Below are 72,089 nucleotides of genomic sequence, written 5' to 3'. Positions count from 1 at the left end.
ACTGAGGATCAGAAAGTCAGAGAGGTTGCAAGTGACTCTATAACCTAATCTCTATTCACTCTGCCATATTGCCTCTAAGAGTTGTGATGCCATAAAATTAATCTGTAAATAAAATTAATTTATTTTAAACAATGTAACCAATTGCTGACGTCCATATCATTCTTGTCAGATGTGCTTAATGGACTCTGGCCTTGAATCTACTACTGGTCTTCAATCTACTGGATTGAAACGAAAAGCAAAATGGAAGATTCTACTACCCTCCATCCATCTCTAGTGCCACTATCCTACTGGATCGTGGCACTTACTGCCATTCCTAGGAGAGGCATGCCACGAGACACATCTTCTACAACACAGAGAGGCTTCTCAAAGTCAGAGAAAGGAATGATTACCTTTGAGAAGGGTCAGAAAAGTTGCTAAGAAGTTATTTGCTAAAATGCTAACATGCTGGCTTGAAGAAGTTAAGTTCTTCACATTTGGTTAGCAATATGACCACCAAAGTATCATGTTCACTTTAATTCAATGAAGGATGAGCAGTAATCACTATGTTTTTTTAGTTATTCTGTTGTATATCTTTCTTTAAACAACTTAGTACTATACATGGAAATCCAAATACACACACTAAATAAATTAGGAAAGTTGTCCTCTCTCTCTCTCTCTCTCTCTCTCTCTTTTTTTTTTTTAATGAAGAGTGACTTTTGTTTTCCTAAAAACCTAATACCCTTTAGGTTTAGGCTGGGAAGAAGAACTTCAGAATTCCTTTAAAGGTAAACTCCCTCAAATACTTATTTGGTGTTTTTTAAACATGTACCTAATAAGTCAAAAAAATTAAAAATATAGAAAAGATGCTATACAAATGGCAAGTAAGCACATGAAAAAATGCTCAGCATCATTAGTCATTAGGGAAATGCATTTTAAAACCACAATGAGATAGCCCTACACACTCACTAGAGTGGCTGTAATTAAAGAGACTGACAACACTAAGTGTTTCCAAGGATATAGAACAACTGAAACTTTCATACATTTCTTGTGAAAATAGTACAGCCACTTTAGAAAGCAGTTTGGCGGTGTCTTATAAAATTACACATACACCTACCATATGACCCTTCAATTCCACTCCTAGATATTTACCCAAGAGGAATGAAAGCAGATGTCCACATAAAAATGGGTACGTCAGTGTTCACAGCAGCTTTCTCCGTAATAGCCAAAACCAAAAAAGCAACCAGATGTCCAGCAATGGGTGAACAGATGAGGAGACCATGGTCTATTCATGCAATGGAATACTATTCAGTAATAACAGGGAATGAACTAAATAGAGCCACAAAAATTTGCCCAGCTGATTTTTGGCAAAGGTGCAAAAGCAATTCAATGGAGGAAGGATACCTTTCTTAAAAAAAAAAAAAAATGATGCTAGAGCAATTGGACATCTATAGGCAAAAAAGAAAATTGAATCTCAAACTAGAGTCATAGAATCCATAACAAGTATACGGAATAGGTAACAATTTTAGGACTATTTATGCCACTGTTAGCTAGGATTACTTTTTTAAAAAATATAAATTTATTTATTTATTTAGGCTGTGTTAGTTTTGTGAGAATTCATATATAAAGCACTGAGCACACAAGTTGGCACCTATTAGGTATCCAATTAATTTGTTGCTGCGCGCGGGCTTTCTCTAGTTGTGGCGAGCAGGGGCTACTCTTTGTTGTGGTGCACGGGCTTCTCATTGCGGTGGCTTCTCTTGTTGTGGAGCATGGGCTCTAGGCGTGCGGGCTTCAGTAGTTGTGGCACGCGGGCTCAGTAGTTGTGGCTCGTGGGCTCTAGAGCACAAGCTCAGTAGTTGTGACTCACAGGCTTAGTTGCTCCACGGCCTGTGGGATCTTCCCAGACCAGAGCTCAAACCCGTGACCCCTGCATTGGCAGGCGGATTCTTAACCACTGCACCACCAGGGAAGTCCCTAGGATTACTTTTTTTTTTTTTTGAATTTTATTTTATTTATTTTTTTGTACAGCAGGTTCTTATTAGTTACCCATTTTATACATATTAGTGTATATATGTCAATCCCAATATTTTGACTACAAATGATAGACACTCTGAACTAGCAGGGGCTTAATCTCATTAACAAAAACAACAAAAATGCAGGTTAGGGGTAGTACAGCAGTTCCGAGAGTTCTGAGAGCCCCACGCTCCTTCTGCTTGTCTGCTCCACTTTTCTTGGTATTCTGCCTCAGTCCAGGTTGGCTTACCTAGCGCTCACTATGTCCACACTCTGGCCAGCAGGAAGGGGAAGGGACAAAGCAGTGAGCATCCTTTCCCTTTCTGGATACTTCCCAGAAGTCTCACATCAAACATCTCCTTACATGTCTTGGCCATTACAAGGCCCACCTGGGTGGGTGGTAAGAAATGTGGTCTTTTTTCCAGGGAACATTGTGCCCAGCAGAATATGAGAAATTCTATTACTGTTTCTAGAAGAAAGCAAGAAGACGTATTGGAGAAAACTTGCAGACTCTTCCACAGGCCACATTTACATTTGTTTCTTCAATGGTTCTCAAGTCTCTCTCTTCTTGAAAAGTATGAACAAAAAATATGACTTTTCTATAAAAATATAAAATACCCAACACTCTAGGAAGGGTGAGAGGGAGGGAGACGCAAGAGGGAAGAGATATGGGAACATATATATATGTATGGCTGATTTACTTTGTTATAAAGCAGAAACTAACACACCATTGTAAAGCAATTATACTCCAATAACGATGTTAAAAAATAACCAAACACTGGAAATGGCCCAGATGTCCTTCAACAGATGAACGGGTCAAACAAACTCTGGTACACCCATACCATGGAATACTACTCAGCAATGAAAAGGAATGAACTATTGATACTTGTAACAGCTTGGATGCATCTCAAGGGGATTATCTCAAGATTATGCTAAGTGAAAAAAAAGCTAATTCCCAACAACTTCATACTATATGATTCCATTTACGTAACACTTTGAAATGACAAAATTTTAGTAATGGAGAACAGATTAGTGGTTGTCAGGGGTGAAAAAGGAGGTGGGGATACAGGAGAGAAATGGATATAGTTATAAAAGGGCAACAGGATCCCTCCTGTGATGGAACTGTTCTGTAACTTAACTTTAGGGGTAGACAGAGGAAACCATGTATGTGATAAATGGTATAGAATTAACACACACACACACAAATGAGTACAAGTAAAGCTGGAAAACCTGAATAAGATCTGCAGATTGTATCAGTGTCAATATGGTAGTCAATATATTATACTATAGTTTTATAAGATGTTATCATTGGGGGAACTGGATAAAGGGTGCAAGGTATCTCTCTGTATTATTTCTTAAAACTGTATGTGAATCTAATATTATCTCAATAAAAATTTCAATTAAAAAAACACCCAACACTCATTAATTGGCTCATCATCCATTCAATAAACATACTTTCTTTTTTCAAGAAACTGTGCTAGATGCTAAATCATTAAGATAAAAACACACTCAAGGGGAAAAATATCCCTCATGATTAGTAGCAAAAAACAAAACAAAACAAAACAAAAAAACCAAAACCCTTACTATTGATCTGTAGTTTCTTTAAGAATACCTGGTTGTTGTTGTTGTTGTTGTTGTTTTAATGTTTATTTATTTATTTTCTTATTAGTCATCCATTTTATACACATCAGTGTATACATGTCAAACCCAGTCTCCCAATTCATCTCACCACCACCCCCACCCACCACCGCTTTCCCCCCCGTAGTGTCCATACGTTTGTTCTCTACATCTGTGTCTCAATTTCTGTCCTGCAAACTGGTTCATCTGTACCATTTTTCTAGGTTCCACATATATGCGTTAATATACGATATTTGTTTTTCTCTTTCTGACTTACTTCACTCAGTCTCTAGATGCATCCACATCTCTACAAATGATCCAATTTCATTCCTTTTTATGGCTGAGTAATATTCCATTGTATATATGTACCACATCTTCTTTATCCATTCATCTGTCGATGGGCATTTAGGTTGCTTCCATGACCTGGCTATTGTAAATAGTGCTGCAATGAACATTGAGGTGCATGACTCTTTTTGAATTATGGCTTTCTCTGGATATATGCCCAGTAGTGGGATTGCTGGGTCATATGGTAGTTCTATTTTTAGTTTTATAAGGAACCTCCATACTGTTCTCCAGAGTGGCTGTATCAATTACATTCCCACCAACAGTGCGTTCCCTTTTCTCCACACCCTCTCCAGCATTTGTTGTTTGTAGATTTTCTGATGATGCCCATTCCAACTGGTGTGAGGTGATATCTCACTGTAGTTTTGATTTGTATTTCTCTAATAATTAGTGATGTTGAGCAGGTTTTCATGTGCTTCTTGGCCATCTGTATGTCTTCTATGGAGAAATGTCTATTTAGGTCTTCTGCCCATTTTTGGATTGGGTTGTTTGTTTTTTTAATATTGAGCTGCATGAGCTATTTATATATGTTGGAGATTAATCCTTTGTCTGATGATTCATTTGCAAATATTTTCTCCCATTCTGAGGGCTGTCTTTTCGTCTTGTTTATGGTTTCCTTTGCTGTACAAAAGCTTTTAAGTTTCATTAGGTCCCATTTGTTTATTTTTGTTTTTATTTCCATTACTCTAGGAGGTGGATCAAAAAATATCTTGCTGTAATTTATGTCAAAGAGTGTTCTTCCTATGTTTTCCTCTAAGAGTTTTATAGTGCCCAGTCTTACATTTAGGTCTCTAATCCATTTGGAGTTTATTTTTGTGTATGGTGTTAGGGAGTGTTCTAATTTCCTTCTCTTACATGTAGCTGTCCAGTTTTCCCAGCACCACTTATTGAAGAGATTGTCTTTTCTCCATTGCACATCCTTGCCTCCTTTGTCATAGATTAATTGACCATAGGTGTGTGGGTTTATATCTGGGCTTTCTATCCTGTTCCATTGATCTATGTTTCTGCTTTTGTGCCAGTACCATATTGTTTTGATTACTGTAGCTTTGTAGAATAGTCTGAAGTTAAAAAAAAAAGTTCTATAAAATTGATCTAACCAACAAGGGATTAAATTTTGGCTTTTAAAGAATATTAGGTTTTTTTGTTATAATACAATCCTTTGTTTATTTGTATATTTTTCAAAAATAGACTTGAAGGTGATATTTTAATTCTAATAGCCATTTTTAAGTTTATGTTTTGAGTCTGTCCCCTGAATAAAGTAAATATTTTTAAAATGACAAGGTCCTTTTTATGTTCAATATTTATATGTAACTGGATTATCCAGGACTTGTTTCTCTTCTCCTTTGATTCCCCTACTTCATTTCATCACTAACCAAATCTCTCCTGGGGTCCTCTGCAGAGAAATGGACATAAAGTAAATTTACTCAGTTTTTCTTAATAAAGAAATACTTCCTAGTATTTCTGGGTTTAAATAAATACTGAGAGTGTGTTTATCAGTGAATTTCATTTATTCATGTTATTATTCATATGTAGCAATATCAGTAGTCTCCAAAATGCTATTCTCTTTTAAAAATCCATTTATTTATTCATTATTCCTCCATTCAACCAGTCTTTATCAATTGCCTACAAAGAGGTAGCTAATATATTTGTCTTTCCCACAAAAATATGACTCTATTGTGGTCTAGAAGTTTCCATCTTTCCACTCTCAGCACCTGTTACATGTGGTATTTAAGTAGTTATTCAATAAACATCTGTTCAGAATGAAAGAATAAATGTGGTCTTTCCAGAACCCAGATCTGTTGATGTTGTTCTGTTTTCCTAAAGACAATGAAGACAATCCATGATGATGTTGAGTGTTTCACTGACATTCCAGAATCCCCTGGTTCTGATATTATTTACTTGCCCTTCCAAAAAGGCCCTTGAGATGTTTCAGCAAAGGAGAACATTAGGGTACCATACGGAAGCCCTGTCCTAGAATGCACTCTCCATTCTCCGTCTCTCTGCAGCAGATGTCGGCGCTTTTCCTGCATTTATATTTCCCTCTATTCTCAGTCAAGTACAGCTCTCGCTTCTCCCTGACCTCTGACTCTCAACTTACTCTAATAAAACAATCAAGTCTTCTTTGTCGGCAGTTCAGGTTTGATTGTTCTTTCTAAAGCTTGACCTTTGTACTGTTTCTAATCCCTACCTTCTCATATATGTAGCCGCTGCCTAGCAGATACGCTTTGATTTATTTATGCCACTTGCATGCATAAGCTATTGCTAGCTGCAAAGCTGTGATAGGAAAGTCACAAAAGGAAGGTGACCTCATCTTATAAATTGCTTAGATAGATCTTTTGGCCAATGGTGGTTTAGAGAAACAGTTCAACACATGTGCCCTTTCCTTCTACTGGTTCCTTACCAATTTAAATGTTCCTGCAGTTGTTACTTATTCAGTTTTTAATTGACCAAGCCTGAAGCCTGCTGACTATACTAACCTGACTGAAAAATCAATGTTTAACAAATAAGTGAGGCGTTAACTGTATGAAAGTTAGTCATGTCAAAAACACACATCTTGACTGCCCAAAATAACCATCTCATGTCCTATAGAGTGGGTTTGGTTTAAATTTCCTATCTAGTCGCTGAAATATTGAAATATTTCAGGGATTCCTGAGGATTTCATGGTTAAGAAAGTGTGTGAACTCCTCCTAAAAATAATTTCAAGTTGAGAGTAATTGCCCAGAGGAAAGAGCAGGGAAACTAGAATACAGAAATTCTGCTCTTAGGTCCAGAAAAATTTTATATCAGGTCCTGGGAAAACTGCCAGAAATTCACATTGCCCTTGATGCCTTTTCCAGATGCCTAAAGGGGGGAATTTTTATTTTAAGTCTTCTGATATATATGCATTCTTATTGTATTTTCAACCCTTAATGAATTCCACATGTTCCCTTTGCTTATTCTTGGGTACTCAGGACTGAAATACAGGCCAGAAGGGGACAAATTTTTCTTCTGACCTTTCCACTCCATGATTGCTTTTGAATTGTAAATGATACACTTTTGAAACTGTGAGTTCCCAGCTGCTTCCATCTTGCTCAAACCGTTATCAAATGGTGGCAATCTCCAAAAGATGATCAGACATGGTGGTACCTGTACCTTTTTTCATTTTGCTTTGTACATATGAGTACCTCTCATATAAAATGATTCCTGAATTCAGAAGACATTTCTGGTAAATATCATAAGCCAGCACCTTCATTTCTGCACCACTAATCTCAATGGTAAGTTCCAAAAGTTATTTTAATGCTTAACACCAAATTAAGGTTTTTACCTTTGCTTACAAAATATAAAAATATAATATATTAAAAAATATAATTGTTCAAGAGGATGAGAAGACAAGCCACAGACTGGGAGAAAATATTTGCAAATGACTGATAAAGGACTGTTATCCAAAATATACAAATAACTCTTAAAACTCAACAATGAGAAGACAACTGGATTAAAAAATTGACCAAAGACCTTAACAGGCACCTCATCAGAGAAGACATACAGGTGGCAAATAAGCATATGGAAAGATGCTCCACATCATATGTCATTGGGGAAATGCAAATTCAAAGAACAATGAGATAACACTACCCACCTACTAAAATGGCCAAAATCTAGAACACTGACAGCATCAAATGCTGATAAGGATGTAGAGCAACAGGAACTATCATTCATTGCTGGCAAGAATGCAAAATGGTATAGTCGTTTGGAAGACAGTTTAGTGGTTTCTTACAAAACTAAACATACTTTGACCATACAATCCAGCAATGGCACTCCTTGGTGTTTACTCAAAGGAGGTAAAAACTAATGTCTGCACAAAAATCTGCACATGAATGTTTATAGCAGCTTTATTCATAATTATCCAAACCTGGAAGCAACAAAGATGTCCTTTGGTAGGTGAATGGGTGTATCACAGTTTTGTGGTATATCCAGACAATTAAATATTATTCAGCCCTGAAAAAGAAAAGAAAAGAAAATCCAGGGAACTTCCCTGGTGGGCCAGTGGTTAAGACTCCATGCTTCCATTGCAGTGGGTGAGGGTTCAATACCTGGTCAGGGAACTAAGATCCCACATGCCGTGGGGCATGGCCAAAAAAAAAAAAGAAAAGAAAATCCATGGAGGAAAGCCATGAAAAGACATGGAGGAATCTTAAATGTATATCACTAAGTGAAAGAAGCCAATGTGAAACGGTGCTACTGTATAATTCCAACTATATGACATTCTGGGAAAGGGAAAACTATGGAGACAGTAAAATGATCAGTGGTTACTGCGGGTTGCAGGGAGAGATGAATAGATGGAGAAGAGAATTTTTAGGTGAAACTACAGTTTTTAGTGAAACTACCCCATATGACACTTTAATGATGGATATATATCATCATACATTTGCCCAAACCCATCGAATGGACAACACCCAGAGTGAACCCAAAGGTACACCTGAAACTTTGGCTGATAATGATTTGTAAATGTATTTTAACAAAATACCACTCAATTTTAACAAATCAATTTTATCAGTTTTAACAAATATCCCACTCTGGTGGGAGATGTCAAAAATAGGGGAAGCTATGCAGAAGGGGGTGCTGGGGCTATATGAAAATGTCTGTACCTTCCTCTCAATTTTGCTGTGAACCTAAAATAAATTCTGCTGGATGGCTTCCCTGGCGGCGCAGTGGTTGAGAGTCCGCCTGCCGATGCAGGGGACACGGGTTCGTGCCCCGGTCTGGGAAGATCCCACATGCCACGGAGCGGCTGGGCCCGTGAGCCATGGCCGCTGAGCCTGTGCGTCCGGAGCCTGTGCTCCGCAACGGGAGAGGCCACAACAGTGAGAGGCCCGCGTACTGCAAAAAAAAAAAAAAAATTCTACTGGAGACTGCAACAGGAGACTTAAATGTTAAGATGTTAAAATGGTGCCAAGCTACAATCTTTGCTACAATGGTTCCCATTTTGCCATTAAAATATCATGAAAAAGTTTTTGAAAAATAAGAGTCAGCCATTTGCAAGGGGCATTTCCACTGACTACAGTGCAGAGGAAACTAAACCAAGAAACTTTGTCATGAATACTTTATCCTCTGAGAAAGAAGAGCAAAATGGGTACGAAGAAGTTAAGCCTTCACACTGTTATTCAGTCAGAATCTCCAAATCCCAGGAGAAGGCACAGTAGAATTACAGAGGACCAGGGAGGCAGGGGTGGCTGGTTACAGAATGTGATGGATAGACCCCTGGCATAAGGGGCTGCAGATAAAGCATCGTGGGGAAGCATGCTGACAGCCTTCAGCATTTAAGATTGTAGTTTTTCCATTTATCACAGCTGATTAAAGAAGAACCCCAGATAGCCTCTGATTCTTGTCAACATAAATTCTCCTCCTTGCAGACAACTGAACAATGGGTCAGGGGAAGATCCTGTCGTGGCGGTTCCTCAACAGGTGATAAATGTAAATGTCTGCAGGATTCCAGCATTTGGGTAGGTGAGTGTGTTCCTGCACTCTCCCTACCACTTTAGATCTGTTTTCAAGACGATGGTCAAGAGAAGCAGAGGAAATTTCATCTGCCAGTTGGCCAACTCTGAGACTGGAAGGAACTTCCCTTATTGACATGTAATAGGAAAACAATCACCACCCCATCATAGGATCGAAAAAAACTCTATAGCACAAGGAAACAGAGTGCTATCTGAAGACTCCAAAGAAGAGTATACAACTGAAGATGATTTACTATAGGAAAAGAAAACTTTAGAAAATGTCTCTTTGTGTACTTAATAGGATGTGGGGAGATATGGTATCTATCAGTCACCGGTAAGGTAAAAAATGTAAGGAAGCTAAAAATTTCACTGTGGAATAAAAAATGCCATTGGAGGCAAAAAAGCAAAATTGACTCTGCTGATGAGCAAATCAGTCATGTATAGGATGAATATGAGTTTTTCGGGGAACCTTCCTCACTTCTCCATGGACAGTGCTCACAGCTCTGATTTCTCAAAACACAATCTGCTTACCTTTACAAGCCCTTACTTCACTGTGCTTCACTGTAATTGCATTCGGTGTTTGGCTCTGTCCCTAGACTGTGTGCTCCTTCAGGGAGGGAGCTCGATCCATGCATTTTTACCCCTCCAGTGCAGCATCATCTCTGACCAGTGGGCCCTAGTTAAGTGCCTGATGAAGGGATGAAATGAGAGTTCACAGTTGACTTGGCTTTCTTATTGGTTTACATTTTTGTTTTTTTAATCAGCATGCAAAAAACCCAGTCTGTGACCAAAGTATCATAGAACACAGGGCTAGAGTCTGGGATGTGGGGATACAGTTAAAAGGTACGGACTGAAAGTGTTTTTTGGAAAAATAAGGCTAAAGTAGTAGACAACAGAATGAGGATGGCATCAAGTAAATAGTAAATTAAAAGGTAAAGTAGTGAGACTCAGATTAATTTACTTTTAATTTATTTATTATCTTTGGCTGTGTTGGGTCTTCGTTGCTGCGCGCGGGCTTTCTTCTAGTTGCGGCAAGTGGGAGCTACTCTTCGTTGTGGTGTGCATGTGGGATCTATATCTTATATATATTATAGATATATATTATACTTAATTATCCTTATTATAATATATACGATATTATGTATTTTATATACATAGTGTCTAGCAGCATTCCCTGCTAACTTAGCTGTTATTATTCATTTGTAGATGGATATATCTGATGTCTCTGCTCTTCAAAGGGTTGTGAATATAAAATGAAACCATATATTTAAAACGTCTTTGAAAAGTATGTGGGATCTTCCCAGACCAGGGCTCGAACCTATGTTCCTTGCATTGGCAGGTGGATTCTTAACCACTGTGCCACCAGGGAAGTCCCTTAGATTGATTTAGAATTGAGTAAATGTTACTTTCTTAAGGTCATGCTAAAAGTCAATAGATTAGTCGCAAATACATAAAATATCTTTTATCACAAGATCAGGTTCCCTTTTCTTACTCTCTCACTTCTTTTCCCTCCCAACCCCCTTTTTTCTTTCCCATTTTCTCTTTTAAAAAAATCTTTACCATGCTTTGGATTTGCCAATGACATCTACAGACATTATAGTGCTAGCTCTTATAACAGATAAATCCTAAATCTCAGTGGCTTAAAAAAGAGAAGATATCCCTCAATAAAGTCCAAAATGTTCAAGGCCGACTTTCATAGACTTTCAGGGACTCAGGCTCCTTTCATTTTACAGTCCCTCTCCTCTAAAGCCTTGAAATTCTCTCCATTTCAGGTGGCAAAGAGAGGTGTGTTAAGGGACCTAGTAAAGGTTCAAACAGGGAGGTTTTTATGGACCAAGGCCACAAGTGAAGCACATCACTTTGGTCACATCCTATTAGTTACTGATCAGGCTCGTGGCCACACCCAATTGCAAGGGAGACTGGGCAATGGAGTCCAGCTGAGGCTCTGAGAGAGAAAAATAGGCTTGGTGAATAACTAGTCTGCCTCTACCACAAACTCTAGGCTGTTATTCCAACAATAGATAATTGTGATATAGAGCACTATGTGTAGCTCTCTCCTTACTCTATCTCTTACTTATTCTTGCAATAATCTGATGGAATTGGATATTAGTATGTCCAATTTAGTAGCCTAAGGTCATGTAGCTCTGAATGACAAACGAAAATTTGTATCCCATTCTGACTCCAAAGCCCACTGCACTATGTTGCATTTCTACAATTAAAGCATAATGTTGAAGTGAGATTATAACCTGACTGAATTGTGATTAAGCTTAAAAGATCATGTAACTGCCACATCATCAATAGAGTCCATCCTGTGAGATGTTTTTCCAATTAAAACGATGGACTTACACTAATTCACCTGAACGCTTTCCCATTTTAATGTATAACATAGATCTGAGGAGATCTTTGCAGTCTCTTGTACAGGAATGGAGCAATAATCACTGTCCTACCACTTACGGCTCCTTTGTGCTAACATACTAACAAAGTTGCATTTCCAGAGTGAACATCTTTATACCTCATACTTTTCAAAGATTTTTTAAATATATGGTTTCATTTTATATTCACAACCCTTTGAAGAGCAGATACATCAGATATATCCATCTACAAATGAATAATAATAGCTAAGTTAGCAGGGAATGCTGCTAGACACTATGTATATAAAATACATAATATTGTATATATTATAATAAGGATAATTAAGTATAATATATATCTATAATATACATCACTTATACATTATTATATTATACATATGTATATCTTTCACATTTTAAGATACTCATATAATTGCTTATATGATACCTTTATTATACATTTATATATGTATATATATGTATGTGTATACATATATCTTCATTTATTTATTTTAAAAAATATTTATCTATGCATTGGGCTGCACTGGGTCTTAGTTGTGGCATGCGGTATCTTTAGTTGCAGCATGTGGGATCTAGTTCCCTGACCAGGGATCAAACCCTGGCCCCCAGCACTGGGAACACAGAGTCTTAGCCAGTAGACCACCAGGCAAGTCCCCTATATATGTCTCCATTTAATCCTCAATACCATTTAATGAGTTAAGTGTTTTTATTACCAGTATTTTATTGATGGGGATATCAAGGCACAGAAGGTTAAGCAACTTGACGGAGGCAACAGAGTTGAGCAGTGAAGAAAATAAAAACAGGTTAGGCTACTACTCAAAGTCTCTAGTAATTGTCCTAGAGTTCAAGTTCATAGGTTCTATTTCTTCGTTTTCAATGATCCTTGCCATATATTATTCCTATTCCTCACAATACTTATCAATTGGGGCTTTCATGACATTCCCTATCCTTGCTCCCCTGCAACTCATTACACTTTATTCAATGAGCATGTTGATCTGAGTATGTAAAACCTAATAGCTCCTGTCGTTTCACCAAAAAGCCTTGCTGTTTAAAGCAGGAGGCAAAAACCTAACTTAGCTGTTTCCTAAGGTAAATCCACAACTTATTTATGTAGAGAAATCCCTAAACTTCCTCTAAAACAAACGGCATATATTCTATCTAGACATGTATTTGAGATATTAAAGAAACATCAGTTTTTTTGGGGGGTGGGGAGCACGTGGTTTACAGGATCTCAACTCCCCGACCAGGGATTGAACCAGGTCACGGCAGTGAAAGCCTGGAATCCTAACCACTAGGCCACCAGGAACTCCCATCAATTTCCTTTTAAGAAAGATGTTTTAAACTTAGTATCTTCTGTCAAATTTCTGGTGCCTAGCACAAAACTGGAGACAAAAAAAATTTTTTTTTAAGAAATCTTTTGAAATATTAGTCATTTTAAGTGAGTCACTCCCTAAAAGAATTTGCTTGGGAGTCAAAGAAAGGTGACTTTAATATCCCAGAAACAAAACCCTGATCAATTTGTTCATCCATTCAGCCTACTATGACTCTGTTCCGATGGGGAAAATAAAAAGCACTGAAATTGAACCGGTCACTGGAAAACTCTCTTCCTGGTTTATCTTTTACTATATAAATGCCAGTTGGAACTTCAGGCAAAACGTCATTTGTAGAACAGTCTTGTGGCACAGACACTGTATCCATCATACAGAACAAGACAAGGTGCTCGGAAGAACCAGGTGCTGGACGAAGGAGGAAACATTTTATGCGTCTGCTACCGGTAAGTTCAATCCTCTGCGGAACTTGAGGCTCCACTCCTGTGAGGCTCCTTTGTCAGCTGTGCCTAAAGCAGGGCCCTAGTAAGTGCTCAGTAAAGAGATGTTGGAAAAGTCAATGAGGCCAAGATGGAGTTTACACATGGGTAGTAGGAAGAGCTCTGAGTTCTATAAACTCCAGACGACTTTTGCAACTGGTTTTGCAGGTCAACCAGGCACTAATCTCTTCTAAGCTCTAATACATTTAAAGGAACACGGATCAGGGACATTTCACACTGTGAATTCATCTCTTAGAACTTCCTTAAATTGACTGGGTGGAGGCCCTACCGTTTTAGGTTGGCACGTTAATGCGGCACCTGCAATTTCCGCCCTTCTCTTTCCTCTCTTCCTGGCTCCCGGTCCCTGCTCCTCGCCCTGCCTGCGGCCCACCGCCAGCTGGGTCAATCCGGGCCCCGGGAACCCCCGAGTCCCTAAAACCTTGCTTCAGGAGAAAATACGTAATCATCATTACGTTTTAAACCACTGCAGCATGAGGTCTTTAAGTGAAAGCTTTATTTGGACGCAAAAATGTAACCTACGAGAAACGAGGCAATACGGTCAAACCTCTTTCTTTGCCTCCCTTCTTGTTAAGGCCTCCCCGGCCACCTCAAAGCCTCCATCTAAGGAAGCTGTCTTTTCCCCTCGGAGGTTGTAGGCTTCCTGAGAGCCTCCTTCCAGGCCTCAGCTCCGTCCGCCCGCCCCACCTCAGCCCCACTTCGCGCCCACCCATTGTCCCCTCGCAGCTGTCACTGCGCGCTGATCCCCAAATTCCGATTGGAAAACCATCCCGTCGCTCAGCCCACCCTCTGGGACCGGACGCCTCACTCTCTGCCGAGCCTTAAAAGGCCTCCGGCCGCTTTCCCCGAGGCAGCAGGTAAAGCCGCGGCGGCGGAAGGGAGAAAGGGAGGGGCCGCGCGCCCCGGTCGCCCCGCCCGGCGTGGGGGAGCGGCGGGCTAGCAGGCTAGCGCGCCACCACGCCCCTACCCGACCCTCTGACCGCGCCCTCCCACTACCCCAAGTCCAGATCAGGATGCTAGCGCCGCGGAGCCGCTCTCGTAATCCCGCCCCTCGGATGGCCCCGGGGGCAGCTACCACCGCGAAACACGGAGGGCGGGGCGGGCCAGGCGGCTGGGAGGTGGTGGTGGGGGAGGATGTGAAAGGTCCCGGATGTTGCTGAACGGGAGCCCCTTCTAGAGGGAGTAACTGGCGCAGGCGCAGAAGGATCGCACGAAAAGCTACGGTGGGGGTGGGGAGAAATTTCCTCCTGGCTGGTTTAGAAGAGTGAGCCGGCGGAGGTAGCGGGGGGATCCGAAGGGAAGGCGAGTAAGGGGTGGGGGTATTGGTGGCCAGGAGAAAAAAAAAAAAAAAGAGCTTCCTGTTCAGGCGCACTCAGGACAGGAGTAGAAAAGCTGGAAACCGAGCGGGCTGGGGAGGAGTGTTGGGAACGGAGAGGACGCGCGCTCCTCCGCTCGCCCTCTAGTGCGGGCGGGCAGGACGGCCCCGCGCTGGGGAGCGGCGGTTGCTCTGGGCCCCCTGAGCTGTGGGCACCAATCAACGGTTGCCATAGCAGCGTTTGACGTCATCGTGCGTGTGGCGCCCCTGCTGCCGGGGCTGGTGATTGGAGGAAACCCCGTGTCTGCGGAGCGGCTGTAGCCTGTGAGCAGCGAGATCCAGGGACAGAGTCTCAGCCTCGCCGCTGCCGCCCAGAGACCGCTGAGCCCCGTCCGTCCGTCGCCACCCACTCCGGACACAGGTAAGGGATCCGGCCGCCGCCGCCTCGCCCGGCTCCTTCCTGTCCCAGGCCAGCCTTCCGAAAGCGCGGGGGCCGTCCCCGCTCCGCATCCCTTCAGCCCCACTCGCCCGGCGGGAGCGGCGCTGGGCTGAGGCGGAGTCTCCTCAGGCGGAGACGGGCGGCGGCTTCTCTTCCGCTGGATTCGGGCGGGCGGCTAGCGGCTGCTTCGGGCTACTTGCTTCCGCATCGGCCGCGATGAGCGCCCGGCCCCGGTCCCGGCCCCCTCGGTGGGAAGGGCGCCCACACGCCAGATCCCCGGGACCCGCCCGGTCGCCGGTTCCCGGCCGGCCGAGGTACCGCCGGCTGCGATCCTTTCCCACCCGCGCCCCCGAAGCTCCCTTTTCAGCGCCTCCCCGCTGCTCGCTTCCGCCCGAGATAATGACTCGGCGGCTGCGGGCATTGCAGTGGCGCAGGTGAGGCCGCCCCCTCCCCGCCGCCTCCCCCCTCCCCTGCCTCTCCCGCCCGCTCCTCGGCGCAGCCTCCGCGCCCCGCGCTGCGGTGGCGGCACCCAGCCCTCCCCCACCCGGGTGGCGGCGCGGCGGGAGGCCCGGGCACCGGGCTGCGAGCCGAGGCGGCCCGGAAGCGCCCGCCAGGTAGACCTGGGCGAGGCCGCACTTCGGGCGAGTCGGCTCCGGGGTGGGGCTCGCCCGCGACCCAGAGCCGAATTTCCTGGGTTCCGCGGCGGGGGGACTTGAATATTCCTGGCGGGGTGGGGGATGGGCTGGCTTTCTATGTCCGGGTGGAGGGGGGCTGGAAACCCAGGTAGGGATGAGGATGGGGAAGACGGTGGGCCGCACGTCTCGCTCGTTCCCGCGGGGGCTGGAACTGAAGGGTCCTGGTCTGGGTGTGTAGACGGGGACCCCGCTCTGCGGGGCGGGTGAGCCAGAGCATAACAGCCGGCGGTGGCCCTGCTCGCCTGGGTGTGGCTCGCCCCTCCCCCACCTGCCGCAGCTGTCGGGTCCCCGTAGACTAAGTGAGCACCCGCGGTGGCCGGTGGCGGACGGACGCCGGTGGGAGAGTGGGGTGTGTCCGCGGCCGGCTCGTCTGGTTCCGCTTCTGCGGGCGGCGCTGGCGTAGGTGCCCTCGGCGCGGGCGGCTCCCCTCCCCGGCTCGGGCGGAGGCGTGCGGCTCCTCCCTCCGGCCCCGGTGGGGGAATTAACACTCGGCAGTAGGTTGGGCTCCTTGACACAGATCCGCCATGACAAAGAGGGAGACTCGGGGACCGAGCGGAGGCACCAGCTTGGGCGGAGCCAAGGAGGGGGGTTGCGTATGGCGCGGACGGAAGGGTTTGCACTTTAAAGTCGCAGTCGGCCCGTTTTCGTTTCACCCACCTCGACGTCTTAGGCCGGCTAAGGGTTAAATGGGTGCGGCCAGTCCTTGGAGCGCTGGTTATTCTGAGAAACCTAATCCATTTCCCGCTTGCATCCGAGGAGTTGGGGAGAGAAACCTTTGTACTGGTCTTAGATAATTTTCATTAGAAGCAGCGTTAGTCCGAGAGCATTTTTGAGTTCCTAGGGGAGAAATTAGTAATTTCAAGAAGAGGGGAGAAATTAGTAATTTCAAGAAGAGGGGGGTGGGGAGGTTATGCGATCACAAATTTTAGTTTTCGCATTGAAACAGTCTAGTTCCCATTCAAGCTTGCTAATTGCTTGTTCAAACACAGAGGACCTGTGCCGATTTGGTTTTTTGAAACAAAAAGTATTGTGGGATTTCCCTGGGAAGGTAAAGAAAGGGAGTCATTTCCTGTAGTGAATGACAGTGACTCTTCTGTTCATCATAAATCCTGTACCCTGTGGGACCACTGTATGGGTTAGTATCTTTCTGTGCTGCTTTAGGACCTTTCAAAAGGATATATTAAGGAATAGTAAAACGGGGGAAATTGAAAAGTCGAAGGAGCTTTAAAATGAGAAAGAATTAGGAAGTTACGATATAAGGGCAGCTCGGGTGATAATGTATTCAATTAAATTTTGACTACTAGGAACAATGCAGTAATTCTGCATTTAAACTGAACAGTGACATCAGAAACACTGGTGACACCGGGAAGCACTTAATAGATACATTTTAGTGCTCGCAGATAGTAAGAATCGAAGTTCCAGGATTCATCGGTGTTATTTTTTAAGCCTGTGTGCATATAACAAGGTACAGATAAATGAAGCCTTAGAGTCAGTTATGTATTGATCCTTGGTGGTGGTTTTACATTCACAATATATTAAAACAAGCAGTTTGGTCATTTCTCCCAGAAAATTGGCATGCTACGATCAGCTGTTGCAAAGATCAGTGGACTTGGGGTGGGGGGGATACCAACTAAAATTTAAACCCTCCTGACAAGAGTAGCTATTACCAAAGTAAAAGGACATGAATTACATTCAACTGACAGGTATCGTGATTCTGGGAGTGTGATAGTGTAATGTTCTTCATAGGTGGTGTTTTCACTAAAAGCTGCTTAATTTTGGATTATTTAGTGATATTTGAAACTGGAGTTGAGATTTTGACCAAGTCAGATAACGGTTGGTTTTTAAGGCCGCCTCTTGGTGAATGTGCTTTAACCTTATGTGAAATAAGGATCCTGAACAAAGATGAGGTAATGTAATTTTAGTTTTGCTAAACCAGTGTTAATGGCTTTAAATGTACCCTCTGCATGCTGAGCATGCCAGTATTTTTTTTCTTAGCATTCTTTTGTGAGGCTGCATTAAATTTTTCGTGTAAAGAATCTTCCGTAGGTAATTAGGTTTGAGGTGTTAACATAGCTTGTTTACAAAAGGTATAATTTTCAGTCTGTTTGTTTTAATGGAAAAAAAATATCTAAATGCTACTTTTTTTTTTTTCCCGGCAGAACATCCAGTCATGGATAAAAATGAGCTGGTGCAGAAGGCCAAACTGGCCGAGCAGGCTGAGCGGTATGACGACATGGCGGCCTGCATGAAGTCTGTAACTGAGCAAGGAGCTGAATTATCCAATGAGGAGAGGAATCTTCTCTCAGTTGCTTATAAAAATGTTGTAGGAGCCCGTAGGTCATCTTGGAGGGTCGTCTCAAGTATTGAGCAAAAGACGGAAGGTGCTGAGAAAAAACAGCAGATGGCTCGAGAATACAGAGAGAAAATTGAGACCGAGCTAAGAGATATCTGCAATGATGTACTGGTGAGAATCAAACCATTCAGTTTAGCGTCGCTATGATATAGAGTTCCTGTAATGCATATCAGTTAGGTTACTCTCAACTTTTTCTTTCTTTGGTTTTTCCTTTCCTTTTGCAAATGGGTTGTTCTAGATTTCCAAGTCTTTCAGGGTGTCATTACAAAAAGATGTTAAAACAGTTGTATAAGGTAAATGCAAAGATGATTATCAATCAGTTCAAATAGATTAGTAGTGTGTTTTGTTCTAATTGAAAAGGTAAAGTAATTGTATATCGTTTCAGTTATGGTTAGAATATTTGTAGTAGTTCTAGAGCTGATTTTCTTTAAAGTACGTATATGGATGCAGGAATTTTACATACCCTGTTTTAGGTGCGATGTAATAGGAGACTCAATGTAGACTTAGTAGCCTTCCCTGGATTAGCCACTATAATGTTAATGTAATGAGTCAGCCATGCGGAAAACTGGCTTCACAGTTGCTTTTGCCTCTTCCTGCGTTTAAGTGTTGGAGGTCTCAACTTTGAACACTGACAACCACAATAAAAGATTATGAAAAACTCAAGCTTGATTTTTCCAGGTTCATTCAAGAAGTATTTTAAGTATTCAGTATCTACTTGTTGAAGCACTGCTTCTCTAAATAGCTTAAAAGAATTGAACATTACATTTTGGTTAATTTTAAAATTTTCTTACAAATGATTTTCTGTGGCAGAAAAGTTTAAATCTGAGGATAAATTGGTAGACGATCCAACCATTTAGCATGTAACAACTTATATACACTAATACTTTCCCCTTTTAATGAACCATGGTTTTTGGAATAATATTTGAAGTGGGTTTTACTAAATGATTTCTCTTGTATTTCAGGACTTCAGGTTACACTTTGGGTCTCAGTATGGCAGGGCTCTGGTATATAGAGGGATGCAATATCCCAATTCCTCTGAAAATCCAGCTGCACTACTTAATTATTTGAACCTTGTTTACGGAAGAACTACTATAATGAGCGATATAGGATTATTTCTCATGTTGTGGGTTTGGAGTTTTTGTTAAAGTTATAATGGTATTATGATTCCTTTATACTAGTCTGAGACTAATGGAATATCTTCAGTTCCTAAATTATGAGTATTTTTCTTAAATGATGATTTTCTTTAGGCTATCTTTTTAAAGAACAATAATATTTTTTAGCTTAACGTGGGCGCCAGTCTTCTTGTGTGGTATCTGTCTTGTGTGTGGTTTGTTTTTGATTGCTTACTTGAAATCTTTACATTGATAGCTATCATTCATTTCTAAGATGAGAAGGGAGTTCTGGCTTTTATTGATACTAAATGACAAATGCTCATCTTGTGGTTTGCTAAGGTAATAAGAATATTTAAAATTTGAAAATATGATGTTTTCCTATAATAAAAAACATGTTGGGCTTTTCCCACCTTGCTCTGTTTACTGATTAGCACCTGTGTACGTTACTGAGTTTTGTTCGCTCTGATATTTTTCCTCCAATTATTACACCTAATAGATCAAATAATTTTTATTTTGGTTTCAAAGAGTTTGCTACAAGTTATAATTTCCCTTAAGACAAAAGTCAATTTTAGGAATAAGTGGGGGACGCAGTAACATTTACCCTCTACTTACAGCTTATTTGAGATTCCAGGTAGGTATCTGCATGTTTCCCACACAAGAAGTATAAAAGGTCCTGTAATTGTGAGGATTTTCCTAGGAAAAGACTATAGCAGTTTTAACTTTACTTCCCTTTGGTTTCCTTATCAAGGAAAAAAAATAGGATCCGTGGGTGAGAATAACTGGATTAATCTCTAAATAGCTTCTCCTTGTTATGATTATTAAGGGGGTTTCATACTGGTCACTACCCATGTTCTCCTTCAGAATAGCACTGGCTTCTTACCGAGTCTAAACGAAATTTCCACTTCGAAAGTATAGATAAATGAAAGTTTAATTCCTTTATTATACAGAAGACTCAGAATCCTAAACAAGCTTTTGCTTCCAGCCTTAGTCTTTTCTAAAGTAAAGCTCCAGTAGTGATCTTTGCATGGCTCATGCCTCTTAACATATAGTAGATACTCAAGTATTTGTTAAGTAAATGAGCAAAAAGCCTTCTTTTGGAAAAGAGGATAATAGAACTAGGTCAGCAGCACTGCTAATTTTCCAAGGCCTTTTCTGTTTCAACTTGGGAAAATTCGATATTTACAGATACTGTGATTCGTTACAGGCAGGCTTCTTTCTTTCCCTGTCATCTTTTTTTCAGGCAGGTCATGTTGACTCTGGAAACATCTTGCATAAAATTCCTTTTCCCCTTTTTAGTAAAATGGAAGAGTAAAATATAGCAGAACTGTTATTTCTCCTAGAGAAAATAATTGTTTGAACTGATTTACTTGATGATTAATGAAAGTGTGCTTAATTATATCTCAATATCTTACTTATAAAAATATAACCAGTTATAATTTTTATTACTCTAGTTTTTTTCTGAACTTTGACTTTTAATTTGAGGAAAACAAGCAGGTAATTCCTTTTCAGAATTAACATTATTGGCTGGTGGCATCAGTGATGAACCAGACTTCATTGTTCTATTGAGTACCTGTATCATACTGGCTAAGAAAATATTCTCTTTCTTCCTACTAGGGGGAACTAACCTCCACGGTTCAAAGTTCTTCTGAAGAGCTCTTTAGTCCATTATTAGGTTACCGCCATTCTGGTTATGGGCACTTTATCAAGTGTTTGCTTAATTTATATCATTTACTTAAGCAGAGAAAGAGCAGTTTGCTTAATTTATATCATTTACTTAAGCAGAGAAAGAGCAGGGAACATGTTACTTTGGACAAAAGTTTTAGAGCATTACTGTGGAAAATGGTCACTGGCTTTATTCTTCACAGCATGGACTTCTCTTTATGCTAAAAAAATTGCAGTTTTCTTCCTTGTGTCGTTAAATTGTGAACTAATGTAGTCTGCCTTTTCTACCAGATCTTAGACCAAAAGCTCTCGTGTTCGTGGGGGAGGGGATCAACACCTCTTCTGTCTAAACTCAAAAGAAGCCAAAAAATTGGGTACTTTATCTGAACATGATGAAATGGAAAATGAAATGAGGATATGCATACTAGATTGAACCTAATTCAAACTCAAAGAAGAATGTAGTGTTGTAAAAAGAGCTCCAGGTTTTGAGTCAAACCAACTTTTTACCATTGAATAGCCGAGTGGCCTAAAGAAATCTTCCATCCCTCAGAGAAAACTGAGCTCAATTAAATGGGAATAATATCTACCCCATAGGGTTGTTGTGGAGAAAGAAAATCAGGTACTCTTAGTGCCCCAATTTATCTCAGTTTTGGGCTTCTGTTTAAAGTAGTGACAATAGTACAAACCTGCCTCTAATAATATAGAGGTCTCGTAACTCAGGAGTCCAAGAATTGGAATTAAAAGATCCAAGAAGCCTTAAAAATTGTGTATTTTTCTAGGGCAGAGGGCCCGTACTGGCCAGCAAATTTTCAAAGGTTTCATTTAAAAATTGAAAGCCACTGGTATAAGGTAAAGAATGGCTTCCTTTCACAAATCAGTAAAATCATGAGTCTGCCATTTGTAACAGTTGGCAACAGTAGTTGTGTGATTCAGTTAACTTGACTGCGTTCCATTTTATTATGCTTCTCTACATTTTTAAGGTGTGGTTTTCAAGGTGTGGTTGCTGGGCACTGGGTTTTATCTCTAGCTCATGGAAATGCCATTAAGCAGGAGCAAGCTAGGAAACCAGGCAGCTTTGGGGTCTTCCTAGTCTGAATATGTTAACACATTTTTGACCAGAGACAGATTTTGGCCACAGGCGTTAGTTTCTGCAGAAATCCCCTGGTCAATAATGTGTTAATATGTGTCTTAGGCTTTAAAAACTGCTATATAGAGTTTTAAGTTGAAAATCACTAGGCAGTTCACTTATTGGAATAAGGGCTTCTCAGAAGACTTCTGCAGTGTTATATTCATTTTCACTACTATATATATTTACATGTTTTTGTCAATAACTGTTTTTGGTATGTTTCAGAGTACAAAGACCTTATGTGACATAGCAGATAGCAACAGTCCCTTCCAGGAAGGAGTACATTTGATAGTCTTTTTGGGAATAAAATTCAGTAGTCTTTTTAAAAGAGTTTTCATGATAACCATTAAACATTGACCCTGGTGAGGTATTTTGTATATTTGGGAAGTCTGAGGTGTGTGAAGTGTAAATGAAAGAAAATAAAGGAACAAAGAAAGGAGAGGTAGATGTTAGCCGTTTGGTGGGAAGGGGAAGAATAACAGCTTGATCAAGAGCAACAGGTTACCTGTCCTTTTTTGGCATAGCAATACTTAGATAAGAATGAAGTCTTTCCTGCCTGTTCTAAGAGGAGATATAGATGACCTGGAGATGTTTAGTGATTAGATGAGCTGTGAAGATAGTTAAAAGTGAACTAAGAGGAAAAGATGAAAGGATTCAAAATTGGACTTAAAGCAAAAAACCTGAGTAATGGGCTTCCCTGGTGGCGCAGTGGTTGGGAGTCCGCCTGCCGATGCAGGGGACGCGGGTTCGTGCCCCGGTCCGGGAAGATCCCACATGCCGTGGAGCGGCTGGGCCCGTGAGCCATGGCCGCTGAGCCTGCGCGTCCGGAGCCTGTGCTCCGCAACGGGAGAGGCCACAGCAGTGAGAGGCCTGCGTACCGGGGGAAAAAAAAAAAACCTGAGTAAAATCTTAAAGTAGAGGAGGAACATGCACACTTATGCATCTAATCTGCCCAAGAAAGAGGAAGAAATTGTATTCAGCCCTAGCAGAGGCTTTTGAATTAGAAAGGAGGGAAAATAAAGCTACCTTAGAGTTGTAATAGCGTATGGAGAATAATTCTGATTTTCATTTTTTCTTCTAAAAACCCAACTTTATCAGTAAAGAAATCTTACTGGTAACACCTCAATAGTGGTACAGTAGGAAGACCCAAGTTAGTTGTTTAATTGGAAAGTGGTTCAAGTATGTGTTCATACTTGGTCTAAACATTTATTTTCAATTAAAACAGATGTGTATGTTCACTTGCCCATTGCTAATGTGGAGCTAAGACCTTTTCTTTGAATATGCATAGATCCAGAGTTTGGAAATAATTTACTAGACACCCCTAAAATAGGTGCATCCTTTACAAAATGCTGTTTGAGTTTGCATAGCAGAGTGAGAACTTGAAAGCTAGAAGAATAATCAGTTCATAATCCTAGAAATATTTTTCTAATCTTTTAGTTTGAATAACCCAAGTGGTGTGCGTGTGTGTGTGACTCTCCTTTAAAAACTAGTCGTTTCGCGCATTCAGCTTAGTTTTCATAGGAACACTTCTTTTCATACTTATATTTCATAACACTTAAGTAACATACCATTTTAAGTAATTATAGCCAAGTATAATGGCATAGTTCGGGAAACAAATATGGGACTCTTAATAAGGCTATAACTGCTGATAGAAGCTGAAGGGAGTTCCAGAGAGTAGCCGAAAAACTTATCTGAAGTATTTAGCCCAAAGTCATGGGCATGATTGATGTTTACTTAGGAATGAAAGGCCTAATGTAAAGCCAGTCTATTAGGTAAGTAGGATTTGGTTAATCCAGCAAATTAAGTGATGGTTCATTCTATCAGAACAGTAGGTGGGAACATTGCTTTATTTAAAAGCCTTTTCCAATAATTTTGCAAGAGATTAGGAGAGAGAGGGGTACTGGTTAGATCATGAAGGGTCTACTATGTTATAAATTAAGGAATGTGGGACTTAATGGCCGTATGAAACAGGCAAAGGAAGTGACACCAGATTTTGCCAACAACAAGGTGTGTTGATAGACATGCAAAAATAATTCTGCTCTTATAAAGAAAATCAGAGCTTTTGATTTGACCATTTTTTTGGATTTCTGATCATCCAGTTCTGTTCTTTGGACTAACTTTCTCCTTTTACTAATGTCAGAAATAGATTCTCAGTGCCCTCCATCATAGTTTATCACATTCATATATTAACCTTGGGGTTTTTTTTTTGGAATTGGGGCTTTAACCTGTGAAAGACAGGGTTTTTTTTTTCCCCCATGAATATATTACCTATTTTCATATCTGATGACTGGTTCTACCACGTAGAGGGAGCCCAGTATGTGAAATAGTTCTTCATTTATAATATTAAATGTTATTGGACCATTTAGATTAATTTGACCACAAGTTTTTTATTCCAAAATAGGTGATCTTTGACACATTTATATTGAAGAACATTTGTGTGTATGAGAAATTTTTTAAAAGTCAAAATTATGGGTGTTCTGATGTCAGCTAAGTTAAAAATTAATGTAGTCCATTGCAATTCTAATAAGCATTAGAATTTTTTTTCTAGAATTCCTGAGATATTCCTCTTGTGATTTCATCCTGGTTTCCATAGCTCTTTTCTTTATTATGGTTTTACATTGAGAATAAACACTGCTCTTTAGAGGATTTAGAATTGCTGTCAATTTCAGCGTGCTACAAGCAAGAGTTCATCTTCCTTTTGAAACTACCTGTCCTTTCTAGCCTCTTAATTTTTAGCACATTTTCTAGACTTAATCAAAATGACATCTTGGACTCAACTTTGACTTCATTTTCTGATTGCAAGTTATTGCTGTGTTGCCTACATCATAGGTTCTCAACCGTTTACATTGTTGATACTCATTTGTATGATGCCCTCCCGTGGGTAGTACCCAGGATTATTTGCCATTGCCATTGTACTAGTTAGTAGTAGTTCTGCCCCTTACTCTCCCACTCAGAAGCATATTGGCAAGAAAGTGATGGTGTGAGGAAGGGTAAACTTGACCTAATTTTAATGGACAGAAGCTAAATTGTAAACCTTTTACAGCTAGTGGTGGTCATTCACTCGGACTTGCTATCTTTACTGTTCTTTTCCCGGTTCTATGCTATATACAGACAGCTCTTGCTCTTCTTACCGTTTTATAAAACAGTGCTTTCCTTCTGTTCATTTGCTCCATCTTTGCCAGAATACCCTCTATAACGCCTTCAGCTCTAGTTTGGTCTTCTTACTTTCCCTGACACAAGCCATTGCTGATTCCCATCTTTATGGCCCGAGGGTTTCCTGAGGGTTTCATTACTCTGATTTGTAACTTATTTATTTATTTATTTTGCGCTCACGGGCCCAGCTGCTCCGCAGCATGTGGGATCTTCCCGGACCGGGGCACGAACCCGTGTCCCCTGCATCGGCAGGCGGACTCTCAACCACTGTGCCACCAGGGAAGCCCTGTAACTTATTTTAATTTTGATATCCATGTTGTTTTTGAACTTAAGAAGATTGGCTCTATTTCTTTATTCCCCTTAAAAACAGGACCATTGACATTTGTGGTATTTAATATGTAAAGTATGCTGAAGGAATGATACGCTTAATATTTAGGTGGCACAAATTTGAATTTGGCTTGGGAGAAATGGCATGCTTAGCCACCACATTCTTATCAGTTCCCATTGTACTAAGTACATTTCTTTGCAACAGGTCATTCTCCTTTATTCTCTAGTGAGCATTTCCCTATAATGATGAAAACTTGTATCTGTAAAAATTGCTATGCAGTAGCAGTTGTCGTTTGTCACTGATATAATTTTGCATTTTCTGGTAAGGTATAATGTGACATAAGTAGTGATGTAGTATTAAATAGTCTTATATCTTGGCAGATTTCACTAATGTTTTTCTGGTGACGTTAGTTTGCTATAGTGTGGATCTTGGGGGCAACAAAGCATGGTTGAATATATCTGACTTCTACCAGTATGGTCCTGTTGTATGGCACATTCATGTTTGTTTGTATTGGAATAGATAACTAAAAGGTTTCAGCATATAAGCTTTTTCTTTCTTTCAACAGAATTTGTGAGTTTTCTTCCCTTCTCCCCCAAATAAAAATACGGTTACGATGGTATTAACTACAGGTAGGATGGCAAAGTAAGAATGTAATGACAGTCAGTCAAATGTTAATCTATAGAGTTAAGTAAGTCAAACTAAGATTTGTCCAATTGGTTGACTTGTATGCATGTTCATTCTTTTAAGACCTAGAAAAGGTGCAGTTTTTGTAGTATTGGAATTTCATTTGAATTGCTTAATGAGTTGGACATCATTAGAGAAGTTAGAAATGTTTTAGTGGAGGTTAACTTCCATCTCGCAAACAAATTCCAGGATCTACGAGTTTTTTTAAATTAGCGGTATTACCAGGGAACCCAGTGGTGAGTTGAATGTTTCTCATCTAAGTGATTAAATACAAATGCTTTTCTGAGACAGACCTACTTCTCTTGTTGATCCAAGACTCATGAATTGTCAACTCATAATTATTTTTGCCCCTTAAAACAACATACATTAAACACCATTGCCCAGAATTTCAAAGGAATACTTGGACCACATTCAACCAAGGGAAACGTGATGAAAATCCTACTCAAAACACGTTACCTTTAAAATGTGATTCTGGGAAATTGACAGTTGAGGACAGTGTATAGGTAGGCAGTAGTATTCTTAGAACAAGCAAATTCTTAAGTCAGTAATTTGATGAGTATTTTACTACGGTGTTTAGAAGATGTTTGGAAATGACATCAAATGGATCATAACACTTTGTTAACAGTAATGACTTTTCCCTTCAGTTTACCATTTGATAGTTTCCATCTGATAAGAGAGGATTATCATCAGACTTAAATTTAATTGGGTCATAGGGATAAGACTTGAAGAATAATCTTATGAATATTTCTAAAAAATAAACTATAATGTGTGCTGCTTTACTTTAAAGGGGTGATACAACCTAGCACAGACTATGCAGACTTTTGGTGTTTGAATTTTTAAAATTCATTTTATGACTCTGGGCAGGTATTACATCTCTGTGACTCTTATTTCCACATCTGCAAAATGGAAATAATAATAGCATCTACCTCTAGGATATTTTATATAGAGTTAATACATCCCCGTGGTAATAGTAGATAGCAAATATACTGCTTACCTTCTTTTGTGCTTCTTTGATATCACTTCATTGTGGCTTGATTTATTAATTTTGGATTAAATTTAAGAGAATTTTAATAAACTGCTTAAACTTTAAATTGAATATTTATTGATTACTTGCTACTTTATAAGCCCTGTGCATAAAGAAAAACATAATAAATATAAAAAGCCTCTGCTCATAAAAAGAATCTCAACAGCCTAGAGGGGAAAGTACTGTGTGTTGGTCAAATTCAGAAGAGCTGGTCTTCAACCTTCTTTTTTAAAAGTGGCTGATAATCTGGTCCCACTAAGGAATTATACACAACACACAATGTGCATGTGCAAGTTTTAAAAAACACTATAAAAAATGAGGTTTTTAAAACAAAAAGTGCTTTGTGATGGAAATATTGGGAAATGGGGCCTTGATTGGTGAGAAACTTCAACCCAAGTAGGTCAACATTAATGCTAGCTCTGAGAAAGGCTCTGGGGAAGGGGACCCTAGTGTCAGACAGTTTTAGCAGTTATCACTCAATGCTCAATAATTTCTTTTTGGTACTTTTCACCATCTTTTAATCTTTAGGAGGTACATTTCGAATATGACTAAAATACTAATTTAAAAAAAAAAACATTTTAGAACACACCAGGCTTTCTATTAGCATTGAGTTTTTATGTGGTTGTCTTTTGTTTCGTTTTTGGTAAGAATCAGGGAGCCAAACTACTCTGGCTTTTTAACAGGAATTAAAATGAAATTTTAGGCTGGTTTCAACATTCCTTAAACACCATAGAATAATATATCTTGGCTTTATCAAATTCCTTGTTGCTATTTTAAAAGTTAGATGGTGCAGATTTGCCATCTATTTCTTATTAGTGGAAAATGCATTCAGTTAAGTGACTGGTCAGAGTCCTCTATGGTTCCATCCTTGAAGTTAAGAAGCTCTGTCCCTTCATATCTATATGACTTTATCATTTATAGAATACCTAAAATTTTACTGTGTGCCAACATTACACAGAAAGTCTTCAAATACGTACCAAATTAGTTCTTGACACCATCTAATTCATTAGCAGTTTTGGTGGAGCAACTGGTGGAGTTGCAATTGAAAGAAAGGAAAGCAATGCAGCCACAAGAGGGAGTAAGAGAATAATTTCTAAATTGATGGGCCTTCGTTGCAATGAAAATAGCTGCTTGCCTTTTAGAATTTTGAGACTTTAGGAATGATAAAAGTCTCAGGGGCTCTACAGAATAAAGTGAAAGTTCTGGGAAAATTCTCTGTGCACAAGGGAATTGTGCAGGACCAGAATTGTGAACTTCTCCGTTGTGCTATAGAATTTGAATTAAACTTCATATTGGGGATATTATTTAAAATGACATTTGTGGGGCTTTTGAGTTTTTTAATTGAATAATAAATTGGGAGGTGAATTTTATAGAATCATTAGATTTGGGGCTTGAAGGAGCATCTACCCTAGCTTTTTCATTTTCACAGATCAAGAAGCTGAAGCAAAATAAGACTTTGTCCAGTTGCATGACCTGTATGCTTGTTTGTTAATCTAGGAGAGATCCTGTTGCATTTAATTTACGAGGAGTGCCCAATTTTTGTTGCATTGGAATTTCATGTATTTGAATTGTTTAATGAGTTGGACATTAGAGAATTTAGAAGTGTTTTTTAGAGAAGGTTAAATCCCATCTTATAACTGGAAAAATTACCACTTTGTTTAAGTGATGGCTTTAGTTTTAGACTATATTTTAGGGTTCTGTACTTAAAATGAAAATAGCAAGAATCACACTTGAGGGCCTTGTGCCTCAAGTTCTTGGCACCTTTTCCCTTTTAGCCATCGGCATTTTTTGTGCCTGATTGGTATGAAAGCGCACTATCTATATCCTGGCCTCTTTTCCTTTGTGTTCAGGGAAGAGGGCCATGATAGTACAGTCTAAAACAGCAATGGGTTGTAGAGGCTTGGTCTTCCCTGTGCACACATCTGGTGAAATCAAGTCAAAGGAGACACTTGCCCAGCTATGTTTTCAAATTGCAGTCCGTAAATGTCTCATTAGAGGTTGATTCTTTTGCTTTATTATTCTGGGACTATTTACTGTTTGCTTAGTGACTTTTTAATGTATATTAATTAATGGAAATTGAATTTAACAGTATAACCAATTGTTGGAATACTCTCCAAGACAAAGTGGGAACCTCCTCTCCACCCCTCATTTTAATTTGCAAACACATCACTTATTTTTGTGACATTTTTTTCTCCTAAATACAAGTTGTACCAGGCCAATAAGGAAATTTGAAAAACATAGATGAGCACATAAAGGGTATAAGAGTGGAGAACAGAACTCACTGATAATGTCGTCTTCCAGAAATAGTCATTTTTTTTTAATCACTTTAAAAAAAATATTTATTTATTTTTGGCTGCACTGCATCTTCGTTGTTGACGGGCTTTGTCTAGTTACGGCGAGCGGGGGCTACTCTTTGTTGTGGTGCACATGGTGCACGGGCTTCTTATTGCGGTGGCTTCTCTTGTTGTGGAGGACGGACTCTAGGCGTGCAGGCTCAGTAGTTGTGGCTCAGTAGGCTCTAGAGCGCAGGCTCAGTAGTTACAGGGCTTAGTTGCTCTGCCACATGTGGGGATCTTCCCGGACCAGGGCTTGAACCCATGTCCCCTGCACTGGCAGGCGGGTTCTTAACCACTGCCCCACCAGGGAAGTCCCCTAGAAATAGTCACTATTAAGAAGGTTTTTCTTTAAAACTTACTTTTATATAAGTGTAGTATTAAGTAACCAAAAGTGAAAATAGCCTCTTCTACATATGGTAATTAAACTGCCTTTCTAACCATTTATTTTTTAACTTTTTATTTTGAAATAAGTTCAAATTTTCCCGTATATCCTTTACCTGATTCCCCAAATGTTAACATGTGTAACTACAGTATAATGATCAAAATCAATAAATTAATAAAATAATGGATAAAATAAACTATTATATAACCTATAGCAGTTACAAATTATACCACTATAATTGCCTAATTCTGGTCCAGAATTCAATCCAGGATCACAGTTTGCATTTCATTGTCATGTCTCCTTACTCTTCTTTAATCTGGATCAGTTTTTCAGTCCTTGCCTTTTGCCACTTTTTTCAAGAGTACTGGCCAGTTGTTTTGTAGAATATCCCTCAGTTTGGATTTGTCTGGTGATCCCTCATGAGTAAACTCAGATTGTGCATTTTGGGGAAGAATTCCTGGAAATGATATTGTGCCCTCCTTGGTGCATCATATTAGGAGACACATGTTGTTCTGTTACCAAACCATTATCTTTAGGTAGGACATTATATTTTCTAATTTAAACAGCAGGGAGGACTTCTAAAAACACCCTGTGGTGCAAAAGTATCAATTTTTTTTTTAAGATAGATGCCCCATAAGTATGATTACTTTATCAAAGGTTAGAACTAAGTATAGTTTGCCAAAGTCCTTTTTAAATGGGTTATGCAATTTTATAATGAATGGATTACTCTTTTGAAAGGGGGAAAAATCCCAGCTCTATAACTTGTGATTTTCCTTTGAAATACATTTTCATTACTTGGCTTCATGTATTCTAATTGACAAGCTAAATCACAGCCACTAGCCCAGTGATTTAATTTGCATAGTGGCAGGTGGTCATTCTTTAGGGCTGAAATAAATATATAAATGGTTTACAATGAGTTCTTGTTAATTTTTTAAAGTTTAGTCTAAGGACCCTTACTCTCTACATTGTCTGATTCCCATTTAAGAAAAAAAGGAAAGGACAAGTGAGGAATGGTGGGGGGCGGGACGTGTTCAGTGCGTTAGAGAAGCTTTCCTGGGGTGAAATTTAGAAGGAAGGTTTTGAAATGAATGCTACTGTGAAACACAAGAAAATCGAATGAGGAGGTGTCATGATTTTTGTTTGAAACTCCCATCACTCCTCTTGGTGGCAGAGTTGTAGTACCAAAATCTAGGTGTCCTGACTTGCAAAGAAATTTACTCTACCTTGCTGCTTCGAACTGTCCTCCCACCCTATCTCTGGTGAAGCTTTGTAGTTGTTTGTCTCCCTTAGTTGCCCCCTCCAGAGGCATTACATAGTACCTGGCGCTTATCCAAGGGTCCTGAAAGCATATTAGGGTATGCTTTGGCTGCCCTTTGGCTGCTGTTTCTGAATATATGTGCTTAGTACAGCACCCAAACACCTGTCATTTTTGAGCAATTTCTAGGTCTTTAAAGAATCAGAACATTGTTCCTTTTTGAGCAAAATATTCATTATCTAACCTACAATATCAACCTCAATTTTTACTACATTTTATCTTAACTATATATTTAGAAGTTTGGTAAGATGATGAACTTTTGATAGTCTTGATGTTAGGCTTTTCTCCTTTAAGATTGTTCTAAGTTTCCTCTGCTATATTTAAATGAAGCAGTTCAAATTAGTGTACAAATTCGGCCTGGGGATTTGATGTTTGAGTGCCTAATATGTGCAAAACGTTTGTCTTTAAGGAGCCTATAAGTAGATTAAGAATACGTATGTGAAAAGTCAAAGGTGCAAAATCATAATTATTTTAAATTACACTTGCTCTGGATAACATGTTGCAGAGCATAGGATATAAAGTTCAAAAAACAAAACTCTTCTGATGTCATCCCACTTCCTCAGAGGTAATGTCTAATCTTTTTTGTATCCTCCTGGGAACTTGCAGTGCCCACTCAAACAGTTCTGTCCTTGAAGAATATACACAGGTAGGATCATATACAAACTATTCTGTAAGTTGAACCCACACACTTTGTTGTATATCTTATGCTTCATTCCATACTGGCACTTACCGCATTCTTTTTAACGTCGGTATAGTGTTTGATGAGTGTAGCAATTTATTTAGCTAGTCCATTGTTGATATTGACAGAAATTGGGATATTTCCTTTTGTTTTTCCTTCAGTTGAAAGCTCTTCAGACCTGAGAGGTACAGAAAATGTAGACTAAACTGAATATTTTTGAGAATTGGCTTGAGGGAGAACATAGTGTTAGAGCTGGGTATATTGAAAGGTGAATGGTACAGATTACTTTAAGTCAGTCAACAGTTCTTAGAGTGATCTGTGGACCCCTGGGAGTCCTGCTGGGGGGAGATTCATGAGGTCACACCTATTTTCTGTCTCTTTTACAGATGAGAAACCTGAGGCCCAGAGAAATTTCAGAACTTCATCAAGTTGACATAGCTAGTAAGCAGTGAACTGGGATTTGAACATAGGTAGTAAGCAGTGTAAGCTTGTGCCTTTTACAAGTCTGCTGTAAGAAGAACAAGTACTAACAGAAAATGTTTCCTTTATCTTATGTACTTTGATATAATTTAATCCTGTAGGTTTGTTTTTGTTTTTGTTTTGCTGTAATTACTTCAGTGTATTCCTTCATCAGAACCTTCAGGAGGCACCACAAAACCAGGTGGGAAAGCCCAGAGCTCAGCATGTCCCCGCCCTCTTTAATCTTGTGTTTTTAAATGAAAGTTTTTTGTGCATTATTTCACCGCTCTTATTAGATACACAAATTTTTGATTACGGAACCTGAACTGAAGTACTAAAGTTGAGAGTACAAGTGCACTAAAGCAGATTTTTTGGTTGTCAAGATCCCCATGTCTTATATTTACATCTAACTGAGTAGGAGCTGTGATTGGTGCTTTCCTGTGTATATAAACTATACTCTCATTTAGACCTCGTAGCGGCCTTTTGAAGTAGATTTTCATTTTAATCATTTGTAAATATATTTTTTATTTAAAAAATCATTTTATAAAATTAAATTTATTTCTTTAATAGATGAGAAAAGTAAGACTCTGAGAGATTAACTTGCCTGAGATCTCAAAATTGATGAGAGTGGGATTTAAGGTCTTCCTGATTTTAGTTTATACTGTTTCTGTTACACCAATCTGTTGTTCCAAGAAGTGCTTGGATGCCCAGAGGTTAGGGCCTTGCCACCAGCTCAGGCTGCAGTTTTGGTGTTTTAGATAGTTTGTAGTCTTGATTGTTCCTACAGATTTGATATTTTACTCTTCTTAATTTCCAGCTGTAATCATATTAAAGGACAGTGAGAGAGGTATATCACGAGAATAGAGATGGATTTTCAGTTTACAAACTTTTTATTAGAAATATTTGACCACAGTTAGAATTGAATGTTTATTGAAATTCCTAGTGGGGGCAGGTTGAGCCTAGCTCAAGAAGGGCAGTCAGAACTAGATAACCTGTCAGTTTGTGTGGTTCCTTAATGTTAATCCACTCCAGAGTCAAAGCATTGATGTTATGTAGACCATCTTTGGATCGAGCACGTGCTAGAAACTATTGTTAATATATTCTGCCCTGAGTAAATTGACTGGCTTGGGGGAAAAAATCATTACTTGACCCCATATCTTAAGTGTTCTTACAACCTAAGAGGTTAATTGTACATGGTGCTGTAGAGGAAAAAAAAATCTTTTAACTCTAAAATCTCAAGCTCCACATAATTTATCCATTGATTAGATTAAGGTTCAGTGCCCTCTCCAGAACTATAGCATGTATTTAGCTCTGGATTATAAACCATTTACAGAGACATTTCAGATGTGGGCTTCATGCTTTCAATCCCACATAATGTTAAATGGGGATGGCTACTGTATAAAGTCAGAATATGCATTAACTCTAATTCAGCAGATTAATTTCAGGTATTTTTAAATGGCCATGGTTATCTTTAAAAGACAGTAGCTGTCATCAAAAACATTTTTTTAAACTGCTTGAGGGGAACTACTGTGAATCTCTAAAACAAATTCTATTTCGGCAAGATCCGTATTGACACTATATACAGTACAACTGCTCTTCAGACAAGTAACTACTCCCTCCCTGTTGTGTGATAACATTTTAACGTTCATATTTAGCATATAATGCTGATGTGAAAATTTTTAAAAAATCATATAGGTAGTGATTATAAAAAGATTTAGCTTTTTAATTTTTTCTACAAAATATTCATACCATTTTCCATTTTCACTAGTTCTTTTCAATTTCATATTAATAATTCATAATCAATACCAGTAACTAAGAAAAAATGCTTCCATCAATTGTGTGACAGAAACTGCTATCTGTTTAATAAAACTGAGGCTCCCCTCTAATTCCTGTGCACACAGCTAGACCAAATTTCCCAGTGTCCCTCTTAAATGCAGGCAAGTGACTGTTTTTACCAATGGAATGTACATGCGGGCCGTGGGTACTGACTCCAGGCTACATGCTCCTTCATGTTATTTTTTTCTCTGACTGGCTAAAATGGAGATCAGCTCAATATTAACATTGTAGTCTCAGTTAAGTGCTTGAGTGTAAGATGTTATTAAAGTTTGTGTTTGACCTGAAAATCCTTTTCTGTTATAAATTACATTTAGATTAGAAAGTCAGTGTTATATGGAGAATTTTACAAGTGGAAGGTTCATCAGTAGTCAGCCTAACCATTATTTTATAAGTAGAAATTGTGACACCTCATTTGCTTCTTTCCTTATATTAATGCTATGTCTCCTTTTAAATTTAGATTCTCACAATGTCCCACAGTTGTCATCACCTCCACTTTACTACTACAACATGAATGAACTATAGGAAGTTGTATACTTAGCACAGGGTATTTTCTGAAGTTTTTGTATATTGAAAATAGCTATTAGTTCTTTCCTCTCTTCATTTTCTCTTCTCCAGTTTTTCTTGTCACTGCTGCTTTCTGATAAGTGCTGCTTCCTTTTTTCCCCCTGTTTTTATTTCCATCATGGTCTTCTCCCTACATTTGCCTTTCTCCTCTGGCTTTTAAATCCGGAAAATTGAACTTTTATTTCTCTTTGGTTAGTTTGATAAATTAACATACTTAATCACCTCTGTAGTGTTACAATTAACTTAATTCAGTGAACTCTATATCTTCCATATCTTAGAGTTGAATGAGACCACATCTTATTTGTGAATCTCCTCTAAAAAATAGTGATTTTTCTCATTTCTCCTGAAAATCTCTAAGAAGAGTAGAACTTGCTATCTGACGAGATGGCCTATTCCGAATTTGTTTTGTAAGCTTTCTCATACTGAGCAGAAATCTGCCTCTGCCCAGATTTAACTAGTCTTGTCTTCTGGAGCCATTCGTGTCATATTCTTTCAGTTTTCATGACTGTTTCCAGTTTTCATCAACACTCTTGCTTGCTTTCCTGGATACTCTCCAGTTTGTCAAATCCTGACTTGATACTTTTGGCGGGGGCTGGGGGGGTGGTGAGCCATGCAGCATGTGGGATCTTAGTTCCCTGGCCAAGGAATCGAACCCATGCCCCCCCTGTGGTAGAAGCCTGGAGTCTTTACCACTGGACTGCCAGGGAAGTCCCTATTTTTAAAGGAACAATATACTCTAGGTTTGGTTTCCTCAGCACAGCGTAGAACTGAATCATCATCCTTCATTTTGATTTCTAATTAATATCTTGGAATCATATTCTCCTTCTTAGTAGGCATATCATCTTGCTGAGGCAGAGAAAACGTAGAACAATGTTGTAGAACAGGTCAGATTGCCTAGTTGGAGTTGTACTGTCACAACTTAGCTGTGGTTTTTGAGCTTGGCGCCATTTGTTTTCTTCTATGAGATGGCGATAATTGTAGTTTGTACCTCATAGGTAAGGTTATGGAAGGATCAAATTAATCCATGTAAAGTGATTAAGTATCAAGAATGGCATGTTTATTATTGAAAATGATGTTTTTATTATTTTTCTCAGTTGTCTATTGCTGCATAACAAACCGATCAAAACTAAAACAGTGATTTATTCTGTTTTGTAACTCTGTGGCTTGTCTGGATTCTTTTGGACAGTTTTTCACATGGTGTTGGCTGTGGTCACTCATTGCTGTTTTCAGCTGGGGCTTAAATATCCAAATGGCTTCACTAAACATGTTTCATGACTGGGGCTGACTTGACCTTTCTCTCCAGCAAGATAGATTTTTTTTTTTTTTTTTTGGCTTCCGTGGTGGTGCAGTGGTTGAGAATCTGCCTGCTAATGCAGGGGACATGGGTTTGAGCCCTGATCTGGGAGGATCCCACATGGCGCGGAGCAACTAGGCCCGTGAGCTACAACTACTGAGCCTGCGCGTCTGGAGCCTGTGCTCCGCAATAAGAGAGGCCTGCGCACCGCGATGAAGAGTGGCCCCCACTTGCCACAACTAGAGAAAGCCCTCGCACAGAAACGAAGACCCAACACAGCAAAAATAAAATAAATTAACTTAAGAAAAAAAGAAAGAAAAAAAACCTTAAAAAAATTTTTAAAAAGATAGGTTTTTTTTGTTTTTTTTAATGCTGGCTTAGGGTTCCAAGAGGGCAAAAGGGGAAGTTGCTAGTCCTCTTAAGGATTAGGCCTAGAACTGGAACAGGAGTCATTTTCACTGCATTCTGTTGGTTAAAGCAAGACAACAAAGTTAACTCGGACTCAGGAGAAAGGAAATGAATTCCACCTCTTGACAGGAGGAGTGGCATACATGAACAGGGATGGTAGGGGAACTGGTGGAGGACATTCTGTTCTTTCATAGTTAGCTTTTTGAACCAAATTTAATCTTTAATCCAGTCTATCTTGCTTTTTGTTTTTTAAATTTTAATGGTTCTTACCTTTATGTCATCAGAAGATTTTAAAAGTTTGTCATTTATCCCTTTCTCAACTCTTTTATTTAAAAAATTTCTCATCCCTTTCTCAACTTCTTTTATTTTTAACAGCTTTATTGAGGTATAATTGACATACAAAGAACTGCACGTATTCATTTAATGGGTACAATGTGATGAGTTTGCTTTTTCAACTTCTTGTAGTCAGCATTTTACCAGAAACATTCGCCACTGTTGATCCTTCGTCCTTTTAGTCTATCATTAGGCCAATAAACAGCCTGACTACTGGTATCTTGCCTTCTTGTTACTTGTAGGTTCTGGTTAATAGCTTTAAAGTAGTTTTTGCCATTGTTATTGTTTAAATCAGATGTTATGGCTAAATTCAGTGTTCAGCTTGAGGGAAGAGGTGCTTAATTGCTAATTTAAAAATTCTCAGTGTGGGTTACCCAAATGTAAAACAAGTTTTTAGAGATATAGAAGTTATTACTCATAAAAGATGAGTTACAATTTCTTATGACATTTATTGACACCTTGCCTAAATAACTTCTGCAAGTTTTCGGACGTATACTTTAAAGTTTTACATTTTAAGTGATTTACCCTTAACTAACTGCACATGTTTGTGGCCCTCATCTTTACATATATACAGTGGGTTAGATAAAAGTCATTGAAAAGTGAAGGACATGATGAGGCAGTGTTATTCTGTTTCTGTTGTCTTCCCTGCTAGACATTTTATCCTCAGACTTAGAGACTGTCTTGCTCACTATTCTCAGTGCCTAGCCCGGTCCATTTAAGTATTGAAGAATAAATGAATGTAAAAAATATGTTGAAGCAGTAAAATACAAAATAGAAATGCCTAGGTAGAGAATTGATTTCATGGTTAGGCTTTTACTTGTTGTCACTTCTTTCGTTTGAAAATATTCTTTGTCAATCTTAAATATATATAAATGAGCCAGAGAGCAGTTCACAATCGAATTGTACATGGAACCTTCTTTAGATTTATATATATTTTTCCCGCTATTTAATTTGAAGTGATTTGTGAATTCTGGTTAATCTCAATACACTTTTTCCTTAGTTGGACTTCATAGTCTAACGTTTAGCCTAGCCAGTCAAAAGTGGAATTTGTCCTTCCAAGTGTGGAGTGCCACAGGTTAAACCTAGACTTCTGAATCCAAAGCCATTATGCTATACCGTCTCCCATAGTGGAATGAATAATGCATTTTGTATTAAGATATAAAACTTGAAAAAGCCTGGTCATTTGTTTCTTAAGTTAAAAAAAAAAACACTTACTATACTAAATGGAACTATCTTTTGCTGTTTAGGCAGATCCGCAGATCCCCAAAGAGCAGCTATAGTGTTCACAGAGTGTTCATGCCTCAAAGAGGATGATGGTGTTTAAAGGACAAAATGACGGGAAGTTTGAATTTTGCCAAGTCTTAGGTTATAGGCATTCCTTCTTCGGAGGAAGCAGTGGTCTTCCAAGCCCAGAGGGTTCCTTTATTTCTAGTTTGGTTGAGATTTCACACTAGAAGCTGCCTCACAGTTTAAATGAATCAATGAATGAATGAATTCCAAAACACTTTTGCAGCTGAGAGATCTTTGAATAAGAAAGTCTGGGTGTGGTGTAGTAAGAATTTTGTTATCCTAACCAAAGTGGTCTTCTGATTTCAGGCCAACGGTTTCAAATATCAGTTAATAATCACAGGAAACATTATTTCAGGTTGAATTCTCTCATCTCCAACCCTTTCCTGTAATGCATTGCAACCTGCTCCTACTGCCAACTTGGAACTACCCACTTCATCTGAGTATCTGTTGCTTAAGTTGCAGAAAGGGGGAGAAGCCGGGTTAAAGCTTACTCTCCCACTCACCATTTGGAACATAATGAGGTAGACATACAAAGTTAGAGTTACTATTTAAAAGCATTTTTCAGCCTGTTTGGCATATAAGTAGGTGCTATATAAACTACTGGGTTACTACCAGAAGAATAGAAACCAAGAATTAGATACCCTTTTTCCTTGTAAAAATTGAGAATTGTTTGGGGCTAAGCCCAGTTGAAAATTGACTTTCACCTTGATTCCTAGAGTGTATTTAGTAGGAAGAAGTGGAGTGTTTAAAAAAAATTTTTTTGCCTAATTCTACTACTGGAATTATCTTTCTCCCCCTTAAAAAAAAAAATACTAGTTTATTGTGCCTTATCCCCCTAATACAGTGAAATCAAGTTTTTCTTTAAATCCATTGTAGAATATAATTATTAGCATGTTAGGATTTACTTAGCTTAGATTGTTATAGTTTTGAACAGAATTACGTAGAATGAAGTTTAACCCGTTTGGGGTGATCGGTAAATATGTATCTTATTAGCTGAAAATCACTTTAATGAAACTAAAGGTTTACTCTTCAGATCTTTAATTCTCATACTCCTACCAGTGTCTTAATTTAGTTAGGAAAAATAAAACTTTGAACAGCTTTTTACCTGTTGTGAGGTATTACTTTAATTCTAGTCTTATAAATGACGTTTTGTTCTTTTGTTCTGTTTCCTCTGTCATGGACTCTGGTAGTGTCTATTATACTATCGGTTTCTGCTTAAGTCATATATTCCTCCAGAGTACCAAAAAGTTAATCTCTTATGTTCTTTGCATTCTAGTGTCATGACTACCTTGAAAATGAAAAGTTTGCCATTTTGTTAAATAATATAATAATAAAGCATAATAACAAATATAATATCATGAGCTATCATGCTTTCACATTCATTGAAACATGCAGTCTTTATCAGCATGTAAATTGATAGCACTGTGGGGGAGATGCCAATATTCAGATTATCATCCTTAAATAATAAGCTGAACACTAATTTCAAATTTTAAGTATTACTGTCCAAAGCATTCTGCTCTTAAACCACAAATTTACGAGTCTACAGCATTCAAAAATTGTATTATTGGCAATGACTGGGTATTAAAGTTTTATAACTTAGGCTATAGTATGCTCTTAAAAAATGCAGATTCTTTCAGTTTTGTAAATATTTTAGTCTTATTATGACTGTTTCTTTTCTTCCCAAGTCTCTTTTGGAAAAGTTCTTGATCCCCAATGCTTCACAAGCAGAGAGCAAAGTCTTCTACTTGAAAATGAAAGGAGACTACTACCGCTACTTGGCCGAGGTTGCTGCTGGTGACGACAAGAAAGGTATGCTGCCTCAGCCTGCGCTGGGCGCCTAGAAAATGACACGGCACGGAAGGAGTCCCTTCTGGAGTTAGAGAATTGTTCTGTTGTTTTTTAATTGTTCAGAGCACTAAATGAAGAGTAATAATGGACTTTGCGCTCTCTCTCTCTCTCTCTCTCTCTCTTTTCCTTCCCTCTCCTCCCCTCCTTCTTCCCTCGCCCCCCTTCTTCCCTCCCCCCGTCCTTCCTTCAACTAAACAGTTGACCCTTGAGGAACACAGATTTAAGCTGCACAGGTCCATTTACACAGAGATTTTTTCTGTAAATACTACAGTACTACATAATCCAAGGTTGGACATGAAGGGCCGCCTACAAAATTATACTCAGATTTTCGACTGCATGAAGAGTTGTCATCCCTAAACCCCTTGTTGTTCAAGGGTCAACTATATATCTACTGCTGAATAATTGGTATTCTGAAATGTATGCTTGTTAACAAGCCAATTTTATGTATAGGAATGTTTCCTCACAATTTTAATAGTGGTTATAGTATAACTGTAGAGCAGTACAAACTAATTATTAAAAATAATACTGAGATGGTTAGAGTTATTTTGTCTTGACATTGATCAATGGCTAGTGTAGTTTTCCAAACGAAGCTTTTCTTTTTTTTTTCTTTTAAATTGAGGAGCCTTAATCAGTTAAGGTTGCTACAGCTTAATATTTCAGAGTTTATAATTGGATAGTAAAGGTTTGGTTTGAGGGGTGAAGGTGAAGTGCAAACTTTTATCGATACATTTTGGTGCATTTTATTATCCAGGGATTGTGGATCAATCACAGCAGGCATACCAAGAAGCTTTTGAAATCAGCAAAAAGGAAATGCAGCCAACACATCCTATCAGATTGGGTCTGGCCCTTAACTTCTCTGTGTTCTATTATGAGATTCTGAACTCCCCTGAGAAAGCCTGCTCTCTTGCAAAAACGGTATGTATTTTTTACCTGTTATGTGGAAATTTAGTAATCATTATTATTGGAGCATTGAAATGTATTTTTTTTATCACAGGCATTTGATGAAGCCATTGCTGAACTTGATACATTAAGTGAAGAGTCATACAAAGACAGCACACTAATAATGCAGTTACTGAGAGACAACTTGACAGTAAGTACATACCAGCATCATGAGCGGTTAACATGGCGAAGAGATTATAGGCATACCTCTGTTTTATTGTGCTTCGCAGATACTACGAGTTTTACACATTGAAGGTTTGTTACAACCCTGTGTTGAGCAAGTCTATGGGTGCTGTTTTTCTCAAAAGCGTTTGCTCATTTTATGTCTCTTGAGTTCACATTTTGGTAATTTTCAGTGTTTCGAACCCTACACCAGCAAAAATTTCAACTGCTGAAGGCTCAGTTGATGATTAGCATTTTTTAGCAATAAAGTATTTTTTAACAAGGTATGTACATTGGTTTTTTTTAAAGACATAATGCTGTTGCATACTTAATAGACTACAGTATGGTGTAAACATAACTTATATGCACTGGAAACAAAAAATTCGTGTGACTCAGTTTATTTTTATATTCGCTTTTTTTATTCTTTTTTTTTTAATGTAAGATCCTATCTGCTTTTAAAACTCTGAAGAAAACCATCTTACAGAAACTGAAATATTAGACTAAGGACTAAAAATGTATCTTTTCATTAGTTACATATACCCATTGTTAAAATTCTGGTTTTTAAAATGACTTTGTAATTCATGGTTTTGAACTTTCAATTACATAAGCCGTTTTATTTTTCATTTCAATATAGTTGATTCTTTTCTTTCCATTTTAGTCACAGAAGAGTTTTGCTTTTAGTATCAAAAGCATACTTAAGTTCTCTTTTTTTTTTAATAATTTTTATTTATTTATTTGGTTGTTCTGGATCTTAGTTGCAGCAGGCGGGCTCCTTAGTTGTGGCTCTCAAACTCTTAGTTGTGGCATGCATGTGGGATCTAGTTCCTTGACTAGGGATCGAACCTGGGTGCCCTGCATTGGGAGCACGGAGTCTTAACCACTGCGTCACCAGGGAAGTCCCTTAAGTTCTCTTATTTATTTATTTATTTTTGGCTGCGTTGGGTCTTCGTTGCTGCGCGCGAGCTTTCTCTAGTTGCAGCAAGTCGGGCTACTCTTAGTTGCGGTGCGCAGGTTTCTCATTGCGGTGGCTTCTCTTGTTGCGGAGCATGGGCTCTAGGTACTCGGGTTTCAGTAGTTGCAGCACGTGGGCTCAGTAGTTGTGGCTCGCAGGCTCAGTAGTTGTGGTGCACAGGCTTAGTTGCTCCGAGGCATATGGGATGTTCCCGGACCAGGGATTGAACCCGTGTCCCCTCCATTGGCAGGAGGATTCTTAACCACTGCGCCACCAGGGAAGCCCTCTCTTCATATTTAAATTCCATTAAAAACAGTGACCATAAAGTTGCTTCTCTATTTTTGTAGCTATGGTAGGGCATTAATAACTTTAGTTACAAAATTTCAGATACTCTACAGAGTCCAAGTGGACATCTATTTTGCCTAGTCTCTTAGTAAAAAAAAAAAAAAAATGACTTACTGTGGCAGGTCATGATTGTCCTTGGTATACTGCAGACTAAAAAAAAAAACCACAATGCCAGTACCATACTGAAAAAATATATAGTTAATACCTTAATAATATTAAATTTCTAGCATTCAATTTCCAGTTGTCTTTTTGTGTTTCTTTGTATTGTCTTTTTTTTTTTTCTTCCAACAGTTTTTTATTTACATTGGGATCCAAATAGTCTATATATTGCAGTTGGTTGATATGTCTCTTTGGTCCCATAGGTTTTCACATTCTTCTCCTTCACATGAATATTAAATTTGAAGTTTTGAGGCTTGGGTGAAAAAAGTAGCAAGTATCTTCTGTGTGCCAGATAAAGAGCTAGGAATGAAGATTATAGTTTAGTGCTACTGGTTTTTATTAGCTTTGGGGCATTTGTTTTGGGGACTGTACATCATCATTGTATACATTTAACTTTTCTCAGCTTTATTTTATCTAGCCCATTGCCAATTTTCTGAACCAGTTATATTCTCAGCAGTTTTTTGAATGTCATTATGTACTTGTTTATTATTAAACACTGAAAATTATTTTAGAAAGTATAATTGGAGGCTCCCTACACACTCTGGAGATTATTTCAGTCAAGAGGATAAGGTATAGAGTTCCTTAAAGAATGAATCTTTTTATGTATATCAAATGAAAGAAGCACTTCAGTTTGTTAGCTAATTTTAATATTAAGAATTTTTCAAATTTTTCTGGTTTGAAATGATGAGATAGTTCTGAAAGGTAGAACTTGAGACCTAGTCACTACTGAGTTGTGTTATCAGTTTTTGAGAAGGTCTGATCTGAAATATATACTTCCAGCTGAATCTTGGTATCAGTATAGCATGAAGAGCGTATTACAACAGCTGAGTAAGAAGAAAACCAAGGTTCTGATTCTGATTCTGTCACTATTTACTATGTGCCTTCTCTGAGCTCTTGTCGTATTGCCTGTTATCATTATAGGTTGATTGGATCACTTATCTGTCAAGTAAAGAAATTTTGTCAAAACTATCTAGTATCTGAGTCTGGATCTGGTTGACCAGTATTGTTAACACATAACCCTAGGAAGAGAAATATAAATATCCTTCATCAAAGTTTTAATGTTTATATGGAAAAAACAGGATCCATGAAAGAACTGGAAAGAGATGATAAAAAAATAATTCCATCTTGTCTTACAAGACCACCAGTTTAATAGAAGCTTACAGACTTCTAGGTCATTCAGATAACTGTATGATGTTCAAAGAAGTCTCCTTTCCAGGCCAGTAACATATTTGGTTAATAAATAAATAAAACTAATGGGTGATTTGGGGGATAGAAAAATATTGAGCTTTCCCCCCCTTCATTCTGCAGTGTATAAGCAATATAAAATTTAAGGTATCTTGAAACAATCCTTTTATAATTTCCTCTAAAGATCATTATAGAGTGCTAAGACTTGTAAAAAAATATTTGAAACAGCTGAGATAATTTTGAAATCATCTTTTTAAACTGCTGAAAAACTGTAACAATCTAAAAATTAGTAGACACCATAGGCCTACTACTATGGGACAATTCAGTTTTTACCTCTTCGAAGATTTGGTTCTGACCATACTGTTTTGTGTTCATCTATTTATTTTGAATCAGACAAATTCACAAAGGTAGTTTTTGTGTTTTTTTTTGTAAACTAAAAATGTTAGTTAAATTTGTATTTTAGTTCTGACTTGATCCTGACTCTTGAGTTTCATAGAGTGTGGTATTCTCTTTAGAGTGGCAGTCTAAAGTCTACCAGGGGAAAGTAGTCAGCCTGAGCTCCTTGAGCATGGGGACTGAATTTGATGATTCTGGTTTAGTTGCACTAAACTTACACATCTGTCTCTCACTGGGGCTATTTGGGACAATCTACTATTCTGATAGCTATTGATATTTAGAACTGTAGTGTTTCTATGATTTCTTCTACTTTTTCTTCACCTATGAATAACCAAGAATTTCCTGTGTCTGACTTTGTTATTTGAAGACAACTCTGTTGTGTACTTACTATGCTTACAGAATGATTAGGGAGGAAATAAATGTATTATGTTGATGTCTTTTATATCTTTTTTTAAAATTTATTGTATTGAAGTATAGTTGATTTCCAATGTTGTGTTAATTTCTGCTATAGAGCAAAGGGATTCAGTTATACACATATACATTCTTTTTCATATTATTTTCCATTGTGGTTTATCACAGGATATTGAATATAATTCCCTGGAGGCGTTTTACATCTTGAAGCTATCTTAAATGCTGCAATTTTTTAAAGAAAGCCTTCCAACAAAAACTGCTTAGATTCTGGTACTTTGGCATATATATTAAGGTTTTTTTAAACTGAAATATACTAAAATTTCTCTCTCTCCCTCCCTCCCTCCCCCCCCTTCCTCTTTTAACTAGTTGTGGACATCGGATACCCAAGGAGACGAAGCTGAAGCAGGAGAAGGAGGGGAAAATTAAAAGGCCTTCCAACTTTTGTCTGCCTCATTCTAAAATTTACACAGTAGACCATTTGTCATCCATGCTGTCCCACAAATAGTTTTTTGTTTACGATTTATGACAGGTTTATGTTACTTCTATTTGAATTTCTATATTTCCCATGTGGTTTTTATGTTTAATATTAGGGGAGTAGAGCCAGTTAACATTTAGGGAGTTATCTGTTTTCATCTTGAGGTGGCCAATATGGGAATGTGGAATTTTTATACAAGTTATAAATGTTTGGCATAGTACTTTTGGTACATCGTGGCTTCACAAGGGCCAGTGTTAAAACTGCTTCCATGTCTAAGCAAAGAAAACTGCCTCGTATTGGTTTGTCCTGGTGGGGAATAAAAGGGATAATTGGTTCCAGTCACAGGTGTAGCTGTGGGTACTTTAAGGTTTGGAGCACTTATAAGGCTATAGTAGAAATAGATACCCCATGGATATTACATGTTAAACCATGTGTTATCTGTGGAATACTCAAGTCTCAATGTGCACACCATTGACTACAGCTACAGAAGCGTTCCTTTAGTTGTGACTCAATTTACTCTGGATAAGGGCAGAAACGGTTCACATTCCATTATTTGTAAAGTTAACTGCTGTTTGCTTTCATTATTTTTGCTACACTCATTTTATTTGTATTTAAATGTTTTAGGCAACCTAAGAACAAATGTACAAGTAAAGATGCAGTAAAAATGAATTGCTTGATATTCATTACTTCATGTGTATCAAGCGCAGCAGTAAAACAAAAAACCCATGTATTTAACATTTTTTAGGTTTTTTTTTTGCTTTTGTGGGTTTTGTTTTGTTTTTGTTTTGTTTTTTGGGTTTTTTTTTTTTTTGATACTTGCCTAACATGCATGTGCTGTAAAAATAGTTAACAGGGAAATAACTTGAGATGATGGCTAGCTTTGTTTAATGTCTTATGAGATTTTCATGAACAATCCAAGCATAATTGTTAAGAACATGTGTATTAAGTTCATGTAAGTGGAATAAAAGTTTTATGAATGGACTTTTCAACTACTTTCTCTACAGCTTTTCATGTAAATTAGTCTTTTGGTTCTGAAACTTCTCTAAAGAAAATTGTACATTTTTGGAAATTTATTCCTTATTCCCTCTTGGCAGCTAAATGGGCTTTTACTAAGTTTGAATACAAAGTTTATCATAACAGCAAAATACTACTAAGATAGCTACTACTGTTCCCAACCATGTCCCTACTTCCCCATCCCCCTGAAAAAAATTTTTTTTTTTTTTTTCAGAGACAGGGGGATTGAATGAAAAAAAAAGTAATGTGTTCCATTTAAAATTTTGGTATATGGCATTTTCTAACTTAGGAAGCCGCAATGTTCTTGGCCCATCATGACATTGGGTAGCATTAACTGTAAGTTTCGTGCTTCCAAATCACTTTTGTTTTTAAGAATTTCTTGATACTCTTATAGCCTGCCTTCAATTTTGATCTTTTATTCTTTCTATTTGTCAGGTGCACAGGATTACCTTTTTTAAGCCTTGTGTCTTGTCACCAACCGTTCCTACTTGGTGGCCATGTTCTTGGGGAAAAGGCCGCATGATCTTTCTGGCTCCACTCAATGCCTAAGGATACCCTGCTTCCTTTGCTTGCATCCCACAAACTATTTCCCTCATCCTATACACTGCAGCAAATCTCTCCCTAGTTGATGAGATTGTGTTTATCTCCCTGTAAACCCTACCTATCCTGAATGGTCTGTCATTGTCTTTGCCTTTAAAATCCTTCCTCTTCCTCTCTGAATAATGATGGGGCTAAGTTATACCCAAAGCTCACCCTACAAGCTATTTCCTCAGTACCTTGCAGAAAACACCAAACAAAAATACCATTTTAAAAGAGGTGTATTTTTTTTTCTTTTAGAATGTAAGCTCCTTGAGAGCAGGGACAATGTTTTCTGTATGTTCTATTGTGCCTAGTACACTGTAAATGCTCAATAAATACTGATGATGGGAGGCAGTGAGTCTTGATGATAAGGGTGAGAACTGAAATCCCGAATACTGTTTTGTTGCTTGTTTTATTATGACCTCAGATTAAATTGGGAAATATCAGCCCTTTGGGACAATTGTCCCAAATGTTACATTCAAATAAAAGTGCAATGGAGGCCTTGGGGTCTTTCTTTCAAGGAGAAAAAGATCTCTTATGCATTTGGGACAACATCATAATGCATCTTCACACACAGCTCTTCTTTTTCTATTGATTTTTCCTGACCCCCAGGCCAAGGACATGAAATAATCATTTTATAGCTATGGAGAATGAAGTAAGACTGAGGAGATGGGTTTTATTCAAGTAAATTATAAATAAAATCTAAAGCTTGTCTCATTTGCCTATTTATGTGCCTCAGTCTTATCTACTACTTTGATTCTGAAATAAATTGTGATAATACTTCATTAATATTAGGTGTTAATAGGTTTCTACATAGTAGTGCCCAGTAGATAAAGGAAGATTTCAACCTGAGATTTTTTTGCCTTGAGATTTGAACAATAAATTTTTTATAACATTTCTTAAATTGCCCCAAATTCAGGCTTCATGTCTGTTTCTGTCAACAGTTTCAGGAATTTGGAGACTCCAGCAATGTAATGTATTTGGGGTGTGTGTGTAGTATTGGAGTTGTTAAATGTATTATGTCCACTTCAGAGTTGTGCCTTGAGAGTGGGCAGAAGTGTGATCAGTTAAAAGGATGGATTTTGCTGCCACTTGGGCCTATGGTCTTGGCTTTTCCAGTTAATAGCTGTTAGTTTTTTGTGTGATGAAGATAGAAATTGGTGTGGGGGAGCAAAAGAATTAAAAGAATGTAATGTCAAGTGGCTTAGTAACTATAGGAGCTCAGTCCTTTTCCTGTCTTCCCTAAAAATAGTCACCAATCCTGCCATGGCCCAGTACATATTTTAAAACTAGTTAAAGCCAATTTGTAATCTGCAATCTTAGATTATTTGAGGTCAGGTCTCAACTTGATTGAATAATTTGGGAACTCTAAAAATGGTGAGATGTTTAAATATCTTCAGGAGGCTCTGAATGTAGATCTAAGAATGTGACCCTTTTCAGCGGTGGTGGCATCATTTAAATGGTTTCTCTCCATTAGGAGAGAATGGCAGTGTGTTTGGATTCAAGTACATCATAGTCACTGCACGAGAGCCTGCAGTGTGTGAGGAACTTTAACTGGTGCTAAGAGATACACACCTTCCTGTGGGAAAAGGTGAAGGAATCATTAAATAAATTGCTTTATTATACTTCGTTATACACCATATAGGAAATTACAGTGGTGGAATTGAAATATCTAGTCTTAAGGTGGTGGCTTAGACGGGGCCCTTGGAAAATGGCTGGACTTGGATACTTTTCTGAAAATTGCATCTGTAAAGTACTTTTCTGTTATTTTTAGTGTGACCTATAGCAGTCACAATCTCGATTAATTCTAGTTCCTTTTAATAGACTGGAGACCTAAACATAAGATACTGCTGGGTCTTTGTAGGATTTTTGTTTTTTGTTTTTTTAGAAACTTTACAACAGGCCTCTAAGGAAACTGATACTCTTGGATAACAACATGGTATTCAAGAACCCAACACAGTGGTAGATCTGCTTTAAAAGTCTGAAAACTAACCTTAAAAATGTTGCTTGTATACATCCAAGTCTGGTTATGCTACTCACCTGGGTCCTTTGATATGTATGACTGTCAACCCCCAAGTATTTCAAAACTTGATGGTAGACCAACTATTTGGAAGACATATGCTTCTGACCTGTGTACCATAATTACTCAGTTTGTAAGAATATCCAACCATCCTGCTGGTCAAGCAAGCATATGTGTCTTTTGGATGCAGAAACCAAGAATATATTGAATGCATATATTTAGGCACAGCTATTATCAATCCTAGGTGATGCCAGGGACTCCGTTGGTGATGAGTACTTTTTTTCTTATAAGTCCATTCCATAAAATGTCTGAAAGACCAAACTTAACTAATGTTAGTCGAAGACTTGTCCGTAGTAAATTTATTTCCAATTCAAGAACTTCTAAAACCTATCAGTATTTCAGTAGGGGCTTACATTTTTTTTTTTATTATCGGAGGTTGGTTAGGGCCAGTCACTGTTCTGAGTGATTAAGAAGGACTTTTCAGAGAAGATTTATGTTTGAGTCAGACTTGCAGAATGGATGGTATCCGACGGAGTATGAACAAAGGCATCAAGATAGGAGAATTTAAAGACGACTTCCGTGCACTCACAGGTGAGGAACTCTGTGAGAGAGTGTAGGAAGAAGAAATAGGCTCTGCTTTCTAAGTAACAGGCAAGTGGCTTTCACTTTTAATGCTTTTGATCAAATCAGGGTTAAAGTGCTTATTCCCAGCACCCAGTCTCTGGGATTCTAATTTCTAAAGCCCAGGGATATGCATTTACTTCATGAGCTGTAATAACTTAGTGTACACATTGCTGAAATCTATAGGAGGAGAGGGAATGTGTAACGTTTGGGAAAACAAGGGCGTGTAAAACCATGGCGGCCCCCAGCCCCCAAAAATAAAAGCTGTTTCTAAACTTGAGAACTTCAGTCTGCAAAACAAAAGTTTGTGGATCTGCTCAGCAGATCATGTTTCCCAAGCAGAGATTAATGATAAAGTTTACCTGTCACAAAAGGTTTTTCACATTAATGATCCTGGTTTAGTTTGGAAACAGGTACTTTAGAACTTCTAGTGTGTCAAGAGAAGAAAGGTAACACATGATTTTATGGGGGTTTTAGTTTGTTGGTATTTTTAATGAATGCCGTTTCTACTGTTTTCCTTAACTCCTGCCATGCATAAAAATCAAATCCAGGGAATTCCCTGTCAGTCAAGTGGTTAGGACTCACTGCCGAGGGCACGGATTCAATCCCTGGTTGGGGAACTAAGATCCCGCAAGCCACGAGGCGTGGCAAAAGTCAAATTAAAAATGAAAGATTTAAAAGCAAACTTTGGAATGTTCATAAGATGTAAATGAATAACTTGCTGACCTTGAAGTTTGTGAGGAAGAATCTCTTAAGATGGACATAGAAAACCTAACTAGAAGAATTATATGTAAATTCAGGATCTTTATATATGAACGTTAATATAAATTCAATTGCATAGAAATTTTTATATCTGGAAGTGGAAAGAAGCACCTGAGAAAAAACCTAGTGGACAAAAAGTTGGTATAAATATATAAAGAATTACAAGAAAATAGAAAAATGGACAAAGATTTTAAAAGTGCATTTTTATAGAAGAGATATCTGATCAATAAATACATGAAAAGAGGCTTAACCAGGAAAATGCAAACCAAGACCACAATCTTGATTAGCATAGTTTGAAAGTCTGGCCATACCAGACGTTAGAGAAGTTGTGGATGGAGATCTCATACATTGCTGATGGGAGTTTAAATTAGTACATCCCTTTGGAAAACAATTTGGTATTGTGAAGTTGAACATTCCACATCTCTACAACTGAGCAATTCTCTGTTGGGCATATCTTTTTTAAGTATTTAAAATACTTGCATGTGTGCTTTCAGGAAATTGAAAAAGATTATTCAGAGCTGCACAATTTGAATTCGAATAAATTGGAGACGATCCAAATGTTCATTGAAAGGAAATGGATATTTTCCTGATGACATCGTCTTCATTTGTGAAAATAAGTCAACTATAGTCCAGTCGGGAACATGGTTGAATTTTAATAACAATATTGAGGGGAAAATAGCCCCAGTAAACTACATAAAACAGTACAATATCTTTATAAAGTTCAAAAATGAGCAGATCTTATGCTTAGGCGTCCATATATGTGACAAAACTTTCCTTTGCCAAGGGTATGAATGACAAGTACAAAATGTAGAGGTTAACTGGAGAAGAAGCAGGGGGACAGGCTAGGTCAGGAAGACAAGGTAAGTGTAAGTTATCAGCTTGGGAGCAGGGCGGTGGGTTCACAAATACTCATTAGAAAGATCCATTCAAGGACGGGTGAAACAAGGACTATGATTAATCCAGTTCTGGGCATGAGAAGTCACAGAAAGGAAAGGAACTAAATGAGACAGTACAGTAGGCCAATAAATTCATCAGTCAAAGGCTTGCTTGAATGGTAAAGAGATTGGCACAGTTTTAAAATATGAAAAATAGCAAGTTTGATGAAACAGCATGTGAAACTGTCAATAGAGACTTAAAAATTGCTGCCCCATACATTACACCCTAAAACTGTCCTACGATCCTTTCCATTTAACTCCACAGCAGCGTGAAGCAAGAACCGGAGATCTGGGCAGAAGAATGACTGAGCTGAGAAGGCTGTATTAGGAAGCAAGTGAAAAGTGAAGGGTTTCGAAAGAGGAAAGTCTTCAAGAACTTCTGGTAGCACGTTCTGAGTCTGTCCTTGTGAGGCCTGAGGAATTTTGTCATACCAGCCAAGCCAGCAGATTCAGCCTAAGGTTCCTCACTTCTTAACCTTTAGAGGAAACATACTGCATTCAGTCCTGAATCACTGAGGCATCTCCTATTGTACCCTATGTATAGCCAAGTCTTAAATTTTTCAATATTTTTTCCTCATCTTCTCTTGGATTGAAGAGTTCTTAATTGGCTTCTGTAGGGAAAGTCTACTGACTTGAGTTTAAAGTACAAAATCTGCTTATATGATCCATAAACAGTACTAGGTCAAATAGACATATGGTTGTTGGTCCTTTATTTTCTTTCCCAGGATTTGCAAGAGAGGTGTCCAGAAAGTCATTTTTGGTGACTTTAGTCCATACTTGGAGGGTCTTACGAAGGATCAAGGTAGAAGAGCCAGAAAAATTGGAAATGAGACAATTTCTTTGGAGAATGCTTTAGAGTGCTGGGCATGTCCCTCCAGCATCACCTGCCTGCTCAGTGGAGGAGAGGAGGGGGGCACTTCACAAACTATTCTGGAATCTAATATATGACACAGAGTGAAGCTAGGCTCATTGGAAATTCTCAAGTCGAGATAGTGTCTAGCTGGCAATGCTGATGGCAGAGCCGTGAGAAGTAACTGCATTAAGAAATCGTCCGCTCTCTCAGGGTTTGTGGAGGCGAAGAATGTAGACGTGTTTCCAGGAAGCCAGGATCAAGACAAGGAACTTGGCCTAAAAGGGCTGCCTGGATAGGATCCCTGTACCATAGTCTGAGGGGCAGAGCAGCAGCAGCTGATGGTGAGAGTGCTCAAGATCTAACCTGTGACTTGTCTCCAAAGAATCAGCGAGTGACTAAGAAAGTTGGCTGTAACAACTGTCATGGTCGGAGGAGAGCAGTGCCTAGTTTCCTTCAGGTTCCATCCTGTGGGACCTTTTCCGCCCTCCACCCAAGGCAACCGCGGTGGAGCGAGCGAGTGCAGCCAGTGGCTGAGGGAGGAGTGGCCCAGGTGAGGACATGGAGAATGAAGCTGCCCACAAGTCCCTCCAGTAGTGGACCACAAAGGAAAGGAGCTTTAACAGGAAGTGCAATTAGATCTTCATCCCCACTTATAAAACAATCTCAGCTCAGTGAAAAATGACAAGGGTGAGTCTGCAAAAGACAAAGGATTAGCTCACCAAGAGCTTGAGTGAAAGAGCCATCTGAAAGAAGTTATAAAATGTGTTTGATATATTAAGAAGGTGAAAGAAAGAATAGAAACAAAAATGAAAAAAATTAAAAAGACACTGAAAAAAATGAATTGAACAGGTAGTTGAGTAATCTGGCCAGTAATCTAATTTAGAACTAAAACCCAGCTCAACAAACTAAGAAAACATGTTCCTATTTCCTACTTGATTTTTTTGTTTCATTTTTTTTTCTTTCTTTCAAGGAACTTTAAAGCAAAACACTAACAATGAGGAATTTTACTTTTCCCAGGAAATAAAATCTTTTCTGCCTAATGACACAAAACAGCAACTATTTTTTCCTGAGAATAAAGTCTTGTCTTTTATTAAGAAAAAAACATTTATTATATATTGTATCTTATTTTTTAAATCTTGATTGTATCATTTAGCAAAACTTGAGAGTGGCCTCTCATCAAAGAAATAGACTCAACATTGTGGAACTTCAGGTAATTTGGAGTTAAAGGCCTTTTTTAGTTGCATATTCTTAACTAGAGTAGCAAATGTGAAATAGTCTTCTTAAAATTTTAGACTTACAAAAAAGTTGCAAAAATAGTACAAAGAATTTTTATGTACCTTTCACCTAGATTTTCCAAATGTCAATATATTACCACATTTTTCTCCTTAAATATTTTTTTCTGAATCATTTGAGAGTAAATTTGAGAGGTATGATGCCTCTTTACCTCTATATGCTTGAGTGTTTATTTCTTTAAAAAAAGATAGTCTCAGGAATTCCCCAGCAGCCCAGTGGTTAAGGACTCAGCGCTTTCACTGCCGGGTCCCTGGTCCGGGAACTAAGATACCGCAAGGTGCGCAGCACAGCCAAAAAAAAAAAAAAAAGTCTCATATGAAACTATATAATTATCAAAACCAGAAAATTTACACTGATGTGATACTAATATCTAATCTGCAGACCTTATTCAAATCTACCAGTTATCCTACAAATGACCTTTGTGGCAGAAGAAAAAAACTTTTTGTCTGGGTCTCAGATCCAATCCAGGATCTTCAGTTGTATGTATTTAGTTGTTATGTCTCTTTAGTTTCCTTTAATCTGGAACAATTTCTCGGTTTTTGTCTTCATGGCATTTTGAAGAGTACAGACCAATTAATTTATAGAATGTTTCTTTTTTTATTGTTTATTTTTCCCTGATGTTTTCTCATTAGTTTCAGGTTGTGCCCTTTTTCAGGAGTCCCACTGAAGTGATGTGAGCACTGGGACACACTTTCAGGTACAGCCCTGCTCCGCCCAGGCCTCTGGTTGTCTTTATAGAGACAACTGCCTTCCAGCTCACACATGGACCCCAGATGTCTCAAGCTGCCTTTATTTGTTGGTCATATTCTTTACTTCAAAGGATAAAGTCAAAATCCGCACTGTCCAGTGCAGGAGCCACTCGCCACAGGTGACTGTGAAGAACTTGAAATGTGTCTGGTCCAGACTGAGCTGTGCCGGATTTCTGAGGCTTAGTATGAAAAAAGAATGTAAAATATCTCATTGATAACGTTTTTATCAATCAAGATGTTTTTATCTTGATTATAGGTAGAAATGATAATGTTTGGTGCATATAGAATTAAAAGGCATATATTTTAAAAATTAATTTTCCCTTTTTGTTTTTGCGGTACGCGGGCCTCTCACTGTTGTGGCCTCTCCCGTTGCAGAGCACAGGCTCCGGACACGCAGGCTCAGCGGCCATGGCTCACGGGCCCAGCCGCTCCGCGGCATGTGGCATCTTCGCGGACCGGGGCACGAACCCGTGTCTCCTGCATCGACAGGCGCACTCTCAACCACTGCGCCACCAGGGAAGTCCTAATTTTACTTTTTAATGTGACTACTAGAAAATTTAAAATTACATATGTGGCTTGCATTCTATTTCTATTAGACAGTGCTTGTCTCAGAAGTAAAAATCACAACTCTCAAATGTGTCATGAACGTGTCAAGGATTCTTTGAAACTCATTAATTAATGAGGGAACCAATATGTGAGAAGCCAAGATGTTAGGATTTAACAACGAAATTTAATAACAAAATGTTAGGACACAATGGCTGGGTTAGATATAAAACCAGTTAATCCTTAAGGGTTATTTGTTCCACTCAACAGAAATTATCTGCCTCTTTACTGGACAAAATTTATAATTCATTTATTTATTTATATTTGGCTGCGTTGGGTCTTCGTTGCTGCGCGCGGGCTTTCTCTAGTTGCGGCCAGTGGGGGCTACTCTTTGTTGCGGTGCACGGGCTTCTCATCGCGGTGGCTTCTCTTGCTGTGGAGCACGGGCTCTAGGCGCAGGCTTCAGTAGTAGTGGCACGCAGGCTCAGTAGTCGTGGCTCGCGGGCTCTAGAGCGGAGGCTCAGTAGTTGTGGCGCACGGGCTTAGTTGCTCCGCGGCATGTGGGATCTTCCCAGACCAGGGCTCGAACCCATGTCCCCTGCGTTGGTATGTGGGTTCTTAATCACTGCCCCAGCAACCACTGTACCACCAGGGAAGTCCCTGGACAAAATTTATAAATTAACAAGTAACATCACTAAGTGTGGGACTTTTAATCAATAGGAAACAATGAGATGTACTAAGTACATTCCACTGGACCAGTGCTTACAATAGAAATAAAATACAAACCACATACGTAATTTTAAATTTTTGAGTTGCCGTATTAAAAAAGCAGGTGAAATTAATTTTAGTAATAAATTTTATTTAACCCAATATATCTGAAATATTATCACTTCAACATGTAATCAACATGAAAATTATTAATAAGCTATGTTACAATTTTTTTCCATGCTAAGTCTATGAAATCCAGTGTAGATTTTCCACTTACAGCATGTCTCAATTCAGAGGCAACCACTCAGAAGCTCAGTAGCCGCAATGGCTAGTGGCTATTGCATTGGGCAGGGTAATTCCAGACACTCTTGGGTGGTCTTTTCCTGCTATGATATGGAAAGGATGTGCCGTCCACCTTATCTGCCTTATTTCCAAATGTTGGTTGTTTTTTCTGACAGTACCCAGAGCTTCATATGAAATAGGTGGGCTCTAAGGATGTTTGGGATGCAAAAGTTCATGCAGTGAATCTGAGTGTGGGCTGTGGAGACAGTCTGGGATCGAATCCTTGCAAGGATTGAATGAGATGATACACATCACATCTAGCTCAATGTCTGGCACATAGGAGGTGCTCCATAAGTACCAGTGGCCCCTCTGGCAAGGGAGAGAGTCACTCAGATGAGTCATTCGTCTACACAGAATGGCAGTGACTCGCCCCAGCCAGGGCTAAAGTACTGCTCGCTGAGAAACCCTTTTCAGAAACTTCCCCTGTTTTTAGTACTCACTCTTCCAGAATTCTCTGCAGCCTCCAATGGGGCTCGAACACTTAGCTCCCTCCTTCTCCTTCTCCTCAGAAAGGCTGAGAAAGGGAAAATCAGCTCCTAAACTCCCTCAGGCAGATCAAGTCCCCTAAGACCCTAGCAGCAGGCAGAAGGCACAACCGTGCCATCCACTCCACAGGCGGTGTGGAAGTGAAGCCCAGCCCGGACCCAGCCCACAGAGCCGACTCTTCTCCCCGGTCTGAGAACTGTCCATTTGATAAAAGAGAAAGTGAGGTCAGGGGAGTCTGATAAGAGAGGGCCACACCCTTTAGTGAAAATGCAGGTGCATGAAAAGCTTTCATAATACGTAAAGGCAGGCCTGATATTCAGCCATTAATGCCATTCCGGCTGTTGACAGCCGCTGCCTGTTCTGATGCGCTGGTGCCCAGTTCTCTCCAGTTAAGATGTTGTTATTCAAATAGTACCTCTGGATGGAGGTGTCCTTTACGGAGCCTCTCAAGATGCCTCATTATGCCAAGATGGACCTACGGTCCTTCACACGTGCTACTACCTTGCCCTTTCCATCTCTCTTCCTACCTCTTCTCCACGAGATTCAACATCAACAAACAAGCCAGCTACTCCTCCGTAGCTTGCCTGGCCCTTGGAAGAGAGAGTTCCCGATAGTACGCGCTCTGTTGATTGGACCAGAGATGGTCAGCTGAGCCCCAAACAGCTGACCATTGGCTGGCTAGTGAGTTGGGTGTCCTGGATTGGAGAATTGAGCTGGATCCATCAGCTTCTATACACTGTGGCCAGGTAGTGATAAATACACAAAAACAAAGCAAATCAAAAATGGTACTAGGGCTTCCCTGGTGGCGCAGTGGTTGAGAGTCCGCCTGCCGATGCAGGGGACACGGGTTCGTGCCCCGGTCCGGGAAGAGCCCACATGCCGCGGAGCGGCTGGGCCCGTGAGCCATGGCCGCTGAGCCTGCGCGTCCGGAGCCTGTGCTCTGCAACGGGAGAGGCCACAACAGTGAGAGGCCCGCGTACCGCGAAAAAAAAAAAAAAAAAAAATGGTAGTAGAAGTTTATTTGGATTCTGGGCTTGGAGCCTATGACAGCCATTTGGGGATCACTTATAAACTGATGAGCCAGCAGAGAAGCTGATCTACAGAGGAGAAGGAAGAGACACACAGAGGGAGTCAGAAATGAGAAGGAGGCAGGGAGGGAGGGAGGGAAGGAGTGAGAGAGAGAGGGGGAATGAAAGAGAGAGAGAGAGAGGAAGGGAGGGGCAGGGAGCCTCTGTGTCTCCTCTACACTTTCCAGTGTCCTGTTCCAGATTAACGACCTGGGCTACATAACTCATTTCCTGGCTTAGGTTCCAGGAGATCTCTCAATTCCTAATTTGAAGAGATTTCTATTCCTTGAAGACAAATGCACCTTGGCTACAATATTATTCTTTGAGACTCGGATTGAATGCCTCCTTGTGCAAGGACTCCCCTGTCTCAACAGTCACTGCCCTTGGCTGTCTCCTCTCTTGACTCTAGGCATCTCCAGGTCAGGGGCTTGTTCTACATTTCTTTGATATTCTCAGCACCCAGCACAGAGCTCGCTAAGTATCTGTTGCCCTATGTATGATTGTTGATTGAGAGAATTAAATATACCTTAGTGTTTTCAGCCTCCGGAAGAAAATTCCTTACCTTCGCATGGCTTTTATAGTTTATAAAACATATTCATCCCCAGGCTTCTAGCTTAGAGATGAGCTGGTCAGTGTAACTATATGTTTGTGTTCTTCTAGAATGATACCGACTTAGAACCGACTGCTGGGGAGGGCTTCTGGGGCTGCCTCTCACTTGACAGAAGCGGGCAATAGAGAAGTTCAGTGACCTGCCTGACGTCATGCAGTTGGTGACATGACTGAGACCGTAAGTCGGGTCTCCTGACCCCGAATCGGGGTATTTCCTGTGCTCGTAATCTGAATCCTTGTATTTATCTCCACCTTAATGAAATAGGTTGTGATGACCCCCCCAAATGCTAAGTCGATCCTTGAAGAAGGCTTTTTAAGGGCCACCTCTGAAAACCCTCACCTTGCTCCAAGGACTGACTGCTCAGCGAATCTAGGGCAAGGTTTTAAAGAACATCGGCTCCCTAGGAACTAGGGCGGCACTGCCGCTCAAAGCAGCACTTGTCTCCCTGGTTGATCTCCCGGACTGTAACCCCACACAAAACCATAATAGTCAGGCCTCTGAGCTCCACGCTGTCCCCATTCCCCAGAATTCGTCCTCAACTCATCCATCGTATTGCCAAAGCATTCCCAGTGATTCCCACCCGACTCACCATTTCTTGGTACCACCAGGAATGCTAAAGGAAACACTCAAGCCCCAGAAGCAAGCGTCGTATTTCCCTGCTTCTGTTAGCCACTCCTTCCCACCCCCCCCCCCACCGCATTAACATGTGGGATGTCTAGTCCTCAAACTCTTACCCTTTAATCAATACGCTCCTGATAAGAGAACAATTCTCTACAGAATTTTAAGTGGAGTTTACAAATTCTAAGTGCTCACATTAGTGGATTTTTTCCTACATATAGGATATTACACTACTAGGAATATACATATTAAACCAGTAGTCTGGGTATATTCCAATTACTAATGTGATTAAAACCATTTTATCATTTTGGAAATGCTGCCAAGTTTGTCAAAGAAAATGGCTTATCCTCGGGGCTTCCCTGGTGGTCCAGTGGCTAAGACTCCACGCTCCCAATGCAGGGGGCGTGGGTTGATCCCTGGTCAGGGAACTAGATCCCACATGCCATAATGAAAGATCCCGCACGCGGCAATGAAGATCCCGCACGGTGCAACTAAGAGCCGGCACAGCCAAATAAATAAATAAATAAATGGCCCCCCCTCCCCCGCAAGAAAAAGGCTAATTCTCTTATTCTGCACTCAGTCCTCCATGGCAGGCCAGTATGTGTGATTTTTGACAAATGCAAAATGTCCTTTGAAGCTCTCTACAACGGGGGAAAAAAGTCCCCAAATTATGAGAAATACTTTTTTATGCTCCACAAAGGCAACTACCTTTATTTTTGTATTTATGTGAAATTCATGTAACACAATGTTAATCATTTTATAGTGAACAATTCAGTGGCATTTAGTACATTCACAATGTTGTGCAAATACCACCTCTGTTTAGTTCTAAACAATTTTCATCACCCCCAAAAGGTAATAGCATGTCCATTAAGCAGCTGCTCCCTGTTTCCTTCTCCCTCTAGCCCCTGGCAACCACCAATCTGCTTTTTTGTCTCTGTGGATTTACCTGACCTGGACATTTCATATTCATGTAATCATAGCATATGTGGCTTTTTCTGTCCAGCTTCTTTCACTTAGCATGATGTTTTCAAGGTTCATCCACATTGCAGCAGATATCAGTACTTCACTTTTTATAGCTGGATAAGTTTCCATTGTATTCATGTACGGAGCCTGTCTGAACTCGAGGGGACAAGACACAGACCTCAGCTATCTATGGGAGGAGTGTCAAAGAATTTGTGGCCATCTTTAAAGCACCACAATAAGTAAAATGAAATCCTTTTTTTCTCTTGCACTTTTTGGGGGGGGGCGGCTGGAGGGCGTTGCTGAATGTAGCTAGTTGAATTTGCACAGTCTTAGTGTGACTAAGTGGGCCTCCACTGTACTTCGAATCATGGCTTCTCCGCACTGAGGGCCTCCTATAGGCCAGGCACCTGCTTTATTTCTCATAATCACAATGCCTTCAAGTGTAGATGCTGTGCTATTTCACAGGAGAGACCCTGACAGGTTAAGGAACTGTCCGACGGCCAGATAGTATCAACCGCCAAGCCCCTGACCGCCACCTTGCCATGCTGCGTCTAGAGCTCATTCCCCTCTTGGCTTCTGCCTTTGCCCATTCAGGCTACCATAAGAAAATACCAGAGGCCGGGTAGTTATAAACAACAGGAATTTATTTCTCACGGTTCTGGAGGCTGAAAGACTGACAGCAGGTGCAGACATGGCCTGGTGAGGGCCTTCTTCTGGGCGGTAGACTCCTCCCTGCATCCTCACGTGGCGGGAGCGTCCAGGGAGCCCTCTGGGGTCTTTTATGCAGTCCCTTTCACCAGGGTTCCACCCTTATACCCTAAGCACCTCTCAAAGGCCCACCTCCTGATACCATTATACTGAGGGTTAGGAATTTAGAGGCACACAAACATTCAGTCCATAGCAACTGCTCTTCCTGGTCGCCTGACCTTGAATCCTACCCTGTCTAGGTCACAAATCTCACCCTGTCCCTTTCCCGTATCCTCCTTCAGCACATCAAGCAACAGTCACACCTCTCAGCCTGACCTCACCTTCTTCTCCTTCTCACCTCGAGCTGTGCCATCCAGCCCTACTTAATTGCTTCTGGTTGACAGACTATTCCAGCTCCCATTACAGCTCTGTGCCTTTGCACATGCTGTTCCCTTGACTGGAATGCCCTCGTTGTTTTTCTCCTTGGCAAACACCTACTTATCCCCCAAGTCTCAGCTCCTCTGTGAAGGCTCCCTGGTGCCCCCATGTAGAATCAAGAACTCGTTCCCGTGGGTCCCCGTGGGTCCCCGCGGTGCCTGCGGAGCCTCTCCTGTAGCCTTTGCCTTCCCATCTAGGCATCTCCAGGACTCAGCATCACGCCTGGCCCTGGGCCTGCAACACCTGCTCCTGAAGCGGCTGCCCCCTTGCCCAGCCCCTCGGGCCAGCCCCCTGGACGGTGCTCCAGATCTGCAGCAGGTCATGGGGCCCCGGGCCAGATGAGGCAATTCTGAAAGGCACACAGTGTCTGGGGCAGTTGTGCAAGGATTTGGTGGAGGAGGGGTTAGAGTTCTCCAGTTCTCTTTTGCTGAGATGCCGGATGTACATAATCTTTTCCTTTTTCTGGTAAAAAAAAGGACAAAAGTCTCTCCAGAACTTCGGACATCCCTTGTTTGGTCCATTTCTTTTCCTTTACCTCTGTTTCTCCTGCAATTATTTTATCTTCTTCTCCTTTTCTGAGCCCTGGGTGGGGGAAGAGGCCCAGGTTGGAGAGAAGGACGGTGAGGGGAAGAAGCAGAGGGAGGAAAAAAATTGTACATTTTTTTATCCCAAGAGAATTTTTTTGTCTTCTGGGATTCCCCTCTACAAACAAGTGCGCAGAAGCCAACATTTTTGTTTTAACTCAAGGGCTTTCCCTTTTCTTGGGAATTTTCCTGAGGAGGGACAATAGTTAAATGCCGGAGTTTCAGGTGGCCTGGCTATTGAGTCAACACCAAGTTAAGACAGTGGGAGCTGAGAAAAGAGTGTCTGAGAAACTTGCAGATAAAATTTGTTTCAGAAAAGCTGTTCAGCGTTGGTCTCCTTCCTGGGGTCCCTGCCCCCTTTTAGGGGCATACTCAGCCCCTCTAATGCCAGAGTTGCTCTGATCTAGTTAAGGAACACAGTGTGACTGTAAGGAATCTTATTCCTAGAGCTTGTCTCAGGCAGGGTGAGAGGGTCAGAATTTCTGAAAATCATTGCATTTCTGTGACATTCCTTCATTCGTGGATTCTTGTATTTATTCAGCAAATATCAATTGAGCACCTTACACACCCCAGGTAGTGTGCTGGGCCCTAAATTTTCACCAGTGAACAACAGAGACTTTATTTGCCCTGTGTAGCTTCCAGGAAGAATAGACATCACCATATATCACACATACTTCCTGCCTGATTTCTGCCTGTTCTCCTTGAATTGTAGAGCCAAAGAACTTAGAAATGCCTAGTTCAAGGCATGTGTGTTCCAGGTGAGAGAAGAAAGTGCCAGAGAGTTCGATGATCTGCTCAAAGCCACTCCAATTGGTAAGTGGGAGCTGGGACTCCTACACAGATCCTTTGAGAACTAGTTCTGTGCTCTGGCAATGACCCCAGAGACTGAGAAAATACAGGGTTTTTTTCCCCTTAACCTTTGAGATACATGAACATTGTAGCAAATCCACTTTCCTGATGTTGATTATCACCCTGACAGATGCTCTGCGGGCTTAGCATCTGTCAGGATGGTGCTTGCACACATCTTAGCAGGGCTGGTGCTTGAGCACACTAGGTGAACAGAAGTGGTCCGGACCCTATAGAAGCTGATGAGACTAATGGCGGTGACACAGGGCACTATTGTCCAAAAGCCCTGGGCATTCAGGGCCAGCGGTGCCTACCTGAGAGCGCTCTGGAGCCAGCTGGGCGCAGACAAGGCATGGAGCTCCAGGACTGAGCCGGGATGCCCCTGGGGCCGGGCCCGGGAGACAAGCAGAATGCAGAGTCTTCTATATGAAGAGGGCCAGGAGTCATTGCAAAGAAGAGAAAGCCAGGTCTGGTGTAAACCGCTCTGTTATAGGTTGAATTGTCTCCCTCAAAAAGGTGTTGAAGGGCTTCCCTGGTGGCACAGTGGTTGAGAGTCCGCCTGCCGATGCAGGGGACACAGGTTCGTGCCCCGGTCTGGGAAGATCCCACGTGCCGCGGAGCGGCTGGGCCTGTGAGCCATGGCCACTGAGCCTGCGCGTCCAGAGCCTGTGCTCTGCAATGGGAGAGAAAGGTGTTGAAGTCCTAAGCTCCCGTACCTGTGAATGTGGCCTTATTTGGTAATAGAGTTTGTTTGTTTTCTGCTTCTTTTTTTCCTAGCTTTATTGAGATATAATTAACATATAACATTGTGTACATTTATTTATTTGATTGGATACACTTATATATTGCAAACTGTGGTAATAGGACCCTTTGGACCCTTATTTCTTAATTATTTGGAAACAGGATCATCAAATGGATAATCAAGATGAGGTCAGTAGAGTGGGTCCTAACCCAATATGACTGGTGTCCTTATAAAAAGGGGAAATTTGGATGCGGGGACAGACCCACTCACAGGGAGAGTGCCGTGTGAAGATAAAGACAGATATGGGGATGATGTGTCTATAAGCCAAGCCACACCAAGGATTGCTAGCAAACCACCAGCAGCAAGGAAAGAGACCTGGAACAGAGCCTTCTTCAGAAACCTCAGAAGGAACCACCCTTCTGACACCTTGATCACAGACTACTAACCTCCAGAACTGAGACAATAGATAGATCTCTGTCGTTTTTAAGCCACCCAGATTGTGGTATAGTTGACCCTTGAACAACACAGGTTTGAATGGTGTGGGTCCACTTATAGGTGGATTTTTTTCAGCAGTAAATACAGTATGACACGATCCCTAGTTGGGTGAGCCATGGATACAGAATGGCAGGTACAGAAAGCTGACTATGGGATTTTGGTCTTGGAACCAGTCTCCCGTGGATACTGAGGGTCGACTGTACTGTGTTACATCAGCCCTTAGCAAAGTAGTACAGGCTCCAACTGGAGTGAGCAGATTGGAGTGGGAGCTGGACGCTGCTTGAGAAATGCCCAGAGTCCTGGAAGAGCCATCAGGGATTCACACTAAAATAAGGAACATCATGGGGGAAGGGGGGAGGGATAAACTGGGAGACTGGGATTGAAATATACACACTACTGTATATAAAATAGATAACTAATAAGGGCCTACTGTATAGCACAGGGAACTCTACTCAATACTCTGTAATGGCCTATATGGGAAAAGAATCTAAAAAAGAGTGGATATATGTATATGTATAACTGATTCACTTTGCTGTACACCTGAAACTAATACAACATTGTAAATCAACTCTACTCCAATAAAAATTTTAAAAAAATAACATCACTGGGTAAGCCCATGATTCTGGCCAAGGTCTCCTGCTGCTTCCAGACCTGGTCGGGGAGAGTCACAGACCCTTTGAAAACCTGGATCTCCTCACCATCTCTGCCCACAGGGGCCTTGAGCGTCTCTGAAGATCAGAAATGCCTCCACTTTATTGGGGGCAAAATCAATTTCAATTGCTGTCAGCTTGTCTTCCAGCTGTCAGTTTGGGCCAGAGCTTCATATATTTCCTATCAATAATTCAATTATATCAGCAGTAGAGGCTCCAGGGCTTCCCCGGGGAGCCAGCGAACACCATTCATTATTAAGCTCCAGCCTGGATGCCTACCCCGTTACTCCTCCCTTCCTTTCTCAGCCCTTCATTTTCATCTCCTTTTTCTACTCTTTCTCTGAGTCTGTTCCCCATCATCTGGTGTGGACACCGTTCAGATTTTGTACAGTTTTCCACACCCATATGCTGTCATCCTACACATGCAGAGATGCAAGAGTCTAAGAGGAAAGATGTAGTTAAGAATTCTTCCAATTCTTCATCATACTTAAAAAGGCTTTGTGTGTAGGAACATTTATAGGTTTTTGCTTGTTTGTTGCTCTTTTCTCCCCCCAAGATCCTTGTGAATTGTTCAAACAGGGCATCTTGGCCGGACGGCTGGGGAGAAGGACCACAGGCTTCCTTTTGTTGGCTCCTTTGTACACCCTGATTGCCCGGGAGCCTCTGGTTGTGTGAGTGGTGGAGAAGAGGAGTGAGTGGGTTGCGTAGACTGTGTAGCGGCCACTGGAGAGGCGCAGGGCCAGGAGAAAGGGATCAACCGTGGGCTGGCTGTTTCCCACCTGGCTCCTTGAGCAGGACACAACCTTTGTTAGGAGCCAAGGACCAGCACTGAAGGAACTGGCTTCACCAGAGACCTCGTGAGACTCCGGGCTCATCTCACACCAGGGATCAGTGGCCAAGACTGCACCTGGGGCAGCATCCGTGACAAGGCCAGTCAGCAGTGGCAATGGTGAGACAGCTTTCAGCGGCATCTCAGGCAGTGAACAGTAATGAGTGGGATTTGGAGCATAAGAGGAGTAACATTGGCCAGTCCATGGTGACTGCCAGCAACAGACAGTCTGGTTTGAGGGCACATAGGGGCTCCTACAAGTAACTGGGAGAACTGAACAGAGTGAGGGCGGGGACAAGGCCTATGGGCTTGCAGTCAAGCAGCTGGGGGCTCAGGACCACTGTATTTTGGAGATTGACGTTAATCTGATCTCTTTGGAACTCATAGTCTGTGGAAGTCTGCAACATACGACTTATATCCTAAATACAGGGTGATTAAAGAAACAATCGTTGGTCACTTTCACTTTCAAATATTTATTCTTCATTGTTCTGGTGATCTATAGCTAGGAAACAAAATGATATATGAAATCTTCAGATTAATGACTGGCCACAGTATTACAAAAAAAATAAAGAATTTAATGTACAGTATCCCTTCCATACAAAGGTCTCGTCTGATTTACCTGCCTCCTTTGTGTACACTTAACCATCTCCCATTGACAGTATTTATTGAAAGTGACTGTATTGCACTAAAGTCTATTGGTATTATCTATTGTAATAAATAAAGGCACTCATTTGAAAAACTCAGTTCCAAACACTACAGTTTATTACACAGAAAGTAATGACTCTCAATATGAAAATGAGGGCATTGAAGCAATCTACTGTGACAATATTTCATTTATGGACAAAAGTACCTTTAAAGGAGATCTCTGGAAAATTTCTAGCAGAAAGGTTTAAAATAGGACTGCATTTTGCAATACAGTTCTATGCAGCTAGAAATCATTACAAGGGGAAGCGATAAACAAATGAAATAAAATGTCCAAACTACTTATAGTTAAGAACAATTTAACTTGTTCTAGTTGCTAAGGGGGCTTATTTAAAATGTAAATAAAGTAAGTAAAAAGCAATGTACCTTCTAAGACTAAAGAAATTACAAAGGATGTTAATTTTTCAAGTTATCATGTTAAGAAAACATGATGGAATCAGACAGATAATTGAAAAATTACTTAGTAATTGTCAAGATGTCTTCCTCCCCAAATGGTCTAAGAGGACATTAATCGGTAAGCATTTTGTTTTAGATAAATATTTTTACAAAATGTGCTTTCAAAGTCCCCACTGGAGTCCCATCAGCTGAATCATGTTCCTTTAGAGTTAGACTATCAGAGCTGAGTTCCAGGGTCCTAGGAAATGTTTATGGGTCACGAAGGAACAGCCGTTTACTTCCCAGGCATTAGTGTTCACATCCAGTCACTTGATCTCCATAGCTGGGCTACTGGGTACTCTCCTGTGTGGGACACATCACCAAGGAGTCTGGTCTGGTCTACTTTAGCCTTCAGCCAGTTTTACCGCAAAATACACTCTCAAATTCCTTTTTAAGAGAATCTCCATGTCTTTCCTGAATATATTTCAGGAACGCTGTGGTCCACTGCAGAGTCGTTGCCTTATCGGTCTCGGCGTTGCAGAACGGGACTAAAAGATTCAACTCATCACAACAAATGCGGATTCTGCGCCTTCTATCTCTTTCCATGCGGTTGTGCCTCTCCCTGCGCTGGGACCTGCCCCGCTGGGGCCCGCTCTGGGTCTGCTCCCCGAGGGTGGCCTGGGACGACTCCACCGACTTGCCAAGCACCCTGCGCTGCTGTGGAGCCTTCACCCACATTCTGGAGCTCTCCAAGGGCTCTTCGTTCTATGTTTGTGTCCAACTGACGTACCCTACTCCGACTCCTCTTACTTATTGCTTGTTTACATAGTGCTTCTCCTACTTTAATCCAAACCTGCTCAGGCAAAGCTTGGATGCTTTGTAGCTTCAAGTACAGAACATGAGTTACTAGAACTCTGTGTTTGTGAAAGATTAGAATTTCCACTAGTAGAGCAACTATTTGCAGTAAACAGAGGGTATGTAAATTGCAGAGCAGTAGTTGCAGCAGCAGTTTTATTTTTCACTAATGTTGTACATTTGTTTTGTTGCTGATGAAGAGGAACATTCACTAATTCGGATGGATGGCGAATAAGAGTTACCAAATTGTTGAGCGCCATGCCCGGCTCGGTGGGATCCGCGCCGCGCGGCGCTGGCGCGGGCTCGGCTGGGATGCTGTTGAAGCGGTCCTCCAGGCGGACGCGCACGGCCGACTTGGCCCGCGCCTCGCGCGCCCTCCACGTTCTCCTTGCCGGCGCCGTCGGGCGCCTTGGGCCGGCGTGTGCCGGCGCTCGGGCCGTCGGCGCCCGGCGTCTTCTCGGCGGCGGGGAGCGCGCCCGCCTTGCTCAGCAGCATCATGCGCAGCTCCTGGAAGTCGATGTGGCCCAGGCACTGGTTGGCGCCCGCGAAGCCGCCATCGGCCAGCGCAGGCGGGCACAGCACCGGGTACACGGGCGGCGCGCCCCCCGCCGCCGCGCCCCCGGCCGCCGCGAAGACCCCCGCCTTCCGCGCCAGGAGGGCCGAGTTGAGGCGCGTCTCGAGCTCGCCGTCGGCCGCCGCCGCCTCCATGTGCGAGTAGAGGATGTGCTGCAGCTGCGTGTACTCGATCTCGGTCATCTCCACAAGGCTCAGGTCGGTGGTCGTGAAACTCAGCCCCGCCTCGCCCAGCGCCGCGTCCGCGCTCTCGGGGCCCGCCGGTCCGCCCGCCTGCGGCGGCTCCGGCTGTCCGGGGCCCGACATGCCGGCGCCAACAGCGTGGGGCGCGCGGGCGGGCCGGCGGGGCTAGGCCGGGCGGGCTCTACCATTTCTTTATCTCTAAATTAAGGTAATAATATTTACTGGTATCAGAAAGTATAGGCTATTTTATGCTGCAGTAACAAAGACCCCCAAATCTCAGCTGCTTAATACCACTACAGTTTATTTCTCACTCACGCAAAAAGTCCAGCAATTCCATAGTAGAGCCGTGGGTCCAGTGATTCTCCAGGGCAGCTGTTCTCCATGAGTTGGTTCTTCTTTCCAGGGTGCGTTGGTCTTAAGGCACCTCTATACCAACATGTGCTTCCAAGATCACTGTAGCAGGGGAAGAGAGTTTAAATGCTTCCGTGCAAAAGTGACTCACATTTCATTGGCCAAAGCAAGTTAAATGGCTACGCCTAGTTTAAAGGGGGAAAGAAAGCATAATCCTCCCTGCCAGAAAGACAGGAGGACCTGACAGAGTGGTGAGCAGCAGTGATGTCATTTCACTACTCCAGAGGGTAGAGGCGGTGATTAAATGAGATCAAGTCATCCCTGAGAACCACACAGCCACATTGAGAAGAGATTTCTAGAAGGCTAGTTAGCCCCATTCAACAATTATTCCTGCTCCGTAACCTCAGGGACACAAATTTAACTGGTGAGTTACATTTGCAGGTTTTGGAACTTCCATGGTGTCTTAGTCCATTCAGGCTGCTATAACAAATATCACAGACTGAGTGGCTTATAAGGAAAATTAATTTATTTCTTACAGTTCTGGATGCTGGGAAGTACGAGGTCAAGGCACTAGTGTCTGATGAGAGCCTGTTTCCTCCTAGACAACCGGTTGTCTTCTCACTGTAAACTTAAATGTCAAAAGGGGCAAGTGAGCTCTCTGGGTTCTCTTTTTCTGAGGCCACTAATCTCATTTGTGAGAGCTCCATTCTCATGACCTAATCACCTCCCAAGGCTCCACCTCCTAATACCATCCTCTTGGAGGTTAGGATTTCAACATGTGAATTTTGGGAGGACACAAACATTCAGACCATAGCACATGTTCATTCTTAAAGAGTTGAGACGCTTAAGTATCAAATTTGAGAATACAAAAATTTTGTTAGTGTAAATGAGTAGACATAATGACTTCAGAAGACTCACAAAGTCTATTAAATGTTTCTTTCCACTTCCTTATACTTTCACCCCTTCCAACTGCAACCCCCAAAGCGAAACAGTAACCCAAAACAAAGCACTTTCTCTAATAGGTAACACTGACAGTCACTCATAAAAAGCCCTTTCCTTGTGTTTAGGGACTTTGCACTGGCTGTCACCTAGCTTCAATTTTCCCCAGGAAGGATGTCAGTCGGGATGAAAGCACATTCCAACCAATTAAGATTTTAGGGCCCTACAGAGATTGTTTTTGATTAAATTGTGGGTTTTCTACTCATGCTCCCCTTGAAGAAATTTTAAACCACTCACTATTTTCCAGGCCTGCATGACCTAATGGGGAGATAGCTGTGTACAGTTTTAAAATGCCTTCAGCGTTCTTGGGAAAGGCTACTTAATATTTAGCCAACTACTTTTTTCCCTTTAATCTCTGTAATTACCTTTTTGTAACAGAGGCAGGAGGAGGGCTGGTAGCCAAACAAGCCCAACAAGCGAAGAAATACTAGGACAAGAAGGGAAAATTAGACAATCAGAGTGAGGTGGAGAGGCAGGACAGATACGGGAAGCTAAATGCTGCCCCAGACCTCAGAGGGAGGGGCCAGATGGAGGCAGTCAGGGAGCAGAGATATTAAGAAGGAATTTGACCCTTTTAGCAAAAAATTATCCAGAAAATATATACTTTCCTGCTTTAGTATGTGGACGGTGCAGGGAATAATAGAATCACTAATGACTGCCTCATCCTACACCAGCCTGCAATTATACTCTCATTTGTGAGTGCATTGAAATGATGGCTTCCACCTCCACTGGTCTGGACACTCCACCAGATGAGGTCTGGGTCAGGCTTTGTTCACCGTGGTAACCCCAGAGGCTAGCACGATGCCCAGCACATGTAGCTCTTAAAATGGTGCCTGGTAAAAAAAAAAAAAAGAAGAAGAAGAACGGTGCCTGGTAAGTGTTAATACCAGTGAGTATAAAAATGTTGGGTATCATCATCATTATTGCTCATATAAGCTAGAAAATGGTTTTGGATAAATCTCTGACTTTGCATTGCTTTTTCTCTTTGTAAAAGAATGTAGCCTGGGCTTCCCTGGTGGCTCAGTGGTTAAGAATTTGCCTGCCAATGCAGGGGACATGGGTTCGATCCATGGTCCAGGAAGATCCCACATGCCGCGGAGCACCTAAGCCTGTGCTCCACGACTACTGAGCCTGTGCTCTAGAGCCCAGGAGCCACAACTACGGAGCCCACGTGCCACAACTACTGAAACCCATGCACTCTAGGGCCCATGTGCTGCAACTCCTGAGCCCGTGTGCCACAACTACTGAAGCCTGCGCCCCTAGAGCCCGTGCTCCGCAACAAGAGAAGCCACCACAATGAGAAGCCCACGCACCACAATGAAGAGTAGTCCCTGCTCACCACAACTAGAGCAAGCCGGCACGCAGCAATAAAGACCCAACAGCAGACAAAAGTAAATTAATTAAAAAAAAAAAACTTTAAAAAAAAATTAAAGAAAAAAAAGAATTTAGCCTAAGCTAACCAATAGTCTCTGAAAGTCATGCTGTTTTAAATGTAGTGAAATTACGATCCAGAGGGGCTGACAGGTTCCAGCTTATCCTCATTCTTCCCACATCTGTGACCAGCTCTTTTTTCTGACCATTGGCCCTGCTGACCAATAGCAACTTCAGGCTCAACCCCAGGCACAGAGGTAACAACCTCTCGTGGGCTTATCCACCAGCCTTGTGTGGTCCCTCCAACTGCTGGGCATTCCTGGCTCCCCAGGGTCCCTGAAAGCACTGACTGGTCCGTCCATGCCAGTGCTTAGGCTGGTCTTCCAGCCCTTTCTTTTAAACCCCTCTTTCTCAGTTTCTTCCACAATTGTGTAAGGTCTTATTCATATAACAAACCTCTTATTTTGTACCCTCAGTGGTTCTACTTCCCTAATCAAATTCCGTTATGGTTATGGTAGCTGGTCTCCAGACCTGCACCCGTGTGCCACCCAAAAGTTACAGCTCTGTGAAGTCTGCCTGGCCCTGTGGCTCTCTTGAATCAACACAGACCACAGTAGAAGTGACAAATATCTCTTCTGGCCCTAAGGCTCAAGAAGGCCTGGCGACTTCCTCTTTGGCACTTGTAGGATCCCCCAGGCACCATGGAAGAAGTCCAGCTACCCTGCTGGAGAGACCACATGGAAAAGCCTGGAGAGGGAGAAGCCCTTCTCTTATATAGAGAAGCCCTCCTTCTATATGAGAGATAGCCCCCCCCCACCTCAGTGTCCCTCTGAGCCCAGCCTCCCGGTCACCCTCACCAAACACGGGGATGAGAAGTGGAGATGCAAGGCGCCATCTTGGATATTCCTGCCCCAGCTGACATCTGACTGTAGAGGCAAAGAGGTCCTGAGTAAGACCAGAAGAAGAACTGACCAGCCCCACAACCCACAGAAGCAGGAGGAACAAGAAAATCATTGTTTTAAAACTCTTTCTATTTTGACATAATTACAGACTTACAGAAAAGATATAAAAATAGTACCCCCAAAAAATCCCATATACTTTTCACCCAAATTGCCCAAATGTTAACATTCCATCCACCTACCCTCCACCACACTAAACTACTTGAAAGTAAAACGTGATAACTCTTTATCCCTCTATAACTCAGTGTGTATCTCTCTAAAAACAAGAAAATTCTCTTTCATTAACACAGTAGAATTACAAAATCGGAAAATCACTTTTTTTTTTCCTTTGCGGTACGCGGGCCTCTCACTGCTGTGGCCTCTCCCGTTGCGGAGCACAGGCTCCGGACGCGCAGGCTCAGCGGCCATGGCTCACGGGCCCAGCCGCTCTGCGGCATGTGGGATCTTCCTGGACCGGGGCACAAACCCGCGTCCCCTGCATCGGCAGGCGGACTCTCAACCACTGCGCCACGAGAGAAGCCCAGAAAAATCACATTTTTATAATGTATCATGTAATCTACACACCTGGCTCAAATTTTGCCAGTTGTCCCAAAAATGTCCTTATAGCAAAAGAAAATCCTGGATCACACATTACATTTGCTTGTCATGTCTCTAATCTCCTTTAAAGTGGACCAGTTCCTCTGGCTTTCTTTGCCTTCCATGACATTGACACTTTTGAAGAGTTCTAGCCAGTTAGTTTGTAGACTGTCCCTCAGTTTGGGTTTCTGTTGTCTCCTCATGATTAGATTCAGGTTATACATTTTTGGCAGGAAATACTACAGAAGAGATGTTGTATTTTTTTTAGCGCATCGTATCAGGAGATATGCAATACTGATTTGTCCCATTACCAGTGATGTTGAATATGAACTTGGTTATGATGGCGTGTGACAGTTTTCTCCATGTTAAGTTACTATCTTTTTCTTTGTAATTAATAAGTGTCTTACAGAGAGATTCTTTGAGACCATGTAAA

The 72,089-nt window shown here is 40.7% G+C and overlaps 1 protein-coding gene, 1 long non-coding RNA gene and 1 pseudogene across 3 annotated transcripts; 2 read left to right on the top strand and 1 right to left on the bottom strand.

Annotated features, from left to right (window-relative positions):
- Positions 1–14,948: 14,948 nt before the first annotated feature.
- YWHAZ (tyrosine 3-monooxygenase/tryptophan 5-monooxygenase activation protein zeta) lies at positions 14,949–47,370 on the top strand. Of its 2 annotated transcripts, none has more exons than XM_027131533.1 (6): positions 14,949–15,355; positions 18,228–18,532; positions 40,092–40,215; positions 41,006–41,169; positions 41,249–41,344; positions 45,170–47,370. In XM_027131533.1, exons 2-6 carry the CDS (start codon positions 18,239–18,241, stop codon positions 45,227–45,229), a joined length of 738 nt encoding a protein of 245 aa, XP_026987334.1. In that variant the 5' UTR covers positions 14,949–15,355; positions 18,228–18,238; the 3' UTR covers positions 45,230–47,370. The 2 variants fall into 2 exon arrangements, with proteins under 2 accessions (XP_026987334.1, XP_026987333.1); XM_027131532.1 differs by lacking the exon at positions 14,949–15,355 and adding an exon at positions 16,723–17,203.
- Positions 30,124–39,379, top strand: LOC113633386 (uncharacterized). Its single transcript, XR_003438168.1, has 2 exons — positions 30,124–32,883; positions 38,762–39,379. It is a non-coding gene; the product is annotated as an uncharacterized LOC113633386 (long non-coding RNA).
- Positions 47,371–66,115: 18,745 nt separating the features above from the next.
- On the bottom strand, positions 66,116–67,523 carry LOC113633274 (transcription factor-like 5 protein pseudogene; annotated as a pseudogene).
- Positions 67,524–72,089: the final 4,566 nt, after the last annotated feature.

The sequence above is a fragment of the Aethalodelphis obliquidens genome, unplaced genomic scaffold (assembly GCF_003676395.1).
Source record: "Aethalodelphis obliquidens isolate GAN/ISIS:26980383/991018 unplaced genomic scaffold, ASM367639v1 scaffold39, whole genome shotgun sequence".
Taxonomy (NCBI): Eukaryota; Metazoa; Chordata; class Mammalia; order Artiodactyla; family Delphinidae; genus Aethalodelphis; species Aethalodelphis obliquidens.
This window is presented reverse-complemented; position numbering and strand designations above follow the sequence as displayed.

What these genes read in the sequence shown, in the direction of transcription:
- YWHAZ (XM_027131532.1), top strand. An exon ending in TGCTGGTGACGACAAGAAAG is followed by an intron (nt 40,216 to 41,005) that starts GTATGCTGCCTC and finishes TTTATTATCCAG; the next exon opens with GGATTGTGGATCAATCACAG. An exon ending in CCTGCTCTCTTGCAAAAACG is followed by an intron (nt 41,170 to 41,248) that starts GTATGTATTTTT and finishes TTTTTATCACAG; the next exon opens with GCATTTGATGAAGCCATTGC.